Source organism: Pristiophorus japonicus, unplaced genomic scaffold (genome assembly GCF_044704955.1).
Source record: "Pristiophorus japonicus isolate sPriJap1 unplaced genomic scaffold, sPriJap1.hap1 HAP1_SCAFFOLD_1651, whole genome shotgun sequence".
Classification (NCBI taxonomy): Eukaryota; Metazoa; Chordata; class Chondrichthyes; family Pristiophoridae; genus Pristiophorus; species Pristiophorus japonicus.
The window spans coordinates 1-52,879 of NW_027251333.1; the positions used below are offsets into that span (position 1 = coordinate 1).

Sequence of the window (52,879 nt, forward strand, 5' to 3'; positions counted from 1 at the left end):
CTTCCCCCACCCCCCATCTCCTTCCCCCACCCCCCATCTCCTTCCCCCACCCCCCATCTCCTTCCCCCACCCCCCATCTCCTTCCCCCACCCCCCATCTCCTTCCCCCACCCCCCATCTCCTTCCCCCACCCCCCATCTCCTTCCCCCACACCCCATCTCCTTCCCCCACACCCCATCTCCTTCCCCCACCCCCCATCTCCTTCCCCCACCCCCCATCTCCTTCCCCCACCCCCCATCTCCTTCCCCCACCCCCATCTCCTTCCCCCACCCCCCATCTCCTTCCCCCACCCCCCATCTCCTTCCCCCACCCCCCATCTCCTTCCCCACCCCCCATCTCCTTCCCCCACCCCCCATCTCCTTCCCCCACCCCCCATCTCCTTCCCCCACCCCCCATCTCCTTCCCCCACCCCCCATCTCCTTCCCCCAGCCCCCATCTCCTTCCCCCACCCCCCATCTCCTTCCCCCAGCCCCCATCTCCTTCCCCCAGCCCCCATCTCCTTCCCCCAGCCCCCATCTCCTTCCCCCACCCCTCATCTCCTTCCCCCACCCCTCATCTCCTTCCCCCACCCCCCATCTCCTTCCCCCACCCCCCATCTCCTTCCCCCACCCCCCATCTCCTTCCCCCACCCCCCATCTCCTTCCCCCACCCCCCATCTCCTTCCCCCACCCCCCATCTCCTTCCCCCACCCCCCATCTCCTTCCCCCACCCCCCATCTCCTTCCCCCACCCCCCATCTCCTTCCCCCACCCCCCATCTCCTTCCCCCACCCCCCATCTCCTTCCCCCACCCCCCATCTCCTTCCCCCACCCCCCATCTCCTTCCCCCACCCCCCATCTCCTTCCCCCACCCCCCATCTCCTTCCCCCACCCCCCATCTCCTTCCCCCACCCCCCATCTCCTTCCCCCACCCCCCATCTCCTTCCCCCATCTCCTTCCCCCACCCCCCATCTCCTTCCCCCACCCCCCATCTCCTTCCCCCACCCCCCATCTCCTTTCCCCACCCCCCATCTCCTTTCCCCCCCATCTCCTTTCTCCCCCCATCTCCTTCCCCCCCCATCTCCCTTCTCCCCCATCCCTCTCCCTTCTCCCCCATCCCTCTCCCTTCTCCCCCCATCCCACCCCCTTCTCCCCCCATCCCTCCCCCTTCTCCCCCATCCCTCCCCCTTCTCCCCTCCCTCTGCTCCCCCCCTCTCTCCCTCTACCCCCCTCCTCCCCCTCCCCTCACTGTCAGAAACACAGACACTGACAGACAGAGAATGAGAGACACACACAGACAGACAGAGAGATAGAGACACTGACAGAGACACACTCGAGGCGGGGGGGGGGGGGGGGGGCTCCCGGTGCTGCAGTCGGTAAGTAGAAAATGTTTTATTTATTGATTTAAAAAAAAAAAATTATTTCTTATTAATTTTTTTTGATTGATTTATTGGTTGATTTATTGATGTATTTATCATTTATTATTGATGATGGCTCTTTATTTGTAAAACTGAAGTGTTTAATGTTTGTAAACTTCCCTTTAAACGCCCCCCCCCCCCCATTCCCTACGCCTGATTTGTAACCTACGCCTGATTTTCTGAAGTGTAGACGAGATTTTTTCGAGCGTACAAAAAATCTTCACTTACTCCATTCTAAGTTAGTTTGGAGTAAGTTTTCACTGACGAAACTTTGAAAACAGGCGTAAGTGGCCGGACACGCCCCCTTTTGAAAAAAGAAAATTTGTTCCAAAATGAAACTGTTCTGACTGACTAGAACTGGAGCAAACTAAATGACGAGAATTCCGAATTCTAAGATACTCCGTTCTACACCAGTTGCTCCTAAAAATCAGGAGCAAATCATGTGGAAACTTGGGGCCAATGATACTAACCCATTTTGTGACCTTGATCCTCGTAGCCAGTAATGAGTTGGATGCCGTAGTTACATTCCTACTTTCAAAGTCAAGAACCATAAATCTAAAGTCACTAATTATCATGGGATAATAATACTGGTTTCCAAAAATGCTTTTTTAATGCTAGTGAACAACTTTTTACCTTATGCCTCTTAAAGCCTCTTCGATCAGCAAAGAGCTCTAAAATGAAGTAATTCATTGGTTGTGAAGTGCTTTTGGACATCCTGAGGAGGTGAAAGGGTATAGCAATATTCTCCTTTGTCTCTCGCTCTTCCTTACTCTCTCTGGCACTTTCTTCCCCTGTGTACTTGTGCGGGGGTGGGTTTGCGAGATAGAGGAGTGGGAGCTTTGGGAAACTGAGCCTGGGGGAAAGGGATTGGGATGTATGTGTCTGTGTCTCTTTTCTCATGCTCTTTTTTGGGGGCATGGCTCTTTTTTTTCCTGCTTTCTTTTCCTTTTTCTTTTCTAAAGTACAAATTCTAGAACCACGCAAACTTGTTGATGCCTTATGATTTGATCAGGATTGTTGGCAGATCTGGCACAATGTGACCAGTGATGTCCATACCATTTAGTCAACCAGCCTCATTACTGAGGTTGAGAGCAGAGTGAGGAAAAAAAGTACAGGGAAAGCAGACGGGTAGGAAACCTACTTTTAAACTTTAATATGATAAAGTATTATTTCATATATTTGAAAACAAGAGTGACTGCTGGGAAAAGCCCGATGTCAGCAGCCTGTAAAACCGCAAGTGTAATGATCTGAGCTTTTCAGAAGCTGGAAAGCTGAATTTTTTTACTAATTTGACTTGGTGATAATAGTGATATAGATGAAGAAAGATTTATACTGTGAGGTAAGATGAGATTTTAAAATGCTTGGATGGGATGGGGAATGCACCACGAGATTATCTAGTGGCCAGTGGAACAATTAAAGAATACAGAACGATGACATTTGGTCCAAAAATAATTACCTGTTTCCTATTTCTCAACTTTTGGTGACCGAAGTGCATTTAGTTACTAACAAAGTACTGCTTTCCAATTATAAATTGATCAGGCTACTACTATTATACACCAGTGTCACATCTGATCACATTTGTTATTACTTACGGTATAATGGTTGTATTTATTTTTTAAGTTGTTACTGTGAGTCACATTGACTTATTTTGAATCCTGCTTTATTCGATTTCTGCTTCATATACAAGAAATATGATCCTGGCTATATAAGCAATGTTGAAAGCCAAAGATCTGATATTTATATGTACAGACTTCAGGGTCCAGGTTTTAATAGGTAGACATTTAGCCATCTTTGGTACTGCAGTGATTAAAATGATTTAATTCATGGAAAGATTAATTTCACTCTGCAAATTTCAGTGATATTCATTAACTTGTATAACCAAGATTGATATTGTGTGCAGATTATCTAATTTTTCATACTAAACTAAACACTGTCTTTTAGCACAATTTTAAATTCAGAAATATCAGGGTCACATGTAATGCAATGGATTAGTATGACATTATTACTTGCTAAAAGCTGGCTTCAAATAAACCCAGATGAAAGTCTTCTCTCTGTTAGCTGCAAGGACCCTGAAATGAATTTGAGGCTCTCTCGTTCCTAATGGATGTCTGCTGACAACACTGGTAAAATAGGTAGATTTCTGTACTTGATGTTGTATAACTTCAAATGGGATTAATTTATATTTTGTTTAAAAAATACTTCAAGCTGTCTATCTAAGGGAGTTGATTTGTTCCTGTGTTAGGGTTGACCAAGACATGTAACTAGTGAGACAACATTTTCAATCAGAATTAGCTGTCCTAATTCAATTTTTTGTTTATTTCTGTATAAAGGCATAGACATAAAAGTAAATCATAAATGCAGTTTGGTGAATTGTTAACATGTAGATTGACAGATCATAGAATAGATGAATCCAGTTCTTCTGATTGCTCAGTCATTAAAGCAAGATGTTTGCAGAACGATAGCAATACTTAGATATTAAAATCCCACCTCAAGTTGAGAGTCAATTAAGGTCTGCATATAAGTTGAAAATTCCCATGCCATAAAGCTCAGCAGAGATGTCTTTAGTTGTAACTGGAGATTGGAGTCTGTGGGTTGACTGAGAAATTGCATTATCCACAAGCAGCATTGGATCATGAAGTTCTACAGAAGACTGCTTCATCTGCCAATGAACAGACTGTAAAAAAAAAAAAAAAAAAATCTCTTAAAAATGTATTTTAGCTCCTTGTAGACTTGACCCTATTTTTGTTTTCTAAATACTGTTCTATCTGTAACTTTTCTATGTCTTGCTGCTTCTGTGTATTCGAACAGTAAATAAACTTGACTATTAGTTTAGTCTCTGCGCATTATTCTGATGTGGTATTTTTCTGTCTTTTTTATGCAGCAAGTTGTTATGATCTAGAATGCACTGCCTGAAAGGGTGGTGGATGCAGATTCAATAGTAACTTTCAAAAGGGAATTGAATATATACTTGAAAAGGAAAAATTGCAGGGCTTTGGGGAAAGAGCCGGCAGATGCACGATCGGCTGAATGGCCTCCTTCTGTGCTATATTATTCTATGATAAAGTTGAGAGAATATGGTTAGCATTCTACGTGATCTCCAGAAGTTGATACCATAGCTAGGATGTTAATTCTGCTAGCATGCTATCCTACACATGGCACATATAAGAGGCACTAATTTGATTCATGAGATACTCCACCTGCTTATAGAAGCCCCCTTTTTTGTTGCTGTAAGCACAAGACAGTTTTTGGCATAAAGCTTGAACTATAACAAAGACACATACCATAATTCATCATAAATTAATAATCTGACAGAATCCAGAAGGATGACTCCTAGGGGAAATGTAAAATTCACTGATTCAATAGGGGACAATGTTGGAACACAATAAAGGGGAGCTTTACTCTGAATTTAACCTAGACCCGACAATGACACTTGAATGAAACTGCTCTGTTTCCCAGCAGTACTGTCCCATTGCTTGATCAGCACAAATAAATGAAAACCCAAGTTGCTCTCAGAGGGTTACTTTTTTCGTCTGTTTGAATTATTGAACCTCTCCCGCACCAGTTACTTTATAACTTCAATCAGTGTCAGTTATAAGGGACCTTGGGTGACTGAAAACAAAATAAAACTATGCCCTAAGCTTCAGAGTAATTATGGTTACAAAAGAATGATTCCATTGAAATAACCCAATCACAGGGCTCGTATGACTGCAGATAGTCGGGTGATTCCTCAGTTTGCTGCTCCCAGCAGATAATGGTACTCTCAGAGAGGGCATGTGGTTTTCTGAGATATGTTCCCTGCACACACCGTATTGCATTATCATCCCTTACATTATTTCCATGTAATCATTCCCTTGTATCTTGCTCTCCATTTTAACCACCTTATTTTTGGTTCCAACTTGATACAATTTTAAAAACTGAGAAATGGGGATTTAGACACCAGTTAAGATTCCCAGCTGTGCACTCTACTTGTGCGTCAAATTATTTTCCGTTTTTATGGAGAGGGCTGAGATTATATTGCCTTGAAATAGAGTATTCATCTATTTTTTTAATCATTTTTCTCACCTTAAATCCTTTTCTTAATTCATGTCCTTATACTCTAGAGGGAAACACATATTTCCATATCAATGGCAGTGCTGTTCTTCTTCAATCGCCATGTGTACAGCACCATCGCAGTCCTTCAGACTTCAAAAATGCAATCTTGGCACTACCTAACTTCTTAATTTACTTTATCTTTACTTCCACTGTTTTCACTCTTGTTTTTCTCCTGAATCAGTGGCTGGTTCTTCACCTGGTTTCTTTTGATTTTCTTCAGTTCCCATTGTACCAGTCACTGTTCCGTACTTCAGAAGTGGGTGCTGTTCTTGTGTGATCTGAGGCAACTGAACTTTGGCAAGCTATTGAACTGCATGAGAAATCACAGCCATGTCCCGGTTTGTCAATAATATCAACACACTCATGCTTTCCAGGTGAAGTCATTGAAAAGTGATCAGGAGGGGGAATCTAGGCTGATCTCCTTTCACCCTCAACACAAGTCTGGGGCCATTTTAAGGCTCTTAATCCTGCTGAGAGCATAAACCAATTATTGATGTCAGGATATTTTTTGGTTCAGTTCCATGCTGATCAGTGTATTTATCGACTATCTCTTCAGAGAGCGGTGACCCCTCTGTTCTCTAGGTGGTCTTCTATACACATTGGTGCTGAGATGACAAATTCAGTAGATTAGTTTCTTAACTGTCATCCTTTCACTCCATACAGTGCAACACACAGCACCACCATGCATGTCTCAGTTTATTGAATAATAGAAAACTGATGAACAAAAAGCAATGGGAAAACATTTGCATGGCTATGGGAAAAGAGTGGGTGAATGGGACTAATTGGATCACTCTTTCAAAGATCTGGCACAGACACGATGGGCCGAATGGCTGCCTTCTGTGCTATATGATGCTATACTGATTGTGGAAATCAATTTTACTGAGAACACAACAGCAATTTGTACAAATTGGTGCCTTCAGCTTAATAAAAGTTACATTATTACTAATGCTGGAATACAGCATCTAGCAGAGTATGGATTAGTAAATGAGAACCTTCAAGAATCTTAGCACCTGTCTAAAAAAAAAACCACTATCGTAGAAAATTAGGTTTCAAGATATTGGATGAAAATTTAAAAATCTAATCACGAATGACTTTTAAGCTGAACCACAGTAATTTGAGGATGTGTTGCCATCTGAACATCTCTCTTTAAAAACAAACTAACCACTCTCTTCCTGGTGAATAAATTGAACAGAAAGTGCTGATTACCTCAGTTAGTGGAAGCATGCTTGGCTGATTTAATGGAGAGAATTGTGCAAGAGACCCTGAGTTAATAGTGTGTGTGGAAATTACCATATTGCTGAATTACACCAGTTCATTGTTCTTTAATGATGTCATCATTACACTCTTTAAAAGAGAATTGTACTCTTGGGGAAGTACTTTCAATGTAGTCTTTCTTCTCTCTCAAAATACTGAAACGGTAAAAAGGGAAACAGAGTTTAAGATGTTGTCTATTTGAAAAAAGATACTCCCGTTTGTATTCTACAAAAAGCAAAGACCTACCACCTTGGGTTTCCCGCTGGCTAGAAAGCACTCTTGGTTGGCCTTTCTGGCAGATCCAATTTTGGCTAGTTGCAGTCAGCAAGAGGCATCCTTCTCGAGCATTATTATTGATTCTCCCACAAGAGCACAATTTTATTTTTTAAAGTTCACTAGTTGGACTGAGGGTCATGGTTGATATTCAAATGTATAATGGTGCAATTACATAGTGGAAATGATGCTGCTGAGCACATTGGCAACTAACCAAAGGCTGACCCAATGAATACATTAGCTACATGGGTCTTTTCCTGTTGCAAGGCAAAATAAGTGGTATCCCTTATATTTAAAATTCTTCTTGTTTAAATACTGCCTAGGGAGATGGTACTTTTAGGTTAGATCCTCCCACTATTCATCAACAGTCACTTTTTTCAGAAAAACCATGCATCTTATGGTGGGGTGTGGCGGTAAGAGAACCAGGGAAGGTGGTGTGTGGTACAGAGAAACTCCAGAAAGAGGAAAAAATAAAATATGGTTGTTCATAGTATATCCCAATTTTTTTTTTTAAATGCATCCTGAAGGTGACAGCTTTGAAGTATTTAAAAGCATCCTTGAAGCATAAGAGTTGACATGAAGGTGAAGAAAAAAGTTGTTTATCCATAAGCAATTCAGCTAACCACTAGAGACTTGATTCCCAGTAAATGGCAAAGAAAATGTTTATATTGGCTATACTGTACTAAAAGCTGGTGAGCCTGAAACAGGTGAGATGTACTGCTAGAATTACATCTATTTTGCAGTATTTCAGATGATTTCTGCAGTGGTTTCAGACATCCTCGTACCTATGTCCTGTGGACTTGAAGTGCTTTTAAAAGGTAACTGGTATCGACAGGGGTATGTTTTCCTCTGTTCACTATATACAAACAGTGCTTCATAGAATAGTACAGCACAGAAGAGGGCAATCAGCCCATTGAGTCTGCGCCAGCTCTTTCGAAGAGCAATCCAGTTAGTCCTGCTCTTTCCCCATATCCATGCAATTTTTAATCCTTCTAAATATTTATCCAATTCCCTTTTGAAGATTACTATTGAATCTGTATCCACCACCCTATCAGGCAGTGCATTCCAAATCCTAACCACTCATTGCGTTTAAAAAAAAAAAAAAGTTTTTCGTCATCACCTCTGGTTCTTTTGCCAAATCACCTTAATTCTGTGCCCTTTCATTATCGACCCTTCAGCCATTGGAAACTGTTTCTATTTATTTACTCTTATCTAAATCCTTCATGATTTTAAACACCTCTATCAAATCTCCTCTTCACCTTCTCTGCTCTAAGGAGAACAACCCCAGCTTCTCTAATCTATTCACGTAACTATATTCTGTCAACCCTGGAACCATTCTAGTAAATTTCCTCTGTACCCTCTCCAAAGCCTTCACATCCTTCCAAAAGTGTGGTGCCCAGAATTGGACACAATAGACTGGATTTTTGGGTCATTTGAGCTCTAGGTCTTGCCTCGGAGCGGTGAGAAATGGGGTGGCAAGGTCTTCGGCGTCCAGTCGGGAACTTAGGGTCAGGTTTTGCGGCGGTGCTTGGGAAGAGCCGTGCCGGGTGTGCAACACCTCTCGTTGCGACACTGGCACGGGTTTTGACTTGCACCCGATCCGTGTGTCCCGCGATGACCGCCAGAAAAAAAAAAAGCGGTCCAACCATGCCGGCGGCGGTGAGGTCGATAAACTGCAGAAAAGGTAAGTTCGAGTGTCTATTCTTTTATTTTATTTTTAAGCGATTTGTGTTTTGATGGCATGGGCAATATTTTTGGAATGTTCTTGTGATTTTTTTTTTGGTTACTTCTCTCTTTTCCCGCTGCCTCCCCCCCCCCTCTCCCCAGACCTCTCTGAGCGATCCCGGACCTGCACTTTAGTTGGCGAGGTTCCCATTTTTGCGCCGTAAAAGTTGTACAACGCCTCCCTTGCAGGGCCCAGATAGCAAAAATTTCTCCCCAGAGCGCAGACTCTTCCCGGCTGGTAGCTTTCTCGCCCCACCTCCGTTTTCGCCACGAAACCGGCAAACCGAAAATCCAGCCCATAACTCCAGCTGGGGGCCGAACTAGTGTTTTATATAGGTTTATCATAACATCCTGGCTTTTGTACTCTATATGCCTCTATTTATAAAGCCCAGGATCCTATATGATTTATTAACTGCTTTGTTAACTTGTCCAGCCACCTTTAAAGATTTGTGCACAAGCATCTAAGGTCTCTGTTCTTGCACCGCTTTTAAAAAAAAATGTACCATTTAGTGTGTATAATCTGACCTCATTCTTCCTACCAAAATGTATCACCTCTGCCATGTGTCCGCCCATTCCACCAGCTTTCTTGAAGTCTATCACTAACTTCCTCACTGTTTACTACACTTCCAAGTTTTGTGTCATCTGCAAATTTTGAAATTGTGCCCTATATTCCCAAGTTCAAGCAATTAATGTATATCAAAAACCATAGTATTGAACTTTGGAGAACGCCACGTTTACCTCCCTCCCACAGCTGTTTTCTATCCCATAGCCAATTTTGTATCCATGTTGGTACCGCCCCTTTTATCCCATAGGTTTCTTAGCAAAATTGAAGTCCAATATGTGGTACTTTATTAAACTCCTTTTGAACGTCAAAACATGACATCAACTGCACCCTCATCCACCCTTTCTGTTACCTCATCAAAAAACATAATCAAGTTAGTCAAACGTGATTTGCCCTTAACAAATCCGTGCTGGCTCTCCTTTATAATGTCCATGCTTCTCTAAGTGGCTGTTAACTTTCCCCCGGATTATTGTTTCTAAAAAGCTTCCCCACCACTGACGTTAAACTGACTGGCCTGTAATTGCCAGGTTTATCCTTCTCTTTTTTGAATAAGGGTCTTCTTAGGCAGTCCCTTGGAATCGAGGATGATTCGAGGTATAACACTTGCAAACCTCCAGTCTTTTGACACCACCACTGTATCTAAGGAAGATTGGAAGATTGTGGCCAGCATCTCTGCAATTTCTACCCATACTTCCCTCAGCAAGTTCGGATGCATCCCATCCGGACCGGTTGACTTATTCACTTTATTTACCACCAGCCTTTCCAGTACTTCCTCTTCCTTGGTAAACACTGATGCAGAGTACTCATTTAGTACCTCAGCTATGGCTTCTGCCTCCACCAATAGTTCTCCATTTTGGTCCCTAATTGTCCCCACCACTCCTTTGACAACCTCCTTTGAAAATCTGTAAGCATACTGTTAATATGCTTATAGAAGATCTTTGGATTCCCCTTTATGTTGGTCGCCAATCTATTCTCGTACTGGCTCTTTGCCTTTATTTACTTTTTCATTTCTGCTCTGCACTTTTTATATACAGTCTGATTCTCCCTTGTATTATCAAGCTGACATCTGTCTTATTCTCCCATTTTCTGCTTAATTGGCTATAAAGTACTTTGAGAGGTCCTGAGGTTGTAAAATGCGCTATATAAATGCAAGTACTTAATGTTAGTGAAAACTTTAACATGAGTTTTGTACATCACTGTCTTTTTTTGCTAATAGTGAACAAAAGAAAATATGCCCCATAGTGTGTGGGAAAACTTCTGATGATGCGATCCAGTTCTTTTGGAAAACAAAGCTAAAAATAATTCAGATATTTGAAAATAATTAGAAATTTTTTGAGATCCAAAAAGGTGGTGGGAGGAATGGGGAAGGAATAGAAACAACAAGCTGATCTAAAAGGGCCACACTTAATCTTTCAATTTCCTTCATTTTATTTATCTTATGTGGCTCATACCCCATCCCATCCCACATCATCTTGGAAATGGCTCATATCCAGGATAGTTGCAATTCCATTTTTATTGCATGGGATTCAGGATTTTTACTGATGTTTTGGGATTATATTTCGTGATGCCATCAATCTTTCTGTGAAAACCACACATAAGCGTCCTTGCTCATTCATAAGTGTTTAAATAAAGGTTATTGCTTTTGTTTAATTCAAATGTATTGTTTCAGATCTAGTGTACTTTGTGTGCTCTTTTTCTCTAATAGAAGTCTATCACTTCAGTTCACATAGTTCAGTTACAAAAAAATAATTCAGATACTTTTTTGTATTTGGAGTATGTAGATAACTCATTAGAGCGTAAACCTTCCAAGTTTATGATATGTAGGCCTTTCAGCATATTATTGCCTTGTAATGCTCACTTAGCCATAGGTTTGCCTATCTTGTACACAGGTATTCTTTAGTGATTGACTTGGGGCATTTTTGTGTTAAATGTGTTTCTTTAAGGTTTAGTTATCCATTTTTGTTGAAGTATTGGGTTGTATTTGTTATCACTCTGCTTTTAATCCGGAAGTAGAGTATAACTTGATATATTGAATAGTTTCTTTTAGCAAGTACCATTTTTATCCAACTCAAACAAATGTGGCAAGTGGGACCTAAACAAGAGTAAAATATTTTCTTTCATATGTGTTATTTTCCTGACATTTTTCTCTACCAATTGTATTCTGAGGTATAGTCCCACTCCAAGCTATCTTGCTTAAAACATAATTCATATGTAAGCCTAGAATGAAAGTATCAGCAAACTATTTAATGACGGGGAGCATCACTACTGGGCCTAATCCTGTCCTCAATCAATATCTGGAGATGTACACTTCTACTAGTGGTATCTGGAAAGAAGACGGAATGAGAAACTCTACACGATCCTCCCTTCCCGAATGGGGGTGATTCGATAACCAGATTTAGGATCATTAGCAAAAGAATGAAAGGGAAGATGATAAATTACAATATTAAAAATAATTCTTACTACCTGGAATGCGCTACCTGAAAGGGTGGTGGATCGTAACCTTCAAAAGGGAATTATGTGTAAAAAGGAAAAATTTAGAGGTATGGAGAAAGAGTGGGGGAGTGGGACTAACTGGATAGCTCTTTCTTTCAAAGAGCTGGCACAAGTATATGGACCGAATGGCCTCCTTCTGTGCTATACGATTCTTATACGGGCATCGAAACTATTGTGGCACCCTGTCATCACCTCCAATTGAGATCAGTTAACATTGCATTGATTGGGAATTTAACCTGCTTGCTCTTATTCGGCTCGGCTGCTCCTTTTTGTAAAGCTGCTGAGCATCTTGGGAGTATGTGTTAGGAGCTCTGATCTTTTTAATACGTTGTGAATTTTGCCAAATTTCAAAATAGATAACATCTGCTCTGGTAGATTTTATGGTTACAATAATTGCCAGATACTATTTAGCCCATTAATCTGAATTCATAAGTGTTTCAATAGCTTTAATAACATTTTATATGGATTGCAACCTGATTCTTTGGTATTGCTTCTTTTTACTGCAGAAAAACCCAGCATGGCTCATTAGACCAGAGTTCTCCACCTCAAAGCAGCATATCTGCCTCATACAATCATCCAGTCCTAGGGATGTACGATCCCAAAGATGACTTCCCACTCAGAAAAACAGGTAACGTTGCATTGAAGTGCACATTTTCATAAAGCAAGTCTAGTTTATTGATGCATCATATGTGAAAGCAGAGCTTTTGATCTTCATTAAATAGAGAACATTTCTATATTTTGTTTTATATTGGATTGTTTTGGTTGTAACTGGAGTCAAGAGGCTCAGTGGTAATGTGGCCACCTGTAATTTAGAAGGTCATGGGTTCAAGCTTGATTCCAGGACTTGAGCACATAGGCTGACATTGCAGTGAAGTGCTGAGAGAGAACTGCATTGTCTTTTGGATGAGATGTTAATCTGAAGTCCCAATTTGAATCTAGAACAGCAAAGAAAGACTTGCCTCTCTATGCAGTTCTGTCTTAAAGAAGGCATCTCTTTGGTGAAGTAACTTGAATGCAAAGTAATTGCACTTTGTTGTGTTCTGTGTAGTCACTTGTATGTAATATTTTCTTAAAATTCTGCATTTAAAGAATTAGTACTTTCCAGGAAAAACTGATGTCCTTCATGAAAATTAATAACCCCATTAAGTCAACTATTTGCTCCTAATGATCTTGATTCGTGGATTCATAACTAAAGTTTGTTTTTTTTACAAGCTCTAATGTAGTGGATTTATTTTGCTCCTTGTAACATGTACAATGCATTACCATATATATTTTACAACAAGACATGTGTTTGTGATATAGAATAGTTGGGTACGGCACCATAGTGGTTACGTCACTGGATGAGTAATCTGGAGGCCTGATTTGATAATACAGAAAATGTGAGTTCAAATCCCAACATGTAAATTTGATAATTCAAATTTTTTTAAATCTGGAAATAAAAAGCTGGTCTCAGCAATATTTCCTCATTTTTGGGGGGTGCGTGGCCCCTTTAACAGGTCACATGGCCCATTTAAAATACCACACATGCTCAGCTTTACGTATTGAAGAGCTGGCTGCTCGGGAGGCCCAGAGAGCTGTGCGGCCGCGCAGCTTAAAGGGCACATTAAGTATCAGTAAAAGTGACCATTGGAGCTGTCAGATTGCCGTAAAAACCCAACTGATTCACTGATCATCTGATTAGGGAAAGAAACCTGCTGTCTTTACCTGATGTCGCCTCTGTGACTCTAGCCCCACACCAGCTTTGAGAGTCTTAACTGCACTCTGAATGGTCCAGCAAACCACTCTTGTTATATTATCACCTTCTTGGCAACTGGGCAATAGATGCCTTGCCAGTGATACCCAGATCTCTAGAATGAAATTAACAAATATTGTAAAGTAATGCACCATTTCCCACCCTAGCCTGAGTGTGATTACCAGTTAGAGTAGAAGTTCACTACTCATCAAATGTAACAGAGTACTTTGTAATAGCAACCTTGGAGAAAAAAGGAATGCTATTTTGGCATTTCACATGGCTGCATCTGGATGTCTAAATAGCAATAGTTCTTTATCTTTTCGCAACAATTTCAAAACCATGGTTGTGATTTTGAAATTAGGGTAATTTATTATTAAAACTACCAAGACATGAAGAAAAGGGGGCGCAAATTTCCCTTGCTGTGAATCACAAACCATCATCTGAACTGCAACACTGGCATCTACCCAAGAAAGTGGAAAATTGCCCAGGTTTGTCCTATCCACAAAAAGCAGGACAGATCCATTCTGGCCAATTACTGCCTCATAAGCACAGTGATGAAAGGTGTCGTCGACAGCGCTATTAAGCGGCATTTACTCACCAATAATCTGGTCATTGATGCTCAGTTTGGGTTCCGCCAGGACAACTCTGTTCCAGACCTCATTACCTCCTTGGTCCAAACAAGGGCTGAATTTCATAGGTGAGGTGAGAGTGACTGCCGTTGAGATCAAGAGTCTGGCACCAAGGAGCCTGAGTAAAACTGAAGTCAATGGGGATCAGGGGGAAAATTTTCCACTGGTTGGAGTCACACCTAGCACAAAAGAACATGGCTGTGATTGTTAGAGGCTAATTAACTCAGCCCCAGGGCAGTGTCCGAGGCCCAACCATCTTCAGCTGCTTCCATCAATGAACTTCCCTCCATAAGATCATAAGTGGGGATGTTCGCTGATGATTGCACAGTGTTCCATTTGAAATTCCTCAGATAATGAAGCAGTCCGTGCCTGGATATAGCAAGACCTGGACAACATTCAGGCTTGGGCTGAGAAGTGGCAAGTAACATTCGTGCCACACAAGTGGCAGGCAATGACTATCTCCCAACGAGAGGGAGTCTTAACCACCTCCCCTTGACATTCAACGGCATTACCATTGCTGTATCCCCTACCATCAACATCCTGGGGGTCACCATTGACCAGAAAGTCCAGTCACATAAATACTGGGTACACAAGCAGGTTAGAGGATGGGTATTCTGTGGCGAGTGACTGACCTGACCTATGATCCCTGTAAGCTGGGCAGTCGTGCAGTACTCCAGGGAACCCACGCAGCTGGCTTTTCAATATAAAAACTGCGCATACACTATATTTTGAATGGCCAGCGCAGCCCCGTAAAGGGGCCGCGCAGGGCCAAAACAAATGACAGAGAACATTGTTCCCGACTCCCCAAAGCCTATCCACCACCTACAAGGCACAAGTCAGGAGTGTGATGGAATACTCTGTTATGCCTGCAACACCTTGAAATCAGCATTCTACCGCCACCAGAGGGCGCATCTTTTGGATTCCCACAGGATCTCAGCATCCCTTGGGAGCACTGCATATCAGCAGGCCTCCCATGCTGTGCGTGCACTCTGGAGTCAGAATAAAGAGACTAAGGTCACACTTACTCTAGTCTACAGTACTCAGTCACATTGCTTTACTTGAGACATGACAACTGGCGACGAGTAATAGATAACTAACCATCACGCGAAAATGCAGAGAACTGTTAGTATCCTGGAGAAATTCTCAGAAGTTGACGATTGGGAAGCCTTCGTGGAGCGACTCGACCAATACTTTGTGGCCAACGAGCTGGAAGGGAATGAGAACGCTGCCAAACGAAGGCCGATCCTCCTCACTGTCTGCGGGGCAACAACCCACGACCTCATGAAGAATCTTTTTGCTCCGGTGAAACCAACAACCAAATCATATGAAGAACTGTGTACGCTGGTCCGGGAACAGCTAAATCCGAAGGAGAGCGTTCTGATGGCAAGGTATCGATTTTACACATGTCAACGGTCTGAAGGCCAGGAAGTGGCGAGCTACGTTGCCGAACTAAGGCACCTTGCAGGACATTGCGAATTCGGTGGATTCCTGGAGCAAATGCTAAGAGACGATTTTTGTGCTTGACATTGGCCATGAGGTTATCCTTCTCAAACTATTGACTGTTGAAACACCGAACCTTAGCAAAGCCATAACGATAGCCCAGGCATCTATGTCCACCAGCGATAACACCAAACAAATTTCGCAGCATAAAGATGCATCGGCAAGTACTGTACACAAAGTAACGTCGTTTTCAGACAGGAATGCATATGGCAGAACACACACGCCTGCAGCTGCACAACCTCAGATGACTGAATCCGCCATCAAGTGTGAATGCGAGGCAATTAAACACCTTGTTGGAGCTGCGGAGGTGATCATCGAGCCCATCAATGCTGCTTCAAACACTGTGTGCAAAGGCAGTGGAACAGTGAGATACCTCCAGCGAATGTGCAGACAAGCTGCAAACGTTGCAGAGGAAGACCGATCCATGGCGAATCAAACTGAACTAAAGACTCGAACTGAAATGGAGGCAGAAGTGGACGGGGTACACACCTTCACCACAAAATGTCCACCAATCATGTTAAAAGTTGAACTGAACGGAATTCCAGTATCCATGGAATTGGACACGGGTGCGAAATCAGTCTATCATGAGCAAAAAGACCTTCGAGAGGCTGTTGTGCAACAAGGCACAAAGGCACAAGCTGAGCCCTATTCATACCAAGCTGAGAACTTGCACTAAAGAGCTGATCCCTGTAATTGGCAGTGCAGCAGTATAAGTCTCCTACAATGGAGCGGTGCACGAACTGCCACTATGGATTGTACCAGGAGATGGCTCCACACTGTTCGGCAGAAGCTGGCTGGGAAAAATCCGCTGGAACTGGGATGACAACCGAGCGCTTTCGTCCGTCGACGATACCTCATGTGCCCAGGTTTTGAGCAAGTTCACGTCGTTGTTCACAGGTCGGGACACCATCGTACACTTGCAGAACCTAGAAGAGGTTCTAAGTCGGCTAGATCGTGTGGGACTCCAGTTGAAACACTCAAAGTGTGTTTTCCTGGCGCCAGAGGTCAAGTTCTTAGGGAGAAGAATCGCGGCAGATGGCATCAGACCCACTGACGTCAAGACGGAAGCTATCAAGAACGCGCCGAGACCACAGAACATGACGGAGCTGCGGTCATTCCTGGGACTCCTCAATTATTTTGGTCATTTCCTACCCGGGTTAAGCAGCTTGCTAGAACCTCTACATGTGTTGCTACGCAAGGGAGATGACTGGGTATGGGGGAAATCAATAGCGACTGTTTTTGAGAAAGCCAGAAATCTGTTATGTTCCAACAAACTGTGTGATCCATGTAAACGTTTAGTGCTAGCTTGAGATGCATCTTCGTACGGGGTCGGGGGTGTGTTACAACAAGCAAATGAATCAGGAACTTTGCAACCGGTTGCTTATGCATCCAGGAGTTTGTCCAAGGCTGATAGGGCTTACAGCATGATTGAAAAAGAAGCTCTGGCATGCGTTTACGGGGTGAAAAAAATGCAACAGTATCTGTTTGGGCTTAAGTTCGAGTGAGAAACTGACCATAAGCCGCTCATATTGCTATTCTCAGAAAGCAAAGGTATTAATACCAATGCCTCTACTTGCATCCAAAGATGGGTGCTCACGCTGTCTGCATATAACTCTGTAATTCGCCACAGGCCAGGCACAGAGATCTGCGCTGACGCTGTCAGTCGGCTACCATTGCCCACCACCGGGGTGGAAATAGCACAGCCTGCAGACTAGCTCTTGGTGATGGATGCATTTAAAAACGAAAAGTCACCCGTTATGGCCCGCCAGATCAGGACCTGAACCAGCCAGGATCCTTTACTGTCCCTGGTAAAAAAAAAACTGTGTCCTCCATGGGAACTGGATCAGCGTCCCAGCGGAGATGCATGAAGAGATCAAGCTGTTCCAGCGGCGCAAAGGCGAAATATCCATACAGGCGGACTGTCTTTTGTGGGGTAATCGTGTGGTTTTGCCTCAGAAAGGCAGGGAAACGTTCATACATGACCTATACAGTACCCACCCAGGCATAGTAACGATGAAAGCCAAAGCCAGATCCCATGTGTGGTGGCCCTTCATCGACTCAGATTTGGAGTCTCGCGTGCGCCAATGCAATACTTGCTTTCAACTGAGCAATGCACCCAGGGAGGCACCGCTAAGTTTGTGGTCATGGCCCTACAAACTGTGGTCTAGGATCCATGTTGACTTTGTTGGCCCATTTCGAGGCAAAATGTTTTTGGTTGTTGTGGATGCTTATTCAAAATAGATTGAGTGTGTAATAATGTCTAAGCACGTCCACTGCCACCATCGAAAGCCTACGAGCAATGTTTGCCGCGCACAGCCTGCCTGATGTCCTTATCAGCGACAATGGGCCGTGCTTCACCAGCGCTGAATTCAAAGAATTCATGACCCGCAATGAGATCAAGCACCTTACATCTGCCCCGTTCAAACCTGCATCTAACGGCCAGGCAGAACGGGCAGTCCAAACCATCAAGCAAAGCTTGAAATGCATGTCGGAGGGCTCCCTGCAGACCCGCCTGTCCCGAGTCCTGCTCAGTCACTGCACAAGACCCCACTTGCTCACCGAGGTTCCCCCTGCCGAACTGCTCATGAAAAGGGCACTCAAAACGAGGCTCTCTCTAGTCCACCCTGATCTCCATGATCATGTCAAGGGCAAGCGTCATCATCAAAGCATGTACCATGATCGCGCAAATTTGTCACGCGATATTGAAGTCAATGATCCTGTATTTGTACTCAAGTATGGACATGATCCCAAATGGCTTGCTGGCACTGTCGTAGCCAAAGAAGGGAGCAGGGTGTTTGAGGTCAAACTTGCAAATGGACTAACTTGTAGAAAGCTTTTGGACCAAACTAAACTGCGATTCACAGACAGCCACGAGCAACTTGAAGAGGACACCATCAACTTCGACCCTCCGATACACACAAGTGGCAACCGACATCACGGTTGACCACGAAGCTGAACTCATCATTCCCAGCAGCCCAGCAAGGCCAGCTGCTCAGCAGCCCAGCGAAGCCCCAACCAACTCACCTGCACCTGTGTTTGTACTGAGACGATCGACTAGGGAGCGGAAAGTCCCAGATCGTCCCACCTTGTAACTAAGTGTACTATTGACTTTGGGTGGAGGGGTGGGGAGTGATGTTATGTATGCAACACCTTGTAACCAGCATTCTACTGCCACCAGAAGGCCCATCTGTTGGGGTCCCAAGGGATCTCCGCATCCCTTGGGAGCACTGCATGTAAGCAAGCCTCCTATGCTGTGCGAGCACACTGGAATCAGAATAAAGAGACTAAGGTCACACTTACTCAAGTCTACAGTCCTCAGTCACATTGCTTTATTTGAGACATAATACTCTCCACTTGCCTGGATGAGTGCAGCTCCAACTACACTCAAGAAGCTCAACACCATCCAGGACAAAACAGTCCACTTGCTCGGCACCGGATTCACCACCTTAACACTCACTCCCTCCACCACCGGCGCACCGTGTCTGCAGTGTGTACCATCTACAAGATGCACTACAGCAACTCACCAAGGCTTCTTCGACAACACCTCCCAAACCCCCGACCTCTACCACCTGGAAAGACAAGGTCAGCAGGTGTATGGGAACACCACCACTCCAAGTTGCACACCATCCTGACTTGGAAACATATCGCCGTTATTTCATTGTCACTGGGTCATAATTCTGGAACTCCATACCTCAGTACTGTGGGAGTACCTTTACCATACGGACAGCAGCGGTTCAAGAAGGCGGCTCACCACCACTTTCTCAAGGGCAATTAGGGATGGGCAATAAATGATGGCCTTACCAGTGACGCCCACCTCACATGAATGAATAAATTTTAAAAAAAAATTATTGTAACCCACATTTGTTCTTAAAACAACTGCCAGCAGTTCCTGTGCATTAGATTATGGCCTTTCAGACTTAATGGACATCCTTCATCCCCAGTGTGTCCAACTCCAAAGGTACTTAATTAGGAATAGTTTTGTGCTGTGGACTTGCAGGAACAGGATTGAGATTGTTCAAGTTTATTTCACATAGGCCAGCAGAGAAAGGAAAGCATTGTTGAATTGGTCTGGGCTAGATTCAATTGTGATGAGTGAGGACATTGTGCTAACTCATTGCACCAGCTAAACCACATTATTATCTTCACTACAAAAAGCTTTTTGCTTGCTATAGAAATTAATACTGCATTGTAAACATTTAAGAGAATATATTACAGATGGACATACTTTATTGATGTCCCATAATTCATTTTTTCCCCATATACTTGAAGGATGAGACATGAGTGAGAATTACAAATATAATAAACTAGACCAGCTCCAGTTCCCATTGAGGTCTAATTCTGCTGATTCCATAATAGGACTTAAATTCTCCATTCTAAATGTTTTGGTTTTTCAAATTTAGTTACGTTCCTTCTCTGTTGCCATATGTAGCATATTTGGCCTGCATTGCCCACTGCAGTTATTTGGGATGCTGTTGTGACATCAGTAGCTTCAGCTGTTTGCGCTACAGTACTGATTTACATACAATTAAGACTTTTAAAATACAAAGACTTTAGTTTCTTAAAAGTTTTAATTTTTATTAAGTTAGATAAATTTGACACGCCACAAAATTAATTAGTTTTTCAGGGCCATAACCTTTTAACAGTTACTATGCTGTTAAAACCCCAGTTAAACCTAATCCAAAAGTCTAACTTTTAATGGGGTATTTAACAGCGGTATTACCATGAAGAGCCCAAGTTTTTGTTAGTTCCTACGATTTGACAGATTACACTGATTGCTGGCTCTGGAGGGGATGGTGTCCACAGCACAGACTGGAGGAGCAATGAATGACTGACCACAATTTCAGGATTTCCATGTTGGGCTATGCAGGTGCTAAATCCTAAAGTTGTGGTCCGTTTCAAAGGTGGAATGAGGGCAAACACTGCCATTTCACCGCAATCAGGACCGTAGGTTTTGGGCCAATATTTTGTCCCTCCCCTCCCTTTTTAAATTGTGCTTTAGGTCATGAAATGATCACCAAGTACAGCATAAATTGAGTTATTCATTGCATTGTATGTGCTATAACATGTAAAAGCAGAAATCTTTTTGCTGTTTGGCTGTTATGAGTAGATGGTAACACAGACCCATCTTGTACTGTTCCCATCTTGTACAGCTCAAGATCCCAAAATGTAATTCCTTGGTAAAATGAACCCTTGTTACTGGCTCTGAACCAAATCAGCTCGTATTGTGCAAAGAACTGTGTACAGTTGGCATGCCAAAATCCACAATAAGCACACACAATTAATGTTTGTGATTGCTCAATCAGTTTTAAAGTTGGAGCTGGAAGACCAGATGAAACATGTGGGTATTCTTTCTTCAAACAAGAGCTGGCAATTGTGCATACATATGACTTAAATTAATTCAACAAAGCAAGGGAATGCTAAGGTGGAAAGCAAGGTCCACATTACTTCACCAATTGCGTGCCTTAGTATGTATCGTTACATTGTGCAATATCTGATGTACAAGTTAGAAAACAGATATTTCCAGACACTACTTATTTATACAGGCACTATGGCCCCAAGTTTCCACATGATTTGCTCCTGATTTTTAGGAGCAACTGGTGTAGAACGGAGTATCTTAGAAATCAGAATTCTCCACATTTAGTTTGCTCCAGTTCTAGTCAGGTAGAACAGTTTCACTTTGTAACAGAATTTTTTTTCCAAAAGGGGGCGTGTCCGGCCACTTACGCCTGATTTCAAAGTTTCGTGAGTGAAAACTTACTCCAAACTAACTTAGAATGGAGTAAGTGAAGATTTTTGTACGCTCGAAAAAACCTTGTCTACACTTTAGAAAATCAGGCGTAGAGAATGGTGGGGGGGTGTTTAAAGGGAAGTTTACAAACATTAAACACTTCAGTTTTACAAATAAAGAGCCATCATCAATAATAAATGATAAATACATCAATAAATCAACCAATAAATCAATCAAAAAAAATTAATAAGAAATAATTTTTTTTAATCAATAAATAAAACATTTTCTACATACCGGCTGCAGCACCGGGAGTCCTCCAACAGCGTGCTGGGATGCCCCCCTCAGTGTGTCTCTGTCAGTGTCTCTATCTCTCTGTTTGTGTGTGTCTCTCATTCTCTGTCTATCAGTATCTGTGTTTCTGACAGCGAGGGGAGGGGGGAGAAGGGGGAGGGAAGGGAGATTGGGGAGGGGAAGGAGATTGGGGAGGGGAAGGAGATTGGGGTTGGGGGGGGGAAGGAGATTTGGGGGGATGGGGGGGAAGGAGAAGGGGGAGGGAGGCTGAAAGGGCCGGGCCCGAGACTTCGGGCAGGGCCCGTCCCCAGCACCAGATTTACAGGTAGGTGGCGTTGGGTCGGGTCGGGGGGGTGGTGGGAGGGAGGTCGGTTCAGTTCGGGGGAGGGGGAGGGAGGTCAGGTCGGATCCAGTCCGGAGGCGGGGGGAGGGGGGAGCGGGTGTCGGGTCCGGTCCGGTCCGGTGGGTGGGGGGGAGCGGGTGTCGGGTCCGGGGGCGGGAAGCGGGAGTCGGGTCGGGAGGAAGCAGGAGCTGGGCGTGGGAGGAGCCTTATTCACGCAGCCCCAGTGAGGCCATTCGGCCAGGGCTCGGGGCTGCGTGCTTCGGGCCCCTCCCACACAGTTTCGGGCGCCTGGAGCTACTGCACTTGCGTGCCCACTGTAGCGCGCATGTGCAGAGCTCCCGGCACTGTTTTCGGCGCAGGGTCCTAGCTCCGCCCCTACAGCTCCTGCTGTGCTGCGCCGAGGGCCAGAGGACCTGCAGGGAGGTGGAGAATACGGAGATTTTTTTTAGGCGCACTTTGTGGCGCGAAAAACGGGCGTCCAGGTCGGGACTGCGCCGTTCTAGGCGCGGCTCGAAACTTGGGCCCTATAATTCAGCAAGTCTTTGTGTTGTCAGTTCTGCCACATTACTGGCATGGTGGCCTTATTGGCACCTATTATGGTTATGGCTATATACAACTCCAGCCTTTACTTCAACTAGAAGCAATTGCAATGACTGCAAGCTGCAGCATTTCATCCTTGACATTATCAGTTCATTGCTTTATGCCATATTTTTTCTACCTTTTTGGAGCAAAGAAACCTAGAAATGCGTGGTCCATCTGGCTGGTCCTAAAGTGTATTTTAAAGCATAGTGTAATCTTGTCTCCTTCAATCACTTTTCCATTAAATAAAAATACAGCTCTCTTGAATTTGCCAATGCTATTCACCTTTTCTGTCTCCCTGGTCATTCTGATCCACATATTTATTCATTCTCTGTTTGAAGTAGTTCTAAATTTTCTGTTTGCCTTTCACATGCACTTGACTGTCTTGTTCATCACTTGTTCATTTATAGAAGTAGAATAATTAGAGATTTGATATTTTGAAAAATATTGCCTTCATTCCATTCATCTTCAGTTGAAAGTTATATATATTTACCTTGTGGTTCCTCACAGAAATACTAGGGAAGCAGCTATTTTCTTAGGATTTTAACTCCTCGAAAATACAACGGATGTTGGCCTGCAACGTCAAAAAAAAAGACAAATGTATTCTACAGCGGAAGAATGTGTGCTATAATATCAGATATATCATAGAGAGTGCATCACTAAGTTTGGTCCATTTAGTTAAAAATCCAATGCACAATCAGGGATTTTTTTTAATTATATTTTTGTTAAATATTTATTGAATAGAAATAAATCTTTTCAATGAATTCACTTTACATAATTAAGGAAACTGTTTGCTGCATGATTCCCACTCTATAGATATTTGTGAAAAACTGGTGCTAAAAGTATTAAAGTTTAATGTAAGTTCTAAGAATATGCAGCTTTCCTTGTGGCCAAATTCCAAAAATATCATACAGCAAGTTCGTTTTACAGGGCTAATGCAACTTACTTGATCTTTTAACAGCTTGACAACAGTTTCTATAAGCAGATCTCATCTCATCTATCAACTGAAGTCTCTTTATTTTGCTCTCTACCTTATTGAGTTAACATAACCCACTGAACAATTAAATTCCATCACGGTAAATTGCTTACGTAATTGAGCATGTCGGATGCCTATTATGGTTCCTGCCATTTTGAAAGGTGGAAAATATTTACATTAGACCACCTTGTACAGGCTCACCTACTTTCCAGGTCTCTTTACAAACAAAAATGGTTACAGAAGTAAAAATGGAGATAAAAATACTATTAAGCACAATAAGACCTGAAACTGCCAAGGACTAATTTAACCTTTTTAGACTGCTGCTTTCAGCTAGCCTTTTAGCTGAAGCAGTTGAAACTTTTCTTCTTTCTTGGTACACAGTATGCATTCTTGAGATGTATGTTTTGGTATAAGATGGAACGTCTGCAATATGTGAGCCTTAAACATCTGTTGGAGTTTGCATCTACAGCAGAACTAAAAACTAGCAGGCCAAACCCAGAACGTTTATTCCTTTGATGTTTGCACTTTCTTTGAGGAAGTTGTTAACATTTTGTGTTCGATCAACGTACCTTGGTAATCAATGGGACAGTGGCACGTAGTGGTGGTATTCCATGAAGCTGTCAGTATTTCCACCAGACTAACTTGGCATACAAAAATGTGAAATTACGAAGTAGACTGCTGTATGTATTAATATTTTAATCATGATGCCTCAAGTCAAAGGGATCCACTGATTTTGCGAACAATAACACTGCGCACTTCTCTCAAATAAAGCTTCTCAAGTCCAAATCTTTACTTAAGTGAAGGACCAACCTCCATTTTAAATCCTATTGAAAATATGTTTAGATATTCAAGCCTACAAAATTATATTCTATAGAAAAAGTCCTGTATCTCATTTTATTTGGTATTTTGGAACTGATGGCTGCTTTACCTTTGGCTTTAAAGTGAATTAACTAATATTAATTCTGACACGGATGGTTTGTTCCACCAAAAGAGGTGGGGTAGTGATACCGGGTTGAGCATTGGAGCACTCATATCGACTCTATGCCAGTTATCAAAGCGGTTTCACACCCGTTGGCCTGCATAGAGATTCTCTAGTCTCCGGAGAGGAGGACACCCTCGTGCCCCCTGGTAAAAATCACAGATAACTTTAAAACAACTCAACAGTTGGTTACATGTGAATCTTGTATTGTTGAAATCACCTTGCAGTAAAAATGGAGGCAGTTTCTGCAGCATAGAGAGCCACAACTGGCATTGCATGTCGACTTCTTGAATATGCCATTGGTTTTCTGACCCACCGCTTTCACTTGTTGGATCCTGCCAAGGGAAGTAGAAATCTTGGCACCTCAGAAAATTTGATTTGTTGGCTTCTGGTTTTATTAGTGTCAGTTAAAAGGAGAAAGACATTTTGGGCTGAGGTAGCTAACACTATTTCTGGCCTGTATGATTCTTGATATTATGAGCACTTGCCACTAATATTCAGAAATGTAGTTGACTCCAAATATTAATTTATTCAGGAGATGAAAATAGACTGGGATAGTGAAATTTCATGTGCAGTTGAAAATAATCTGACATTATTTTTATTATGTTTATTGGGCTTGAATTATTACTTAAAAAAATGTCTCTAGTCCAATCCTTTTATCATGTTACAGCTTTGGGAAACTTCACTGAATGGCTAGTTTAGAACTAGCATTACTGTGTGTAAAATCAACATTATACCTTTGTGTTAATGTTACACTATAGCCATATAGGTTATATGATTCAAATTACCTAATGACAGCTGTTCAAATTGTGTTTAGTGCTCATTTTTAGTGAAGTACTGAAGTACAGTATTTCAAACAGGTAATACCAGATGAAAATGAATGAAATCACCCCAGTTGTGAGTAGATAAATTAGAGGCTTTTTGTATAGGTCACCACTATTTAAGAACAACAAAGCTTCCACCATTGAGAGTACTGTAATTCAAAGGAAGCTGAAACTGCATGAGTGGGCTGACACTAAGAAGCCTGTAATTTGTGTAGCTGCTTTGTTGAGGTTAGCATTAAATGTTCTGTCACTTGAGTTGAAGAGGTGATCTTTGTCATCTGCCCACACACACTTCCTGTCGAACAGACCAATCACTCCCGCTCTGTCTGCGCATTCATTGTCCAGCGCCCACGCACAGTCAAATGGAATATTCTTACAAGTTGTCATTAAAACTGAATGCATACTGACCCAAAGGGCCTTGTAATCGACTAGTAATTCACTGTGGGGAAGAATTACAAGAGCTTTCCTGAGCAAGCACTTGAGAGAATGTGCACACAATTTCATCTTCAGGCCCAGGGATGGCAAGTGTTTTTATTTTGTTGTTTAGATGATGATGTGAAGGAATAATAATTACACACAAGACATTTTTAATCAACTGTTCTGCAGAAGTGATTGTTCGGTAGTCAGAACTGGGTTTATTGGATATTTAATTTCTAGTGCTTCGAATGAGGTTGTCGGTGAACCCTGACCTTAAAATAGAAACTAATCTGTGTTGCTAACAACTGGAGATCTTATTTACAATTTAAGCATCTCGAGATTTAATTTCTTAAGCACCAAACTGTAGATTTGCATTTATTTGCAGTGCATTTGTATGAAAATTCAGAGTGGCACAGATCTCTTTGAAATATAAGCTTCATTATTTTTAAATATTGAGAACTGATTAAGACACACAACCCTTCAGAGATTTGCAAAGACAACTCATTTGCTTTCATGCTACATTTTGAATTTGCATAAATCCTTTTGGTAATGAACTTTGTGATATTACCATTTGAAAGTAGATGCCAATTCCTTTTGATATCAGGCAGAGTGATACTATTGAAATGGAACTATCCATTCACAAACTCCTAACTTTAGCTTATGGTTCAGTTTCTCACAGCTTTCTTTAAATGAATGAATTGATGTTGCATTTCAATACACTCCTGTATTGAACACAGGATACCATATGGGTATGGGAATGTGATGATATTTATAAAAACAATGGATCTGAGCAACATCATAGGCAGTCCCTCGAAGCGAGGATGACTTGCTTCCATGCCAAAAAGGGGTGAGCTCACCGATGTTTCAATGAAGGACCTAATATTCAAGATCCCGAACTACATCTTGAAGGGTGGAAGATGCCTGTGCGTGGATTTTTTTAACGTGTGGTGGCCGTTGCACTCCAGCTGCCACGCGGGCTTGACAGAGTTAGGTCTTGGTCCAGTGGCAAGGATTACCCAAGACGACTGGAGACCAGCTCTGCTGCACGGACCTAGTGCGCACAGATATCGCAGTGTGGGCTGGCCCGTATGCCCCTGAGCCCTCGCCCCTTCTGAGTCCCAAACTCACGCCTCTCCTGGGCCCCGATCACATCCCTTTACAAACTCTTGCCCCTCCTTCGTCCCGTCTGCTGTGCCTGCCCGTACTGCAATCAGCGACCTGGCTTCGCAGCCGTCGCCCTCCTGTAGCAGCACGTGCTGCTCCCTGAAATGGCCCCGGCCTGCTGATGGTCCTGCTGCTGATGCATTTGAACATAAGGCATGAGCAACAAAGTCAGACAGTACACCGTTAGGTATTCTCTTTGTAAGTTAAAATTTTGAGATGTCAGTACTACTCCATAAATGCCTCCCTCCCCCTGTTACTGGTGAAAAATATAAGAAATAGAAGCAGGAGTAGGCAATACGGCCCCTTGAGCCTGCTTCGCTATTCAATAAGATCATGGCTGATTTTCGACCTCAACTCCACTTTTCCGCCCTATCCCCATATCCTTTGATTCCCTCAGTCCAAAAATCTATCGATCTCAGTCTTGAATATACTCAACGATTCAGCATCCACAGACCTCTGGGTAGAGAATTCCAAGATTCACAACCCTCTGGATGAAAAACAATTCTCATCTCAGTCCAAAATGGCCAACCCTTTATTCTACTAGTTCTATACTCTCCATTTAGGGGAAACAGCCTCTCCACATCTACCCTGTCAAGCCCTCTCAGAATCTTGTATGTAGAAGGCTGAGCAGGATCATGCACAGTTTAACAACAGGGTGTTGAGATTCTTTGTTGCCCAGCAAGATATGGTATGCATTGCTGACATCACCTCTAGCACAGTACCATGTTCCCTTGGTAATCATCTCAGTCAAGTAATGCAGCAGGGAAGAAAAATATTACAGTTCCGGTTTTAAGTAAACAATAGCAGTGATTTACTTTTGAAATACCGAGTACACCGTGGTGACCACACTCTTCTGGATTTGGACTCTAATTTAGAAAGGGGTTGGAAATGAAGGATACTCATTTTCATTTCCCCTTTGTTGAGCATTTTCCAAAAGAAACAAAGCCACTTAAAATACATTCTGTTTACATTTTAATTGTTTTCTCTGGGTGGGGTAAGCACATTTTTAGAAGTAATCTAGATTATGTAAATCAGCTAGGATGTGTCAAACCAAAAATGCAATGTTAATTTAATGACACCTTGTGAATGATCAAATTGAAAGTATACTAAATTTGGTTCCCTCAGCGAAAAGTATAAGAAGTTATATTCTGTTTGGAATAAACTGTCTACAATTTTTCTATTTAGGCATGTGCCAAAAAGAAAATTCGCCAATTTATTTATTTTCTTTGTACATCCAAATTCAATGCACAGAACTGTAGAGGAGATGGATTGAGTAAACTAATTTATAATACTTTGTGCTATTGGACTTGGGAGATCAAGTGTGCAACGATTTGTTGTTGCTCAGAAATTCACATTTTCACATCCTCTACAGTATTCTCAGTAAATAAACTTGCTATGCATAGCCGAGTGTAGAAATTTGGTGTGATCTCACACTATTCTCAATCACTTGCCTTAGTCATAAGGGTATTATGTTGGAGCACTGATGGCAATGAAGGGATGAGCTTATGGGTTTGTGCCCACAATGAATGACCAATCACTGCCCTGTCACTGTGGACAGGTGCTGAGCAGAAGCTAGGTACTGACGATGTGTCGTGAGTTACCCATACTGCTGTCACTTCTGGCAACTAGAATGGAATGGTATTTCCAAAGTCTGGGTAAAGTAGAGTGCGACTAAAAATAAGGGGAGAAAATAGAGAGACCTTAAGTTGGGAGTCTTGTCCTCCACCTCACAGAAAGTAAGCTATATTCCTGTGTACAGTTGTTATCATGGGCGACTTTAATCTACATATAGATTGGGCTAACCAAGCTGGTAGCAATGCGATGGAGGAGGATTTCCTGGAGTGTATTAGAGATGGCTTTCTAGACCAATATGTCGAGGAACCAACTAGAGAGCTGGCCATCCTAGACTGGGTGATCTGTAATGAGAAAGGACTAATTAGCAATCTTGTGCGAGGCCCCCTGGGGCAGAGTGACCATAATATGGTAGAATTCTTTATTAAGATAGAGAATGACAGTGTTAACTCAGAGAGTAGGGTCCTGAACTTAAGGAAAGGTAACTTCGATGGTATGAAACGTGAATTGGCTAGGATAGACTGGCAAGTGATACTTAAAGGGTTGATAGTGAATAGGCAATGGCAGACATTTATAGATTAAATGGATGAACTTCAACAATTGTACATCCCTGTCTGGAGTAAAAATAAAACGGGGAAGGTGGCTAACAAGGGAAATTAAGGATAGTGTTAAATCCAAGGAAGAGGCATATAAATTGGCCAGAAAAAGCAACAAACCTGAGGATTGGGAGAAATTTAGAATTCAGCAGAGGAGGACAAAGGGTCTAATTAGGAGGGGGAAAATAGAGTATGAGAGAAAGCTTGTAGGGAACATAAAAACTGACTGCAAAAGCTTCTATAGATATATCAAGAGAAAAAGATTAGTGAAGACCAACGTAGGTCCTTTACAGTCAAAATCAGGTGAAATAATGGAGAACAAAGAAATGGCAGACCAGTTGAACAAATACTTTGGTTCTGTCTTCACTAAGGAAGCCACAAATAACCTTCCGGAAATACTAGGGGTTTGAGGGTCTCGCGAAAAGGAGGAACTGAAGGAAATCCTTATTAGTCAAGAAATTGTGTTATGGAAATTGATGGGATTGAAGGCCGATAAATCTCCAGGGCCTGATAGGCTGCATCCCAGAGTACTTAAGGAAATAGCCCTAGAAATAGTGGATGCATTAGTGATCATTTTCCAACATTCTATTGACTCTGGATGGACTGGAGGGTAGCTAATGTAGCACCACTTTTTAAAAAAGGAGGGAGAGAGAAAACCAGGAATTATAGACCAGTTAGCCTGACATCGGTGGTGGGGAAAATGTTGGAATAAATTATTAATGATGAAATAGCAGCGCATTTGGAAAGCAGTGACAGGATCGGCCCAAGTCAGCATGGATTTATGAAAGGAAAATCATGCTTGACAAATCTTCTAGAATTTTTTGAGATGTAACTAGTAGAGTGGACAAGGGAGAACTAGTGGATGTGGTGTATTTGGACAAGGTCCCACACAAGAGATTAGGGTGCAAAATTAAAGCACATGGTATTGGGGATAATGTATTGAGTGGATAGAGAACTGGTTGGCAGACAGGAAGCAGAGAGTTGGAATAAACGGGTCAGGCAGTGACCAGTGGGGTACCGCAGGGTTCAGTGCTGGGACCCTAGCTATTTACAATGTATATCAATGATTTAGATGAAGGAATGGAGTGTAATATCTCCAAGTTTGCAGATGACACTAAGCTGGGTGGCGGTGTGAGCTGTGAGGAGGATGCTAAGAAGCTGCAGGGTGACTTGGACAGGTTAGGTGAGTGGGCAAATGCATGGCAGATGCAGTATAATGTGGATAAATGTGAGGTTATCCACTTTGGTGGCAAAAACAGGAAGACAGAATATTATCTAAATGGTGACAGATTAGGAAAAGAGGAGGTTCAACGAGACCTGGGTGTCATGGTACATCAGTCACTGAAGTTTGGCATGCAGGTACAGCAGGTGAAGAAGGCAAATGGCATGTTGGCCTTCATAACTAGGGGATTTGAGTATAGGAGCAGGGAGGTCTTACTGCAGTTGTACAGAGCCTTGGTGAGGTCACACCTGGAATATTGGGCCCAAGTTTCCACATGATTTGCGCCTGATTTTTAGGAGCAACTGGTGGAGAACGGACTATCTTAGAAATCGCAATTCTCCACATTTTTTTTTCTGCAGTTCTAGTCAGGTAGAACAGTTCTACTTTGGAACAGAATTTTTTCTTCAAAAGGGGCGTGTCCAGCCACTGACGCCTGACTTAGAAACATAGAAAATAGGTGCAGGAGTAGGCCATTCGGCCCTTCTAGCCTGCACCGCCATTCAATGAGTTCATGGCTGAACATTCAACTTCAGTACCCCATTCCTGCTTTCTCGCCATACCCCTTGATCCCCCTAGCAGTAAGGACCTCATCTAACTCCTTTTTGAATATATTTAGTGAATTGGCCTCAACAACTTTCTGTGGTAGAGAATTCCACAGGTTCACCACTCTCTGGGTGAAGAAGTTCCTCCGCATCTCGGTCCTAAATGGCTTACCCCTTATCCTTAGACTGTGACCCCTGGTTCTGGACTTCCCCAACATTGGGAACATTCTTCCTGCATCTAACCTGTCTAACCCCGTCAGAATTTTATATGTTTCTATGAGGTCCCCTCTCATTCTTCTGAACTCCAGTGAATACAAGCCCAGTTGATCCAGTCTTTCTTGATAGGTCAGTCCCTCCATCCCGGGAATCAGTCTGGTGAACCTTCGCTGCACTCCCTCAATAGCAAGAATGTCCTTTCCACAGTGAAAATGTACTCCAAACTAAGTTAGAATGGAGCAAGTGAAGATTTTTGTAGAACTGAAAAAACCTGTTCTACACATTAAAAAATCAGGCGCAGGTTACAAATTTGGCGTCCAGAACGAGGTGGGGGGGGTGGGGGGAAGGGAAGTCATTAAATTCTACAATAAATCCTTATTTATACTTCTACAAATATTATACAAATAAATCCAACCTGAATAAACATTTATAAGCAAAGAAAAGATTAAATAAACCATCTTCCTACCTGTGTGAAAGTGCTTCAGCAAGGGAGAATTCTGCAGTCAGCCTGAGGCGCCCGTTCTTCCCGCGAGGGGGGCGGAGGGAGGAGGCGCCCATACTTCCCGCGCGGGGGGGGGGGGGGGGGGTTGGTAGGAGGCGCCCGTTCTTTCCCGTGGTGGGGGGGGGTGGAGGCGGCGCCTGTTCTTCCCGCGGTGGGGGGGGGGGGGGGGTGGTAAGGAGGCGCCCGTTCTTTCCGGCGGGGGGGGGGGGAGGCGCCCATTCTTCCCACGGTGGGGGGGGAAGGAGGCGCCCGTTCTTCCCAGCGGGGGGGGAGGAGACAGTGAGAAGGCTGCAAGTGCTGATGGCAATGTTCTTTTATAAAAAAAAATGTTCAAAAATTAAACAGCTGCAAAGAACTACAAAAATGGCTGAGTGCCAATGTTTTTTTCACACTGAGCATGCGTGAACGCTTCAACGCACACGCGCAGCGATGCCGGCAGGAAAAAAACTAATTTAAATAGTACCCGCCCCCTCCCACATACAAAATTGGCGCGAGTGTCGGCTCCGCCCCCCTGGGCGCCGCGCCAGGCAGACAAGGAGCTGCAGGGCGCTCCAGAATCGCGAGGTTTTTTTTAGGCGCCGTTTTAGGCGCGAAAAACGGGCGCCCAGCTCGGAGGGGCGCCCGTTTTTTATCATGTGGAAACTTGGGCCCATTGTGTTGCGTTTTGGTCTCCTAATCTGAGGAAGGATGTTCTTGCTATTGAGGGTGTACAGTGAAGGATCACCAGATTGATTCCCGGGACGGCAGGACTGACGTATGAGGCGAGACTGGATCAACTGGGCTTGTATCCACTGGAGTTTCGAAGAATGAGAGGGGCTCCCATAGAAACATATAAAATTCTGACGGGATTGGACAGGTTAGAGGCAGGAAGAATGTTCTCGTTGCTGGAGAGTTCCAGAACCAGGGGTCACAGTCTAAGGATAAGGGGTAAGCCATTTAGGACCGAGATGAGGAGAAACTTCTTCACCCAGAGAGTGGTTAACCTGTGGAATTCTCTACCGCAGAAAGTTGTTGAGGCCAGTTCGTTAGATATATTCAAAAGGGAGTTAGATATGGCCCTTATGGCCAAAGGGATCAAGGGGTATGGAGGGAAAGCAGGAAAGGGATACTGAGGTTGAATGATCAGCCATGATCTTATTGAATGGCGGTGCAGGCTCGAAGGGCCGAATGGCCTGCTCCTACACCTAATTTCTATGTTTCTATGTAAAGCACGATCATGGAATATTTACTGAACCTTCCTTGCAGCTTATTTTCTCCCCACATTTTCTCCTCTCAATCCCTTCTTTTGAAGGCATTGCCTTCTTGCTGAGTACAATCTGTGGGTGCCAAGTACCCTATGGTGCCCTACTGAAGTAGCCATTATTAATTAAGAACCATGACCAATGAGTGTCACATTACCCGATTACAAAGGGCTGAGGCTTCCCATCTGAGTCTTGCTCTTGTCCTAATAGGTTCACTGCCAACAGAGTCACTGGATAGTAACCAGGAGTGGGAACCTCTCCCTAACCCAGGGCCCTCCTGTTGTCACCCTGACTGAAATGATAACTCAGCTCTGACCAGATAAACTGTTAACTGAATAAATTCTGAACTGTTGGGGGAATTAATTTTTATAAAAAGTATAATGTGAAAATACACGGGTAAACGTTAAAAACTCACAACTGTACTTGTAATTAAAAAGAGTTCAGATGCAGCACACTCCAGAAAATTTGCTATTTTACTGTTTCATGTTGCACATTTACTGCAGGTATATAGCTGATATAAGATCAAAATTAAGTGTAGAAGAAACAGGTTTAATAATTAGCTTTATAGTAGTCCCAAATTCTATTCCCAAGTTAAGGGGGAGGAAAAATCTAAATTGAAATGCAGTAAATGTTCTCAAACTAGGATCTTTTAGGTGAATTAGCATTAGCAATAAAAAATACTAATCTATAGCAATTGCTATGTAATAACTGACCGACCTAATTTTTAAGAACAAGGGCTCATGGGGTTGAGGGTAATAGAGGATTGGCTAACAGACAGAAAACTGAGCAGAGGATTAAACGGGTAATTTTGAGGTTGGCAGGCTGTAACCAATGGGGTACCGCAAGGAGCGGTGCTTAGGCCTCAGCTATTTACAGTTTATATTACATCCGTAAGACAAAAGTCCTCCACCAATCTGACCCTGCCGCACAGCACTGCCCCTCAATCATCACGGCACGGCCCTGGACAACGTGGAACATTCCCCATATCTCGGGAGCCTCTTATCAACAAGACCATGTACAGTAGACACCTCAAGTCGCTAGAGCAATACCACCAACGATGCCTCCGCAAGATCCTGCAAATCCCCTGGGTGGACAGATGCACCAACGTGAGCATCCTTGACCAGACCAACATCCCCTGCATTGAAGCACTGACCACACTTGATCAGCTCCGCTGGGCAGGCCACATTGTTCGCATGCCAGACACGAGACTCCCTAAGCAAGCGCTCGATTCTGAACTCCTTCACGGCAAAAGAGCCAAAGATGGGCAGAGGAAACGTTACAAAGACATCCTCAAAGCCTTCCTGATAAAGTGCAACATCTCCACTGACACCTGGGAGTCCTGGCCAAAGACTGCCCGAAGTGGAGGAAGTGCATCTGGGAGGATGCTGAGCACCTCGAGTCTCATCGTCTCATCACCGAGAGCATGCAGAAATTAAGCGTAGGCAGCGGAAAGAGCGTGCGGCAAACCAGTCCCACCCACCCTTTCCCTCAACGACTACCTGTCCCACCTGTGGCAGAGACTGTGGTTTTCGTATTGGACTGTTCAGTCACCTAAGGACTCATTTTTAGAGTGGAAGCAAGTCTTCCTCGACTCCGAGGGCCTGCCTGTGATGATGATGATAATGGCCCAGAAATTCTGGCCTCCCCGGGTCCGTACGGACCCGGAAAGGCATCGGATCATCCGCATCTCTGGAGCGAGGAAATTTGTACGGGCAAGCTTGTGGTATTTACTCATATCTTGCCCAGCAAACGTCCTCAAAACTCTTGCGCCTGATTAAAAGCAGGTGCATAGCCTACATTTACAGGCGCAAGAGTCTTAAAACACCCTTAAAACATAAAAAATAAAATTAAAATACACATTTTATTTTTAAAATTCCTGCCTACTACGTTAAATTTATTTCAAACCATAATTAAAAAAACTTTTTTAAAAACTCGGAAATTTTTTTCTCTAAGACATTTTATTAACATTAATTTCAATTAATTTTAATTCTGAGATGTTTTTTATTAATTGGTGTTAATTGTGTTTTTTTCTCAATTAATAGCAATGAGAACTCGTAGATACGGCAGTTCTCATTGCTATTAATTGAGAATACTGTATCTGATTGGTTGAGCAGTCACACGTAACTGCATTTTCTGCGTGGGAAACTCGAAGACAGGAGCGCGCTTCGTAGCGCGGGAAGAGAAGGCCTCCCCACTGGGGAATCCCATGCTCCTCCGACCGTAATTTCAGGACCAATGACTTGGATGAAGGGACCAAGTGTAATGTATCCAAGTTTGCTGACGATGGAAAGCTAGGTGGAAAAGTGATCTGTGAGGAGGACACAAAGAGCCTGCAAAGGAAAACAGAAAGGTTAAGTGAGTGGGCAATAAGGCGGCAGGTGGAGTATAATGTGAGGTTATTCACTTTGGTAGGAAGAATAGAAAAACAGAATATTTTTTTAAATGGTGAGAAACCATTAAATATTGGTGATCAGAGAGATTTAGGTGTCCTCGTACAGGAAAAAAAGAAAGTTAGCATCCAGGTACAGCAAGCAATTAGGAAGGCAACTGGCATGTTGGCATTTATTGCAAGAGGGTTGGAGTACAAGAGTAAGAAGTCTTGCTACGATTGTGCAGGGCTTTGTTGAGACCACACCTGGAGTACTGTGCACAATTTTGATTTCCTTGTCTGAGGAAGGATATACTTGGCCTCGAGGTGGTGCGACAAAGGTTCACTAGATTGATCCCTGGGATGAGCGGGTTGTCCTATGATGAGAGATTGTATAGAATGGATCTATACTCTCGAGTTTAGAAGAATGAGAGGTGATCTCATTGAAACATTTAGGCCCAGAAATTGTGGTTGGTGGCTTCCCACGGGTGGATGCCTCCGACCTGAAAATTTTCTATGAATCTACCTGGTGGCCCCGGAGGGTCGTAGACTTGCGGTCCTGGGCCTCTACGCGAAGGTTCATAGGGGGCATACATATCCCAGGAGCATATAAGGATTTTGTATGCATCAGTGGGATCACATGGACCGGCCCAGCCTAACACAGTCGGGAGATCACCATTCATACTTGCGTGAGTTCCATATATACAGAGCTGCCATAAGTATGAATGGGAATAGACCATCGTCGATGGATGAAGGCCCAGACGTCGCCGATGGATGGAGGCCTGGAGGGAAGGCTCGCGCATGAGGTAGATCCAAACCTGTGTTTGAAGCTGGTCGAAGGCTCACCACCGTTGAGCCTTCGACCAGCCATAGTTGCCTGGGAACCCAGACTCTTCGACGTCGACGTCGCCGCCCTAAGCGAGACCGGCGGGCAGGGGAAGGACAGATCAAGGAACAAGGTGGAGGTTACACCTTCTTCTGGAAAGGCAAGCCAGAGGAAGAACGCTGCTTCGACGGAGTTTGTTTCGCGATCAAGAACGAGCTGGTCGACCACCTCAGAGACTCCCCCTGCGGGATTAGCAAACGTCTCATGACTCTCCGACTCACCCTATCCCAGAACCAGTGCACCACAGTCATCAGTGCGTATGCCCCAGCACTCGATGCAACAGATGAGACCAAAGAGGGTTTTTACTCCAGCCTCGAACAATCCCTGTCCCGCGTGCCTACGGACGACAAACTGATCCTCCTCGGCAACTTCAATGCCAGGGTCGACAAGGACACAGACCTCTGGGGAGGTGTGATCGGCAGAGAGGGGATAGGGAAAACCAACTCCAGCGGTACCCTGCTCCTGACAAAATGCCTAGAATCCGATTTTGTCATCACTAACATCTTGTTCCACCAGCGGGACAAATACAAGGCATCGTGGCAACACCCTCGCTCCAAACATTGGCACTTGCTCGACTATGTCATCGTTCGAGCCAGGGATCGCAAGAATGTGCACATCACCCGCGCCATGACAGGAGCTGATGACTGCTGGATGGACCACCGCCTAATCCGTTCCATCATCACATCAATATAGCCCCAAAGCGGAGGGGGCAGCAGAAGCGGTGCCGCAAAATAATCAATGCCGGGGCACTCAAAGACCCAGCTAGGAGAGCCCTAAACAGCCAGCGCCTCACTGCTAACCTGGCGACCCTTGATGACCCCGAAGCGCAGAGTGCCCACAGCGCTTGGTCTGCCCTCCAGGCCACCATAACCAGTGTTTGCGAAGATACGCTCGGTCACTCAACCAGGAAACACCAGGACTGGTTTGATGAGAGTGACCAGAGATCCAAGAGCTAATAAATCGCATGGGCAGGGCATTTCTGAACCTAAAGCAACAAGTCAACTCTGGAGCAGCAAAGCAGCATTACAGACCAATTAAGGCCGAGGTCCAACAAAAAATCTGTGACCTAAAGAATAGATGGTGGATGGAGAAAGCACAAGAGATTCAGCAGCTGGCTGACAGCCATGATGTGCGAGGATTCTTCACCACTGTTAAGGCCACCTACGGCCCAAGGCCCCACCCCACTGCTGGCCAAGAACGGGGAAATATTCATCAAGGACACCGAGGCAGTCAGGACCCGCTGGAAGGATCACTTCCAAGATCTCCTGAACCGAGACTCTGCCTTTGACACGAGTGTCCTTGACTCCATACCGCAGCATGCTAGCTGCCACCATCTCAGCAAAACCCCAGCCCTGCACAAGGTAGAAAAGGCCATCCGCCAGCTCAAGAACAAAAAGGCAACTGGAGCGGATGGAATCCCCACTGAGGCACTAAAGTATGGCGGAGAGGCACTATTGGCATGAATGCATGACCTCATCTCTCTCATCTCTCTCATCTGGAAGGAGGAGAGCATGCCGGGAGATCTGAGATGCAGTAATTGTGACCATCTTTTTAAAAAAAAAAAGGACAAGTCCAACTGCGGCAACTACAGAGGAATCCCCCTGTGGCTGCGGAGCTCCTCCCGGGGTACAACGGACATGATCTTTACAGCGCGAAACCTGCAAGAGAAATGCAAGGAACAGGACCAACCCTAGTACATGGCCACCTTTGGACACTGTCAACCATGAGGGACTATGGAGCGTCCTCCTCCATTTCGGCTACCCCCCAAAAGTTTGTCACCATCATCCGCCTGCTCCACGACAACATGCAAGCCGTGATCCTGACCAACAGATCCATCACAGACCCAATCCACGTCCGGACCAGCGTCAAGCAGGGCTGCATCATCGTGCCAACCCTCCTCTTGATTTTCTTCGCTGCAATGCTCCACCTCACACTCAACAAGTTCTCCGCTGGAGTCGAACTAAACTACAGAACCAGTGGGAACCTGTTCAACATTGTCTCCAGGCCAGATCCAAGACCATCCCAACCTCCGTCGTCCAGCTACAGTACGCGGACGATGCTTGTGTCTGCGCACATTCAGAAACTGAAATCCAAGCCATAGTCAGCATCTTCACTGAGGCGTATGAAAGCATAGGCCTTACGCTAAACATCCGTAAGACAAAGGTCCTCCACCAACCTGACCCCGCCACACAGCACTGCCCTCCCAGTCATCAAGATCCACGGCGCGGCTCTGGACAACGTGGACCACTTTCAATACCTCGGGAGCCTATTGTCAGCAAGAGCGAACATCAACGACTTGGTCAACACTGCCTCCAGTGTGCCAGCGCAGCCTTCGGCTGCCTGAGGAAGAGTGTGTTCGAAATTCAGGTCCTCAAACCTGGCATCAAGCTCATGGTCTGCAGGGTTGGAGTGATAACGCCCTCCTGTATGGCTCAAACGTGGACCATATACAGTGGGCACCTCAAATCGCTGGAGAAATACCACCAACAATGTCTCTGCAAGATCCTGAAAATCCCCTGGGAGGACAGACACATCAAAGTTAGCGTCCTCGATCAGGCCAACATCCTGCACTGAAGCACTGACCACACTCGACCAGCTCTGTTGGGCAGGCCACATTGTTCGTATGCCTGACACAAGACTCCCAAAGCAAGCGCTCTACACGGATCTCCTACACGTCCAGCGAGCCCCAGGTGGGCAGAGGAAACGTTTCAAGGACACCATCAAAGCCTCCTTGATAAAATGCAGCATCCCCACCAACATGTAGTCCGTGGCCAAAGACCACCCTAAGTGGAGGAAGAGCATCCAGGAGAGCGCTGAGTACCTCGAGTCTCGTCGCCGAGAGCATGCAAAAAGCAAGCGCAGGCAGCGGAAGGAGCGTGCAGCAAACAAGACTTCACACCCATCCTTTCCTTCAACGACTGTCTGTCCCACCTGTGACAAAGACTGTAATTCCCATATTAGACTGTTCAGTCACCCAAGAATTCACTTTGAGTGGAAGCAAGTCTTCCTCGATTTTGAGGAACTGCCTATGATGATGAATGGGAATACCCCCCAAAACACAGAAAATAACGTTTAAAAAAACCATCACATATCTCAAATCACTAAAAATGGAATTTCATTAATTACTTAAACAAAAATGTAATGTTTTGAAAATTAAATTTGCATATTTTAAAGGGTCTAAAAATAAACTTATCTTAACAGGATTTTAAATGTTTCAATTAAAAAAAAATATATATTTTTTTGTACTTTAAAAGTCTTACGCTGATAAAAGCAGGCTTAGTGAGAATTTGAAGGACATTTGTTGGGCAGGAGGTTTCTGCCCGCGGAGACCTTTTAGTTTCGGATGTGTGCGATCTGTCAGCAGAATTTTTGACAAATCTCAAGTGTCGGGTTTAGGCGCATGCACTTCGCATGCTTAAACCTGGAACTTGAGAGGACCCCACGGATGCGTGCACACCTTGTACGCGCCCGTGGGGAGCGCAATTTCAGGCTCATAATATTCTGAGGGAGATTGACCAGGTAGATACTGAGAGGCTTTTTCCCCTGACTGGAGAGTGTAGAACTAGCGCTCAGGACAAGGGGTCAGCCATTTAAGACTGAGATGAGGAGGAATTTCTTAACACAGAGTGTTGTGAATCTTTGGAATTTTCTGCCCCAAAAGACTGTAGCTGCTGAGTTGTTGAATATATTCAAGGCTGAAATAGATTTTTGTGGGGACAGGGTGGGAAAGTGGAGTTACAGTCAAATATCAGCCAGGTTCTTGAATTACGGAGCAGGCCTGAGAAACCGTATGGCCTACTCCTGTTTCTTGCATTTCTTATGCTTCTTATGTAACATCATCATCATAGGCAGTCCCTTGAAATCGAGGAAGACTTGCTTCTACTCTAAAAGCGAGTTCTCAGGTGACTGTACAGTCCAATACAGGTGGGACAGATAGTCGTTGAAGGAAAGAGTTGATGTGGAGTCTGGTTTGCCTCATGCTCCTTCCGCTGCCTGCGCTTGTTTTCTGCATGCTCTCGGCGACGAGACTCGAGGTGCTCACTGCCCTCCGGATGCTCTTCCTCCACTTAGGGCAGCCTTTGGCTAGGGATTCCCAGGTGTCGGTGGGGATGTTGCACTTTATCAAGGAGGCTTTGAGGGTGTCCTTGGAACGTTTCCTCTGCCCTGGGGCTCGCTTGCCGTGTAGGAGTTCCGAGTAGAGTGCTTGCGTTGGGAGTCTTGTGTCGGGCATGCACACAATGTGGCCCGTCCAATGGAGCTTAATCGACTGGTGTATGTCGTTGAGCGTTATGTAACACATGTAAATTTGGTTCCCTTCTAAATTTGCTTAATAGACTCTACAAAATATGAGTGATACTTATATAGCAGCATCCCATTCCAAATATTAACCGTAAATATTTACAGGAAAGAAAAATGCAACCTGAGGGGTATAGGAAGCGTTCTAATGTGCTTTTAAGGATGGAGTACACTTCAGATAGAGGCATAAAGTCCAGTGCTGTGAATGGCCCATTGCAACCTCCTTCAGTGTGAAGACTTTTTTGAAGATTTCTTGAAGACATGTATGTTTTTTTTGCTGAGAACCTTAAAAAAAGACAAGCTCTAAGAATATAAATGACATCTATATTATGACATAAAAGCATGCAGCAAAGTATGGCCCATACACTGGATTTCATGATAATTCTTCAACCTTGTTGAAAGATATAAAATACTGTAGTCAGGTTCACATTCCAAAAGTGATATACTTGTCCCTAATGCTCCTTTTCTGTTCTTAAAAATTCTTGTTTGTTTATTCTATCTTCATACATTTTACGCCAGAGTTATTGCGTAACATTCATTTTGATATCTGATTACACACATGGACCTTGCGTAGTGTATTCCCAGCTGCTGAAATGGCAGGATATTTTTATGTCATTTAATACATTTGTTATCGGTGGGTTACTTGCCTTTCTTTATTTGTTTTAGCTGATAAAACATTTTGCATAGCTGGTTATTTGTAGCATTGTAACCCATTACATTAATCTAATTAAAAACAGAGTACTTATTAAAATACTTGTTGCAGCCCCCTTAAATGGCTTACGAAGTTTATCCAATGAGGGCTGAACAGTATAGACCAGGCAAATGCTGAGATGTGCTGAGCTCAGCACTAAAATAGGCCCCAAGCACCCTGGTTTAGGGAGGATACAAATTAGCCATGGTCTCACTCATGATTGCTATCCAGTAACCACGACAGAAAGTGAGCATGTGCAGACCTCAGGTGAGACTGAGATCAGGTTTAACTGCAATGCTGTGTCACCCCACGATCAAGTAGCCCGCCAATACTTGCACTTGATTTATCATATTAGTGGCCGTTTATACAAGATGAATACGTGGCTTGAGCAATGGTGCAGCAATGAGGGATTCAAATTCCTGGGGCATTGGAACCGGTTCTGGGGGAGGTGGGACCAGTACAATCCGGACGGTCTGCACCTGGGCAGAATCGGAACCAATGTCCTCGGGGGAGTGTTTGCTAGTGCTGTTGGGGAGGAGTTAAACTAATATGGCAGGGGGATGGGAACCAATGCAGGGAGATAGAGGGAAACAAAAAGGAGGCAAAAGCAAAAGACAGAAAGGAGATGAGGAAAAGTGGAGGGCAGAGAAACCCAAGGCAAAGAACAAAAAGGGCCATTGTACAGCAAAATTCTAAAAGGACAGAGGGTGTTAAAAAAACAAGCCTGAAGGCTTTGTGTCTTAATGCAAGGAGTATCCGCAATAAGGTGGATGAATTAACTGTGCAAATAGATGTTAACAAATATGATGTGATTGGGATTACGGAGACGTGGCTCCAGGATGATCAGGGCTGGGAACTCGACATCCAGGGGTATTCAACATTCAGGAAGGATAGAATAAAAGGAAAAGGAGGTGGGGTAGCATTGCTGGTTAAGGAGGAGATTAAGGCAATAGTTAGGAAGGACATTAGCTTGGATGATGTGGAATCTATATGGGTAGAGCTGCAGAACACCAAAGGGCAAAAAATGTTAGTGGGAGTTGTGTACAGACCTCCAAACAGTAGTAGTGATGTTGGGGAGGGCATCAAACAGGAAATTAGGAGTGCATGCAATAAAGGTGCAGCAGTTATAATGGGTGACTTTAATATGCACATAACCAAACTGGAAGCAATACGGTGGAGGAGGATTTCCTGGAGTGCATAAGGGATGGTTTTTTAGACCAATATGTCGAGGAACCAACTAGGGGGGAGGCCATCTTAGACTGGGTATTATGTAATGAGAGAGGATTAATTAGCAATCTCGTTGTGCGAGGCCCCTTGGGGAAGAGTGACCATAATATGGTGGAATTCTGCATTGGGATGGAGAATGAAACAGTTAATTCAGAGACCATGGTCCAGAACTTAAAGAAGGCTAACTTTGAAGGTATGAGGCGTGAATTAGCTGGGATGGATTGGCGAATGATACTTAAGGGGTTGACTGTGGATGGGCAATGGCAGACATTTAGAGACCGCATGGATGAACTACAACAATTGTACATTCCTGTCTGGCATAAAAATAAAAAATAGAAGGTGGCTCAACCGTGGCTATCAAGGGAAATCAGGGATAGTATTAAAGCCAAGGAAGTGGCATACAAATTGGTCAGAAATAGCAGCGAACCTGGGGACTGGGAGAAATTTAGAACTCAGCAGAGGAGGACAAAGGGTTTTGATTAGGGCAGGGAAAATGGAGTATGAGAAGAAGCTTGCAGGGAACATTAAGACGGATTGCAAAAGTTTCTATAGATATGTAAAGAGAAAAAGGTTAGTAAAGACAAACGTAGGTCCCCTGCAGTCAGAATCAGGGGAAGTCATAACGGGGAACAAAGAAATGGCGGACCAATTGAACAAGTACTTTGGTTCGGTATTCACGAAGGAGGACACGAACAACCTTCCGGTTATAAAAGGGGTCGGGGGGTCTAGTAAGGAGGAGGAACTGAGGGAAATCCTTATTAGCCGGAAAATTGTGTTGGGGAAATTGATGGGATTGAAGGCCGATAAATCCCCAGGGCCTGATGGACTGCATCCCAGAGTACTTAAGGAGGTGGCCTTGGAAATAGTGGATGCGTTGACAGTCATTTTCCAACATTCCATTGACTCTGGATCAGTTCCTATAGAGTGGAGGGTAGCCAATGTAACCCCACTTTTTAAAAAAGGAGGGAGAGAGAAAACGGAATTATAGACCGGTCAGCCTGACATCGGTAGTGGGTAAAATGATGGAATCAATTATTAAGGATGTCATAGCAGTGCATTTGGAAAGAGGTGACATGATAGGTCCAAGTCAGCATGGATTTGTGAAAAGGAAATCATGCTTGACAAATCTTCTGGAACTTTTTGAGGATGTTTCCAGTAGAGTGGACAAGGGAGAACCAGTTGATGTGGTATATTTGGACTTTCAGAAGGCGTTCGACAAGGTCCCACACAAGAGATTGATGTGCAAAGTTAGAGCACATGGGATTGGGGGTAGTGTACTGACATGGATTGAGAACTGGTTGTCAGACAGGAAGCAAAGCGTAGGAGTAAATGGGTACTTTTCAGAATGGCAGGCAGTGACTAGTGGGGTACCGCAAGGTTCTGTGCTGGGGCCCCAGCTGTTTACACTGTACATTAATGATTTAGACGAGGGGATTAAATGTAGTATCTCCAAATTTGCGGATGACACTAAGTTGGGTGGCAGTGTGAGCTGCGAGGAGGATGCTGTGAGGCTGCAGAGCGACTTGGATAGGTTAGGTGAGTGGGCAAATGCATGGCAGATGAAGTATAATGTGGATAAATGTGAGGTTATCCATTTTGGTGGTAAAAACAGAGAGACAGACTATTATCTGAATGGTGACAGATTAGGAAAAGGGGAGGTGCAACGAGACCTGGGTGTCATGGTACATCAGTCATTGAAGGTTGGCATGCAGGTGCAGCAGGCGGTTAAGAAAGCAAATGGCATGTTGGCCTTCATAGCAAGGGGATTTGAGTACAGGGGCAGGGAGGTGTTGCTACAGTTGTACAGGGCATTGGTGAGGCCACACCTGGAGTATTGTGTACAGTTTTGGTCTCCTAACCTGAGGAAGGACATTCTTGCTATTGAGGGAGTGCAGCGAAGGTTCACCAGACTGATTCCCGGGATGGCGGGACTGACCTATCAAGAAAGACTGGATCAACTGGGCTTGTATTCACTGGAGTTCAGAAGAATGAGAGGGGACCTCATAGAAACATTTAAAATTCTGACGGGGTTAGACAGGTTAGATGCAGGAAGAATGTTCCCAATGTTGGGGAAGTCCAGAACCAGAGGTCACAGTCTAAGGATAAGGGGTAAGCCATTTAGGACCGAGATGCGGAGGAACTTCTTCACCCAGAGAGTGGTGAACCTGTGGAATTCTCTACCACAGAAAGTTGTTGAGGCCAATTCACTAAATATATTCAAAAAGGAGTTAGATGAGGTCCTTACTACTAGGGGGATCAAGGGATATGGCGAGAAAGCAGGAATGGGGTACTGAAGTTGCATGTTCAGCCATGAACTCATTGAATGGCGGTGCAGGCTAGAAGGGCCGAATGGCCTACTCCTGCACCTATTTTCTATGTTTCTATGAGGCAGCGGATTGGTGGAATCATAACCCAGCAAAGAGTCAACACTGTCGGAAGGAGAAAAGTTGGGAAAGACAAACCCTTTTGTAGCTTTTTTTAAAAATTCATTCACGGGATGTGGGTGTCACTGGTAAGGCCAGCATTTATTGCCCATTCCTAATTGCCCTTGAGAAGGTGGTGGTGAGTCACTTTCTTGAACTGCTGCAGTCCATGTGGTGAAGGTACTCCCACAGTGCTGTTAGGGAGGGAGTTCCAGGATTTTTACCCAGCTATGATGAAGGAACGTGATATATTTCCAAGTCAGGCTGGTGTGTGACTTGGAGGTGGTGATGTTCCCATGCACCTGCTGCCCTTGATCTTATAGGTGGTAGAGGTTGTGGGTTTGGGAGGTGCTGTCAAAGATGATGTACCCTGCTAAAAATTGAACATGGCCTCTCGAAATGTGCTTTACACTGGCTTTGAGTCATTTAAATGGAGCAACTTGCTCCACAGTGAATAGTACTTTTGAACAAAAAGCTCTATTATATTGACAACATGTAATTTCTGGTGTTTGATTTGACAGCATCTGAGCCAAACTTAAAGGTACGCTCCAGACTAAAACAGAAAGTGGCAGAGAGAAGAAGTAGCCCTTTACTACGGAGAAAAGATGGCAGCGCTATAACCACACTTAAAAAGAGACCCATGGATGTTCCAGGTATGTTAATATTTCATGAAAAGTTGCTGTCAGTAAAGGGTGTTCTCTAGTATTCTTTGTGTTTATCATATTAATGCCAATTCCTGATGGATGTTTTCTGCTGTGCTGATATAAACCATTGTGATTCTGTTTGAGAAAGGTTTAAAGAACTTGTTTAAAATGAGTATCTACGTGGTTAAAAAATCAAGATGTTTTTGAGCCTCCTGCTACAGTTACCCTGGTTCGGTTGATAACAGTTCCAAGAATATGTCAGGCGGCCATAATTTTATTATTGTGGTTCAATCCTGACCCATTGTTCTGAATGCCAAGACTTTGCAAGACCTGTTCAAATGAAGCGGGCCCTTCAGTTCACTTGATTGTACCCTTTCAATCCTACAATCTTCCCATTGCGCATAGCTTGCTGTTTCTCGAATTAGCTTAGTATCCTGGTCATGACTACCATTCCTAACGAATCATTCTGCTTGTTGATCACTCTCTGTAAAGAAATACTTCCTGTCATCTCTTATAAATTTGCCCTTCATATCCCTGAATCTGTGTTCTGGCATATCTGAAAGTATTGTTTCAGGCTCATTTTTTTCTATCCCATTAAGTATGTTTCCCCTTGAGATATTTGTTTTTGAAGCTGAAGAGCTCTAGCTTATTATAGTTCCTTCCTCTGCACTGCCTCAAGGCCCTGGAGGGATCCTTGTGTCACAGCGACCTGAATGGTACATAGTACTCCAGGTGGAACTGACCAGACACTACAGTGCACATGACCACTGGGGATTTGAACTCAACTTCTTTTTGGTTGCAGAAATTGATAGGGAAGCAGGTTTTAAATGCTTAATTTATTTTCTACACTTAAAGAGACTCATGTCTGTTGTCTTAATAAATAATTTAAAGCTTAAGATCAAAATGCAATACAATCTTTATCCCTCTGAGAAAGTATAGAGGGGAACAAATTTCACATTTCAACTTAACTTCATAAGACACACACAGGACTAATACTACTTGCTTATCGATAGATGGTAAATTGTTGAGCCTGATTTTGGCTGTTTGTCCCAATCAAAAAGGAATTGGATATATAACGGAAAAAATTGCCATGCTATGGGGAAAGAGCAGGGGAGTGGGACGAATTGGATCACTCTTTCGAAGAGCCGGCACAGGCACGATTGGCTGAGTAGCCTCCTTCTGTGCTGTATGATTCTATGATTAAAAAAAAAAAGAACTTGCATTCATATAGTGCCTTTCATGACCTCAGGATGTCCCACAAAGTACTTTAGTCAATTAAATATTTTTGAAATATAGTCACTCTTGTAATGTAGGAAACACCAAATTGTGCACAGCAAGCTCCCGCAAACAACAATATGATGATGACCAGGTAATCTGTTTTTTTTTAGTAATGGTTGAGGGATTGGCCAGGACACTGGAGAGAACCCCACTGCTCTTCTTTGAAACAGTGCCATGGAATCTTTTACTTCAACCTGAGAGGGTAGTTTAATGTCTCATCCAGAAGACAGCACTTCTGTCAGTACAGTGCCCCCTCAGTACTACACTGGAGTGTCTATCTAGCCTATGTGCTCAAGTCTCTGAAGTGAACACACAACCTTCGATTTGCAGTGAGAGTGCTACCAGCAGCTGGCACTGCTATTGTAAGGCCTATGTCCCTGATTTTCACATCTGAGAGTAGAGGTATATAGGCTGGTTGTACTGCCTGCTTGCACAATGATTGAGTGTGGAAGGCAGAGCTCCTTACTTAAAATATGAGCCGGTGAAATTTCTAATGATGTGAAAACATAATGAGGTGCTATGTGAATGCAAGTTCGTTCTTTCCAGTTATTACAAATTGAATGGTCTTTAATGTGCTGTACACTGACTGTAATCGATGCTCAGTGCTAGTGGTGCTATTTAACCATGAGGCAAATTGCATCTGTGGTCTCGCACAATGCCCACATGTCCATCTAGATAGTAATTGTACTCTCCAGAGAGAAGGAAGAAAAGATGTATTTTCAAAATCTTGCATTTTTAAGTGCAAAAGTAAATTATTTATCTCAAATAATCATTTCATCCATTTAAATATAGTTGCAGCGAAAATTCAGTAACACCTCTCCGACTGTATTCTTCAAATCAAAATGTAACTGTCTTCTGATGCCACTGTATAATTTTATGATTAAATTTGGACATTTCATCAGCATTGCCTTTATCAAACTTCTCCCTTCTCTAGAGCTACAGGGCATTGGCTGGGAGGTCTGGTGAAGGTACTCTAATTACAGGTCTAAGTACCTCTGAGTGCTACTATGACTTAAGAAATCTGTGCCAGAACTCGCAAAGAAATATTCTAGTAACAAGACACTCCTTGGTTGATGGCACACATTCCAGGCACCTCTCTGCAATTTAATAGCATCTCCTGAGACTTGAATCATATTAGAGTCATAGTGATTTGTAATAAGTTGGAAAAAGTACAGCAATACCCATATGTTAAATGTACTTTACTATTGTAATGCATCCTATATTATAATTCACAATTGGTTTTCAACTTGTAACAAAGTGATTAGATTCACTGTTCTGATTTGTAATGGATAGTGAAAGCATTCACGGGTGTCTTTCATTGATCCTTAGCTATCTTTGTCAAAGAGGGTTGTATTTGATTTAGTGAACCATGTCCAAAAATATAGTTCACTTCTAATGCAAATAAGCTCTCTGAGAAAGAGAAAATGAAAATAAATGTTGCTCACACAATCAGGCTGTTTGAGATCAGGTTATTAAAAGCAGAGAAGGCTTTCATACCAGTGGCATCTGTTGAAAAAACATATCGGACAGTGAAAAGTACTGCATGTATGCATATTAATTGAACACCTTGGAAATTTATATTGATTTTTGTTTGCAATTTTCAAAAAGGCATGAGCAAAACTGCTAAAGGAAAATAAGCTACTCCATTTGTTAGACATCTATGTTTATAAAATTGTTGCTTAAAGATTTATATGCCAATAAAAGGTGACTGATTATCAGTAGAATTATCAGTATATTGTACACCACTACAAGGTGTCTTGTGATTTTAGTTATCTGCAGAGAGACAGAAGGATGTGTAGTGCCATCTAGGCTTCAAGAAATGGAAGTGCATTTAAGTACAAAAAGTAAGTACTTAGACCACCTTGCATAAATACTGTTAAAGCCCAGCAAAAGGGTGTTGCATGGTCAGGAAAGAAGCTATAAATATGTTCTGAGTTTTGAAATATTGATATTAGCTTTTGACTGACATTCATTAGGACTTTTTTTTCAATGAGGTGAGGTACACTAAAAGTGATAATGGAGGTTCTTTCTCTATATACTCTATAATAATTGTTCCAAGTTAATCTGGATAGCATTGCAGGAACCCTTAATGATGCTGATGTGAGAACAATCTGTCACCTACTAAATACTACAAAATATTAAACAAATTGGCCCTAATATTTGGCAACAAATCAGCTTGCCTTGTTACCATTGTGAAAAATGGCACTTTCCCATCTGTGCACAGGGAGCCAAAAGAGTAATTCATAAATGTGATTCATATTGATAGGTGATTGCTGAGGCACCCTCTGTGCATCTGATTTATACAGGGGGAATGTTGAGGCCTTGATGTATTTTCAAGTTGATTTGTACAGGAGGTAGAGGACCATGTTATATGACTACAGTGTTCAATGCATTTCAACCACCCTTTGAACATTCTAATGAAAAAAGTGGCTAGCATTATTCAGTAAAGTAATGAATATTTCCTGCTAGAAAAATTCTTCTTGCCAGAAGTTTTGTGATCTTGTGTAATTTTTGTAACTCATAGGCTTCTATCCTTCTAGCTTCAAATTTCTAAAGCAATAGTAAGTAGGATGCTAGAGTAGGAGAAATTTCTCCTTGGTATTTAAATTTTTTTTTAAAGTGCAGCTGCTTCACAGAACAATATTGTGGAATGTGGAAGAATACAGAAATCAAGTATAGTAGGTTCTGGTTTTAAATAAATGGAAATAATTGAAGTTCATATTCAGTCAAATTAGATTTGCCCATTTTCTTTTTGATGTAGGGTTGCTTTAAACTCCAAGAGGATTTCCTTTGTCAACATGTTTCTTCCCCCCGCCGCCACCCCCCCCCCCCCGCCCCCAGAAGGAATCAAATATCCAGAACAACATGGGTGCATTTGATGAAATTTGTACAGAAACAAACTACCCAGGCATTACTGCTGTGGTCAAACTTGTGCTAGAGTTCAGAATGAGGTTCAGGGAAATGTATAATATTACTTGTAATGTTAACTGCTGCAGCGGTTTTCAATGGATGCCCGTGACCATGGAGGTTAGAACTTCAGCGCAAGTGACTATTCTCTGCAAATATGCATTGCCTAGAATGCCAAGCTTTTCTGCAGACCTCCAAAATATATTAATAGATTTACCTTTCCTAGGAAAGGGACACTTTTGCAAACGAGTCAAAGCTACCCTCGTCAATTTCCAGAAACATCGAGCAGATAGTGAGGACCATATCAGATGTGTCCAATAGCACAGCCTGTCATGTATAGTTTCTGATTCTTAGAACGCTTCACAAAGGGGAGCAGGTGTCCTTTCAGACTAAAAGAGTCTGGATCTAGCCAGGATAGAGACAACCCATCATTTGGCCTCTGTTTCTCTGCTAACTTCCACTCCACAAAAAGAGATGACTCAAGAGTGAGCATCACTCTGATACTGGTGGACGCTCCAGTCGTGCATCGCATCTTGCCATTTTAGAGCAAGTGGGACCCTGGCTCGTTAGATGCATAGACATGAGAAACCATCAGAGAAAGCCATACTCTACTTTTTCTTTTGAAATTGAGTAACCACAGTGAAGGACCAAGGCCTGCACTGCAGCGCACCACCAAGATAATTGGTGGTACAAAGAATAATTCAAAAGATGAAGTGAATCAGGAAATAGCAATTAGGTGATGCAAAGCTTTGATTTTAAAAGGAGGAAGTCAAGACTTGGAGAACTAAGGTGTACCACTGTAGAAGTCCTGGGAAAGATGAGTTAGGGTATGAGACTATGGATAAGGCTTGATTTTAACATACTGGGGATATAGGGAGGTGGAAGAGTGAAAATGATGGAGTATTTGGAACTAAGAATGAACAAGATAGGAAAAGAATGAACAAGATAGGAACATTCTGAAGAAAACTGACAAATCTTTACAGAAACAATGAAATAGAGAAAGACCAAGAAGAAGGAAAAAAAATTGCAGGGCTATGGGGAAAGGGTGGGGTAGTGGGACGAGCTGAAGTGCTCTTGCAGAGAGCCGGCACAGGCTCGACAGGCCAAATGGCGGCCTCCTGTGCTGTAACGATTCTGTGATTCTATTCTATTGTAATGGAGAGAGATGGATTATCCATCAGACAACAAACTTTCCCTTCTATCCTGTTCAGAAATGTAAGAGATAGAGCCTCCCCAGATATAGCAGCAGTATTCAAGACTTGGATGGAGCTGAGAAAGGAAAATAGTGTTTAACACAAAAGCGGAAGATGAGAGTTTTATTTGAGTTCAGAAGAGACAATTAGGACAGTGAAAGTAGATTAAGGGCTAACAGCCATCAAAAAGTGGTAGCTGTTGGTTAGACTTACAAGATGCATAAAAGACCATCCCAAGACTATCCCAAAAATTCAAACAAGTGGTTTTCTAGTGACCGTATGACTGCTAATGTCTGTGATGAGCTGAAATTACTCATACTTTCTATAAACAAGATGCTGTTAATCAGCAAAAAGAGATTTGAGAATTCAGACCATACTGGACCTGAGAACATAACACAAGAAATAGGAGCAGGAGTAGGCCATATGGCCCCTCGGGCTGGTTCTGCCATTCAGTATCATGACTGAATTTCAACATCACTTTCCCACCCTATTCCCATATCCCTTAATTCCCTTAGTGCCCAAAAATCTATCAAATTCAGTCTTGAGTATCCACAGCCCTCTAGGGAAGAGAATTCCAAAGATTCACAACGCTCTGAGTGAAGAATTTTCTCCTCATCTCAGTCCTAAATGGCCAACCCCTTATCCTGAGACTTTGACCCCCTAGTTCTAGACTCTACCAAGGGGAAACAGTGTCTCAGCATCTACCCTGTCAAGCACCCTTAGAATTATATGTTTCCATGAAATCACCTCTCATTCTTCTTAACTCCAGAGAATAGGACAGCCATTTCATCCCAGGTATCAATCTAGTGAACCTTCGTTGCACTCCTTCTAGGGCAAATATATCCTTTCTTGGGTAAGGAGACCAAAACTGTATACAGTACTTCAGGTGTGGTATCACCAAAGCACTATATAATTGCAGCAAAACTTCCTTACTCTATACTGCAGCCTCCTTGCCATCCTAATTGCTTGCTGTGCCTGCATGTTAACTTTCTGTGATTTGTGTACAAGGACACACAAATCACTCGATTCCTGACATTTACTAGACCCTCTCCATTTAAAAAAGAATTTGCTTTTCCTTTCTTCGTGTCAAAGTGGATAATTTCACGCTTCCCCATCTGCCACCTTCTTGCCCAATCTCTTAACAGGTCTATATCCCTTTGCAGCCTCTTTACATTCTCCTCACAACTTACTTTCTACCTAGCTTTGTATCGTCAGCAAACTTGCATATATTACACTCAGTCTAAGATATCGCAATAGATTGTGAATAGCTGAGGCTCAAGCCACAATCCTTGTGGCACTTCACGAGTTATATCCTGTCATTCTCAAAATGACCCGTTTATTCTTTCTGTTTTCTGTCCATTAACCAATCCTCAATCCATGCTAATATGTTACCATCAATCCCATTAGTTCTAATCTTGTGTAAACCATATTCATTTGCTTTAAAATAAATGAAGAGTTCAAGATACCAATTCCACTTGCTTTCCAGATATGCAACCAGAATTCTGGCTCATAGGGGTATATATTTCATAGAAAGAAAGAAACTGATTAGAAAATCCTTAAGATTCAACATAGAAAAGCATATTATCAGTGAAAAGTGCTCGAATTGGCATTTCGCCTAATCAGATACTGAGGTGTCCACCAAATATTAGGCAGCAGTGACTATTCCTGGAATGCACCCTTATCTTGGGTACACTACCTGGATGGATAACTAGCAGGTTTTGGAACATGTGAGGAGCCTGGGTTTTGCCGATGTGGTAAACTGAATTTTGCCTGAGGTGGAATGTTTTAACTTGTTTTGGGCCCAAGTTTCGAGCCGCGCCTAGAACGGCGCAGTCCCGACCTGGACGCCCGTTTTTCACGCCACAAAGTGCGCCTAAAAAAAACCTCCAGATTCTCCACCTCACTGCGGGTCCTCTGGCCCTCGGCGCAGCGCAGCAGGAGCTGTAGGGGGCGGAGCCAGGTCCCTGCGCCGGAAACAGTGCCGGGACCTCTGCACATGCGCGCTACAGTGGGCACGCAAGTGCAGTAGCTCCAGGCGCCCAAAACTGTGTGGGAGGGGCCGAAGCACGCAGCCCCTAGCCCTGGCCCAGGCCCAATGGCCTCACTGGGGCTGCGTGGAT

General features: G+C 43.4%; 1 protein-coding gene across 1 annotated transcript; it reads left to right on the forward strand.

Moving 5' to 3' along the window:
* The first annotated feature begins 12,295 nt into the window (after positions 1–12,295).
* Positions 12,296–49,213, forward strand: LOC139243254 (histone deacetylase 9-like). Its single transcript, XM_070870740.1, has 4 exons — positions 12,296–12,421; positions 45,259–45,390; positions 48,429–48,503; positions 49,200–49,213. The coding sequence occupies exons 1-4, from the start codon at positions 12,382–12,384 to the stop codon at positions 49,211–49,213; spliced, it is 261 nt and encodes an 86-aa protein (XP_070726841.1). The 5' UTR covers positions 12,296–12,381.
* The last annotated feature ends 3,666 nt before the right edge of the window (positions 49,214–52,879 follow it).

Coding starts and splice junctions, on each gene's coding strand:
- LOC139243254 (XM_070870740.1), top strand. CDS start 12,382: ATGTACGATCCCAAAGATGACTTCCCACTCAGAAAAACAG. Junction 12,422..45,258: donor CTTCCCACTCAGAAAAACAG/GTAACGTTGCAT, acceptor TTGATTTGACAG/CATCTGAGCCAAACTTAAAG. Junction 45,391..48,428: donor GAGACCCATGGATGTTCCAG/GTATGTTAATAT, acceptor TTGTGATTTTAG/TTATCTGCAGAGAGACAGAA.